The sequence below is a fragment of the Dioscorea cayenensis genome, chromosome 4 (assembly GCF_009730915.1).
Source record: "Dioscorea cayenensis subsp. rotundata cultivar TDr96_F1 chromosome 4, TDr96_F1_v2_PseudoChromosome.rev07_lg8_w22 25.fasta, whole genome shotgun sequence".
Taxonomy (NCBI): domain Eukaryota; kingdom Viridiplantae; phylum Streptophyta; class Magnoliopsida; order Dioscoreales; family Dioscoreaceae; genus Dioscorea; species Dioscorea cayenensis.
In genome coordinates, this window is record NC_052474.1 from 17,908,940 (window position 1) to 17,976,418 (window position 67,479).

Sequence of the window (67,479 nt, forward strand, 5' to 3'; positions counted from 1 at the left end):
CTTGTGATTACATGTGCATTTTTGTCCTATATTTCTTTTTTGTCATGATTCAAGACCTTTAGGCATGATCATGATGAATAAAAAATCTGGTTAAAGGACTTTTTTTTACTAGCATATGAATAATATATTTGTGGTCGCATGTCATTTACATGCATATTATATGTTTTTTGTTGTTTGGTGCTAGCTTCATGCACTTTTTGTTTGGGACTTATATTAAAAACATGTTTTCATATACCTTATCTATATTACAATTTTGGTTTTTATGTTGTAATTAAAAGTGCATTGTTGTCCTTTATTTTTTATTTGTCATAGTTCGAGACCCTTAGGCAGGATTATAAAATAAGAAATTTGGCTAAAGGACTTTCATTTGTTGGGCACATGAATTATTTAATTGTGGTTGCATGTTATTGGAATTGGTTTACATGCACATTAAATGATTCTTTTTTGTTTTTTAGTGCTAGCTTCTTTTGCCAATGTGATTAACTTTGGCTAAAACCTTCAATAGAACCAATTTCAAGTACTAGAAAGAACCTTTGAACTTGAATTTGACTATAACCAACATGGATTTGATTTTGAGAGAAGAAGATCATCTAGCTCTTATTAACCAATCCACAAATTAAAGGCTTACCTATTTCTGTGTTTTAAAAACATGTCTCCCACATGGGATTGTTGGAAGAAGAGCATCTAGCTCTTATTAACCAATCCACAAATTAAAGGCTTACCTATTTCTGTGTTTTAAAAACATTTCTCCCACATGGGATTGTTGGAAGCCTTATTTCTTAGTTTTAGTGGGAGTTTACTATTACTCATATGTCTTGTAAGAATTGCTTGGATTTTATGTTTACATGTATATTATGGATATTTGTCACTATTGATGATATCTATAAGTGACATGATAATGATATCCATTTTGTTGAATCCATATTGATGCTATTATCATGCTTTCAAATTAGTAGTGTCTGATTATGTATGACCTATGCATTCTATCAATGTGTTTGGTTATATATAATTAGTTTGGCTTTGCATATTATTGAGAAAACATTTTATAGTTTGATTATGATAGTCTAAAGGGGAGAAAATTATTTTGATTTATGGACTAGCATAATCTAAAGACAATTAACATTCGAATTATATGTATGTGGCGTACTTCTTGTTAATAGTTATGTTGAACTCTTGTATGAGACAATAAATAAATAAATAAATATTTTATGGCCACTTTGATATGAAGGACCTTGGTGATGAACCAATTATTTGGGTATCCAGATTTCTAATAATAGGTCATGTGGCATTCTTAGTTTGTTTTAAAAAGAAAGGTCTTCAAACAGTTTAACATGCATGTTTACTTCCTACATGTGGCACTAGTTTAGAAAAGCAATAAGCTTTCTAAATTACAGTGACCACAAAATTATGGAAAGAAAGAAAGCTGAGATGTAAAAGGACTATATGTTTCCGTGATTGGCAATCTAATGAATGCTCAAGTTTGTACTTGTCCAGATGTTTCATTTGCGGTTTAACTCTTTACAGAGATACTTGAGAAGTCTAGAAGTTGTTTAGTTGAACCACTTCTAGTATGTATTTATAATGGTAGGAGGAGAAATTTATTAGAAGAGTGCTTAATAGACTCTTGGTACTACCTCCATTATGAAAGCAGAGTATGTTGCTTGTTATGGGCTACTTGTCAAGCCATGTGACTAAAGAACCTGATTTCTGGGCCACTTGTGATACATTACAACAATATTGTTGTTGTGTTTTTCTCTCAAAATAATAAGATTGCTCCGTGCTAGAGGCATTTGGATTTTAAGTGTTTGTTTGTCTAAGAGAGAAAGTTCAAGAATTCCATACTCGAATTGATTGTCTTGCCACAAAACATATGTTGGCTGACCCATTGACCAAGAGCTTAACTATTTGTGTACTTTAAAATCATATGTTTCTTTTGGATTAAGCCTTTGGATGTTTTGGGTTAATGGGAGTTTGGATTTGAATGCTTGAACCCATTGTTGTAAATTGCATATTTTGTTTTATATATATATATATATGCAATTTAACCTCAATTATTTTTTTTATGCTATATAAAGTGAGAACATATTAACCTGTATGATATTTTTTCCCTATCGGATATAAATTTTGTAGTGTGAAATTTTTTTTTGCTTTATTGGTTTATACATATATGTTCTGACCATAATTAATATTCCTAGTTGTAATAGTTTGTTTTTGTTTTCACATAATTGGCTAATGCTATCCAAGTGGGAGACTGTTGGATATTTTGCGGATAAGCATTATCAATGATTTTGAATTATACTAGGATTATTAGTATGATATTAATTATGGATATTAATTTAAAATATAACACATATCCTTATTCAAGTAATGTCCTAATTCGATTATGGATATATTTTGGGTCCTAATATAGATAGAACATTATGGGTTGGACTATCTATATATTGCCATTGAGAGGTCCCTACTCTCTGCTATCTATTCGCACATCTCTTTAGTTCCCCATAGACGAAAGAGTTTTGTTTCCGGTGAGACAGAAAAAGAGTAGTTAGCTCTTTAAGCATGAATATAAATATGAATACTTCGCTAGTACTAGATATACTACTTCACATAAGTTTATGTTATTTGTATCTAAAAGCAAGCTATAATATGTGTCTATCTTTATGATCCTCAGAAATATACTCTATCAATCTCAACAAAGTTTTGCAAAAAAAAAAAAATAAAAATAAAAAAATAAAAAAATAAAAAATAAAAAATTAATAAACGTAATTTTAAAGTTGGGGCACCCAATTAAAATTGGTGTGTGATGTAACATGGCTAATATGGCACATGCCATGTGATGGGTCATGCCAAATCGGATTTCGGTTAAAGGCCAGAATGCGAGTGACTGAAATAAACGTGATTTTAAAGTTGGGGCACCCAATTAAAATTTTTAAAGTTCGGTGACTCAAATAGGACTAGGAGTACCCAAATAATTGGGTGACTATTTAACTAATTTACCCTTATTTTTAACTATAATAGTCATAATCATGTGTGTTAACCAAAAGAATACTTTTTTTAATCTGTTGTAGAACTAAAAGAGTATTTCTAATGTTAGTGTAATTGACATTACATGATACTCATACTATGAGAACCAAAAGAAGACTTCTTTAAATTTGCAACAGAACCAAAAAAGATATTTCTAATGTTAGTGTAACAAACATTAGATGATACTCATACTATGAGAACTAAAAGAATAAAAAAATTTTAAAATTTGTAAATCTACAACATTACTTTGGCTTGGAGAATTGCATACTTTTTAAAGTTCTTTTATATTCTTATTGACTGTGGATGTTGATGTGGAATATGATTCTATTTTAGATGAAAGATTTTTTGCAGATCAAATCCAATCACTTGATGGAATTTGGTTTAGTTTCCTCTATGACTTCTTCTTTCTTTTGCTTTCTTATTTGTTAAAATTTGAGATCCAATTAATTTCTGTGTGATTTGTATAGATTAAATTTTTGTACTTGTGTTGCAATTTATGTTCTATTAATTCTCATTCACATTGAATTTGTAGATGGCTGACAATGATGGTTCTTATCACTCATTATATCACCCAATAGGAAATTCAGCTCAATCAATTGAAGTTGAAAGGTCTAACCTTGAAGGCCCTATTTTAAATGAAATTATTAGTAAAGGAGATACAGGAGATCATACAAAGTCTACAACACAAATTAAGAGGCTTATAAGTGATGTATGGAGCCATTATAAGAAAATTTAAGTTAATGGAGAGGATAAGACTCAATGCAATTATTGTTAGAAATTACTTGGTGGGAAATCAAAGGATGGAACAAAGTACTTCCACCATCATATGGATTCATGTGTTCAATGTAAGATTAGTCTAAGAGGCAAAAACATATCACATCCAAGATGATTAAAGACAAACAAGAAATAACTTCAACAATTTATGATCCAAAATTTGCAAAGAAGGAGATAGCTAGTGCAATTATGCGTGAATATCCATTTTCAATAGTGGATTATATTGGTTTCAAAAGACATACAATTGCACTCCAACCACTATTTAAAGTCCCTTCTAGAAACACCATGAAGAAAGAAATTTTAAATTTATGATATTGAGAAATCAGTGGCATTAAAGTTGATGGACATTAATGAGGGAAGAGTGGCAATTATATCAAGTGTGTGGACATTAAGTAATCAGACAAACGGATACATGGCTATCACTTCCTACTATATTGATTGCTCTTGGACTTTCTAAAGTCGCATTTGGAGATAAATTGAAATGATTTTATAATTATTTATTACGTTTTTTTAAATATTTAAAGTAATAATTGTTATTTTATTTTTATGTACTACAATGATTGAATGTCTCTTTCTATATTAAGTTCATTGATGCCCCAGCTACTCACACAAGTGATAGACTCAGTACTATATTGATTGGGTGCTTATTGGATTGGAATATTGATGGTAAATTATCCATCATAACTTTAGATGATTTTAGCACAAATGATTCTATGATTGAAAAAAATCAAGAATAAGTTGCATCTGAACACTTTGTTAAAGGATGGTTCTTTATTTCATATGCATTTTTGTGTTCGCATATTAAATTTAATTATGAAGGAAGGATTGGAGGTAGCGAGAGATGGGGTGAGAAAATTTTGTTATATTGTAGTTTATTGGACTGCAACTCCTAAAGGATGGAAAAAGTTAAGGAGACAACTAAACAATGTGGCCTTTAATAAAAACTTGTGTCCGGATTATCCAACAATATGGAGTTTGTTTTATAAAATGCTTGATATTGCATATCTTACAAGGAAGTATTTCGTAGGCTAAAAAGTATGATGATAAATATATTTATTTGTCAACCGCAACACAGGGGAAATTTGCAGCTAATGTTTATTAGAAATTGAAGATTTTTAAAGTTACAGAATTATTTTATGGCACTAGTTATTCAACTGCTAAACTTTATTTTCACAAAGTTTGCGAAATTAATTTGGCAATATTAAGTTGGCTTACTTGTCCAAATGAGGTGATTTGGAAAATGGTAACAAAGATGATGGATAAGTTTAAATGTTATTGGACTGTGGTTTATGATATTATTAGAGTTACTACAGTGTTGAATTCTAGATACAAGATGAATTTACTTGAATGCTATTATACAAAATTATATCCAGTTGATTCTTTGGTCGAAGTTAATAGAATTCAAAAGTTTTGCTATGATTTGGTTTCTGATTATGAGTTGAGAGATAAAAAATGTAGTAACTCTCCATTTGAAAATATTAATAATACAATTGATGTTTCATTGAATGATTTTAATGCACTTATGGCCACCCAAAATAGGGCAAAAACATCATATGTTAAGTTAGAGCTTAATTTTTATTTGAAGGAAGATATTTACCAAGATCAACAAGTTTTGACATTTTGATGTGGTGGAAGTTGAATGGAGTTAAATATCCAACACTATAGGAAATTGCAAAGGGACGTGTTAGCTATTCCAATATCTACCATAGCTCTGAGTCTGCATTTAGTAATGGTGGTTGAATACTAAGACTGCATCATAGTAGACTTCATTGGTAAACTTTAGAGGCGTTGATATGTGTCAAAAATGGGTTTTGGAATGAAGGAAATAAAGATAAAGTTGTTTATCTACATGTTTTAATATTTTACTTCATTATGGTTTCATTATCATTAACTCATTAACTTTCGTATGTTTTATATAGAATGAGTTCTAAAGTAATAGAAGACTATACCAATTTACTTGATAAGATGGATCCTGAAGATGAAGGTAAAAGAAAAATTTTACAAATTTAATGATTTTTTTTGGTACAAAAATATATATTTTTCATAATTTTTATTCTACATTTCTTTTTATATAATGTAGATGAATTGTTAGTAAGTTGAGCTACTTATGTATTGGATAATGATTGATGATGATGTTAGTGTAAGCCCTAGCCCCAATACATTGTATGAACCCTTATTATTTGGATAGTTATTATGAGGCATCGTTTTAACTATTATTATTTCTATGCATAGTTAATAAGGTAAAATATCCTTGAATATTGGTTCTGCTCAAGTTATTAAATGTGTGATTTCGATAGTAATACCTTGAAGCATAAACTAGAACAATATTCTAAATGTCCCTTGTCGAATATTTTCATAGGGATGAAAATAAATTAAGACTAGTATGTCTTTCGTGAGATGGCCTTGTTTTACGGATCATAGGATATGGGATATCAATCAAAGGACATAGATACATGTTAGGGAACAGTGTACCTGAATCAATCCTCTCTTGAGAACACTACATGGTTGTAAAGTCATAAGTGTTTTTTCTCAAGAAATTCTTGTACTCGAATCCTTCGAACTGAAATCATTATGGATCTCGGATGAATTCTTACATGCTTTAACTTACACCTAACGTCATTCGTAATTGAGTGGCAATTATGGGTATGTTTGGGCATGTTGCGGTTCATGCTGAGAGACATGAGTGAAGTGAAGGGATTGTCCCTCTCTATAGAGAGAGTGAATATCACCGGCCACTTGATTAGTGAGACTGAGTAGTGCGTGGCCACGCCCAAGGGAAATGATAAGAGTTATCATTTACTTGACCTAGTCAGTTCACTAAGAGATCAAGAAATTAATTAACATTAAAATAAGGGTGACTCGCTTCATGCCTTATGCTAATTAAGATATTCAATATCAAAGAATTGTATGAGGTTGCGATAGGTTCCGTTAATTCTCAAAATTGACCTTTATTTAATATTGAGTAATTGTATTATCTTTCTAGAGAATAATTATGATTTATGAGCGTTAAAATTGTTTAAGCTCATTAAGAATGCCGGGATCAAGGTTCAGTATTTGTTACTTATTAGACCACCTATTTAGGGTTTTGGTGAAAAAACCTAAATTAGGTGGAGCGAATAGCTTATTCAGGTTGGGTCTTATTAAGTGTTGATCTAATCTAATCGATTTGATTAATTAAAATGGTTTAATTAATCAAGTAAAGAAGAGATTCTTAATTTGATTAGGAGTGAATGGTTTTTTCGTAAATTAGGGTTTTGGGTTTCTAATATAAATAGATGGTCTAACCCTAATATTAAAGACAGAGAGAAAAAAAAAGATAGAGTGATTGAGAGATTGTCTCTTAAGAAACCCTAGCCACCATCCACTCTTCTCCCTTGGTCGCCGCTGTCGGATCCCGCCGCTGGAGTCCACCGCCGCCGTGCCTACAACCCATTTTTCTCTTGAATCTCGGGTGTTTGCTATTTGAACCAAGAAACAAGTGTTGTTTCTTGAGATACTAGCATACCTGCTTGATTCCTAGAGGCGTTCGTGTGTACATGATAGTAGAGGGGAGTTGTGATTTGCAGTCTCTTTTGATTTCGGGAAAACAAGGGTGCGTTGAGAATCATCATCAAAAGTTATAACTTTTAATTATCTATTTATTTAGAATTTAATCCTAGTTCTGGCATGCACTAAGGGTTTAACATGTTTACTTGCTATTAAAAGTTTTGTTATCCGCTGTGTTTTGGCATGTATTTTTCGCGTGATAATTACCTTGTTAGAGTGATAAGATCCCAACAGATGAATGGTGGTCACTTAAACAAGAAAAATAATTATTTTGGATTGAAACTTTCTATTTTAGTATTATTTTGTGTGTATTGGAGCAAAAAGTGTTATTTTAATATTGTTTTGTGTGGCTTGTATCAAGAAATATATTTTAGTATTGTTTTGGATTGAAATCTTGTTAGCAGACTTCATTCTTGCTTTGCACCCCTTACTACTGATCTTATTTTATTATCCTGCTGCCTTGGTGGCAAGGCTTCTAATGTCGCAACTTATATATCGAAAGGAAATATTGCAGTTTTAGCTCTCATGACAATGCAAGTCTTTCTTGCAAACTAATTTATACTTTCAATTCTCTTGATTAAATTAGGAATGAGCATGGGGTGTGATGGGGCAGGGAGAGCCCCCACCACACTCATTTCTCTCATCCCCTGGTTAGGCATTCGGGGGAGGGTAAATTGAAGTCCCCACCCCCTTCCCCCCACCCCTATTAATTAAAAACCTTCAAATTGAGGTGTGACTGATAAGTTTAGATATTTATTAGTTCTAAATTAATTTTGTGTCAAAATGTCATCCAAGCATTGCATAAAGAACTACATAAACACAATAATTGAAAATCAAGTACTATATTAACCCTATGTCCTATGATAGAACTAGAGTAACCAAAGTTAAAATATTAAGCACTTGCTGCAACAACAAAGGCTAAAATAATAATAAAAAAAAGACTAAGAAAACTGCCACCATCCATGGGCTTATATAAAAGACAATAAAAACAATTAAATAAAAAGAGATTCTAATGAAACTGAAAGGATTCAAGGGAATCTCATTGGATGAGAAACGGAGGTAAAACACATGATGCAATTAGTGCGAAAAGTGTTGCTAATGTGATTTGTGAAAGGCCAGTGCCACAATGCCTAGATAAGGGACCATATATAGAGAAAAAGAGTTTTGATAGAAATGGGATGGCAAACTTAAGACAAGATCTTAAGAAAAGATATTATTAGGGTTTGTTACTTTTTTTTTCGATTTTTTTTTTCTTTTAACCCTATGTCATGTGTGTGTCTATATATAATATACCTAAATTTATTACACACCCGACTGCTTGGGGGAATCCACGGGACGGAGAGTGCTCTCTTCGCCCCCGCCCGGGCCCCGCTACAGAGACTAGGGAGTTACCCAATGCTTCTCCCTCCCTGCGATCCCGCGGGGGAGTAAATAATTAGGGATTCCCTGACCCATGCCCATCCCTGGATTGAATTATAAAGTCTTTGACTATTGGTCTTTTTTCAATAGACTTGTGAAAGAGATTATAACCTCAACTTCTTTTGTGATTATGTGTTAATAGCCTTGAGAAAGATATTAGTATAATGATAAGTGCTTGAGTAGACATATTTTTCAATATGTTTTACATGCATTAAGTATCATTTTTACCATGGTTTATATCTCATAAAGTGTATTTGGTGTTCCTTTGTATAAATAGGTTGTGAATGCCTTGAAGGAAGAAAAGAAAACAAAGATAGGTTATGAAGGCACACTTTGGGAAGTTTTTGTAAAACATAAGGATCAAGACACAAGAGGAGCTTATGTGCATGGGGGTGTGTGCCAACTTCCAAGAGAATTCAAGCCAAATTGTGAGTTTGAAGAGCACAAAGGCAGTCACATTCCTACGTCCTGACTTATGTGAAGAATGCAAGAGCTTCCCAATGATGATTCGATGACGAGAAGCTTCATAACCTACCACGTGGATGTGTACCTGGCTGTGTTTATGAAGAGTACTATAGCAAAAACACTGTTTATGTGACCTTGTGAAATTTCCACATGGGCGCATGAAGACTCACACGGTCGCATGGAGGCACGTGATAACGCGGTTTTTAACTATAAATAGCTCTTTTTCCATATTCTTTGGGGGACTTTTTGCTAGCGTTTGAAAGGCAAAGTGGCTAGGGTTTCAAGAGGAGGTCTTTGACAAATTTGGGGGGCGTTCTTCACCAACTTTGATAGATATTTTCTTTATCATAGCATCAAAAAAGCCTTCGGCAACCTAGATTCGGAGAGGGATCGTTCAAGACATTGAGCGACCCATCAAGGCCATCATCACGAATTCAAGGGGGTTTTATTTCATGATTTTTTTATTGCTTTTAATTTCATTATTCTTTTCTTTGTAATTCGCTCCATAGAGGGCTAAACCTTAGTAGGTATTTGGGCATGTGAACCCTAGGATCATATTTTTGTATTGATTTACTTTATGTTTTCTATTAAATCCGAGTTTAATTGAGTTTCAATCTTGTTTTCTTATTGCTTGCATGTCGTATTAATCCTTGTGATTGATTTGTATTGCATGATATGTTGCCTTGGTGATAGAGAGGTCTCTATTAGGGTTAAAACTCCAAGATTGAAGAGGGTTGAGAGGGTGAGTCATGAGATAGTGAAGTGCCCCCTTTCTCCTTCGATGAGTGCTTCCTATCTCCGTAGAGTTTATTGTGGTCATATGTAGTGTGAGGTGTTGAGATTGAGCGATTTTTTCACCAGGACCTCGTAGGGGACTAGTTTCGGTGGCTTGGAGATAGGGACCGATTGTTCTTGGATTACCTTGACTCATTTAACTTGGTTTAGAAACATTTAGTAAGTCTTCAGCTTTATATTAGATCATAGGGGGAGCATTGCCTGGGTACCTCATCTTTATTAATTGAGACTTCCCTTATCTTTACTTTTCCTTGCTTGTTTGCAATATTCATACTCTTGCAATTGAGTTTATTTCACTATAATCTTGATTCCGACTAGATAATTGAGAAGTGGTTATTACTAATACTTCCGTTCTCTATGGATTCGACTACGCGACTCATTGGGTATTTTTTCTTCGACACTCGTGCACTTGCGGTATACACATGCATTCGGAAAAGATCAACGAACAATTTTGTGACTAAATTATTGTATAAATACATATGACACACTCATAGAAAGTTGAGGATGGTATCAAGCCAAACGTGAACTCTTCAAGTTCGTATGAAAATGAGTTCTCATTTCTTGATGGTGTGTGAAACTCAAACCAACAATTACTCAAGAAACTATCACAACAACCTTCAATAATAGTTCTATATATCTAGTAAAACAATTACCTTGTCCAATCTGATCATTAGTGAAACAAAGGTGAGAAAAGGAGAATGGCTTGATTTGGGACACAAGATGAAGAGTAAAAAAAGAAAAGAGATTGACAAAACCTTAAGAGAGTAAAAAAAGTGAAGGGGTCGAGAAATGTGGTTGCAATAATTTCTAGGATCAACAAGCCCCGAAGAACAAACACAAAGCAAATGTGAAGAAGAGAAGGCTTTAAACTTGATCAATGGAGAGGATAATAGCTGGATTTTCCCTTTTCTCAACCTCTAGAGCTTATCTCATCCTCTAGCATAGAATCTTGAACAACATTGGATTTCTCTTTATCATCTTTTGAAGTGAGAGATTTCAAAATACCATATTTGGTTTAAAAACCAAATCCTAAATCTTTCCCCACAACTAGATTTGGAGTTACCACTAGAAAATAAAATCATTTAAAACAAACAAGAGATTTTAGCTTAAGCATTTGGAGTTCATTGAAACAAACACCACTTAAAACCAAAGGGCACATAGCCCAACGGTACCCTTGGCCCCCTTACTTGGGAGAGACATGAGTTTGATTCCCTTGATAGTGTTCCTCAGTTTTAATGAGGGTGAGGACGTGTGGCAATTTCTCATGCCCATATACTCTGTTGAGGGTTGGTGCTTGTCACCCTAGCTCTAAAAAAAAAGCCTAAATATATAGTTTCTAATCGTTGGTGAACAATTTTAGAGTTTATAAAAAAATTCATTGCAAATTTGTTTACAAACGGTATATATTTAATTCTAAATTTAAGTTTCTAATCAAGTAAAATTTTATAAGGATAAGATAATATGTAATAATATAATTTATTATAGATATATAAAAAATATATATAATATATCTATCCATTTTGTGCACGACTTTACTCAAAATTAATTTTGAGCTTGACAAGTAAGCTTAAGCTTAATTACAAATTTGAAATTTCTAACCAAACTTGAGATGCTCACGAATAGTTTGATGAGTTACTAATATTAATCTGTGCTTACGTTGGTTGTCATGCCTATGTTATGTGATGGAGTTAACAGAAGTGTTAGTGTTGAAGTATAGAGGTGGCATCATTTGGCAACTAGTCTAACTCTAGGATGGCGTGGCAACTATGATGATGTAACATTGATGATAAGGTTTGGTGAAATAGAATTGGAGATACATCAAGTTGAAGAACATACTTTAGGGCAAGGAGCTAACTTAAGAAGGAGCGAAGAAAGGCAAGAACAAGTAAAGTGTAATGACTCTGTAAAGACAAAGCTAAATGAAGACATTAGCTATGTTTGGTAAAGATCAAGTAAAGAAGATTTCATCTATGTTTGGTAAGGCAACATGAAGCTCATACTTGGAGGGAGTTATTTTGGATGAAGCTATTTAGAGTTATGATTGAATATGGAGAAGATTTAAGATATGATTGAGAAAAATCAAATTTGGATGAATGGAAGATTAAGTTTGATAACTGACCGACCTCTAGGGTGTGTAAAATATGCAAATATAAATATTCGAATATGCAAATAATATTACAATTGGTCTGTGAATACCATAAGTGTACGGATCGTTAAGTAATACCTCATGGGTGAGCACGAGGGTCGTATTTCCACAAGAATAGTGAGAGGCTCCTATTACTTCATTTTCACTTAATCAATAGTTCAAACATTTACATTCTTTCTTTAATCTACTTCTACAATATATTACACAATACAATTAGAGAATTATTAAGCACAATTGGAAGGAGTTTAGAGGTTGTATAATAGTTATCTTGATTATTACTTATGATAGGCATTTAGTGTGATAATCGTGTTTTAGAATTGGACCAGGAGAATTCAAAGGCCTACTAGTCCCAATCTCTTGGCAACTAGGTCTAAATCACTAGAAACTTAAAATGAAATCTCTTTCACCCCAGCCTTTTATGCTTACCTTAAGTGTGGGAATTCCACGAGAAGGGATAAATCAAACCCTAAGCCTAAGGGACAATCAATCCCTAATCCAGAGATCTAGCAATACCTAACCTCTTAAAGTATGTATAGATCTAAAAGAGCATGGATCTCCTAATGTGGGGGCATATCTTCCTCATCTACATTAATAAGAATATCATTCAAGCGAACATGAAATGATTCACAAACACTAGAAAGATTTATTGGATTAAACAATCAAGATTCATAAATAATAATTGAGGGACCTAGACATACAATTTTCCTCGAATTAGGTTCTTATAGATCATAAAATAAACAATTAAAGTAAGAGAAAACCTTAAGACCAAAGAATAGATAAGTGTTCAAAAGAATTCATAAACTAACTCCCTCTAATAGGTCCTCCAAAGTTAAGGGCGAGAAATTCCCAAGGTTAACAAGATGACGCCGAACGCCTTTGTGCGCCTTCCTATAATAATGATCATTGGATTGTCCTCGAGAAACTCGTTGAAATCTGCTGAAATATGCTTGAAAGTCATCTCCAACTACTTAGATTTTCAGAACTCTGGGCACCCTATCTTATTCAACAAAAAGAATCTCCCAAAATTTAGAGAAACGTAGGGTTTATATAGAATCGAGTCTGCCATGGCCTCACCACGGGCTTTGTGATGCTTGTGGTGAGTAAGTTATTGCTTGGGCTCTAAGTTGCGTCTTGGCACGGTCTCTAGGCGTGGTGTGGCTAGATCACAAGCGTTGTGAGTTTTCCCAACGACCGTGGTGAGGCCGTTGTGACTTTAGTGTTGCTTCCAGTGGTTCCACACCGCCACAACTTTATAATGGTAGTGGTAAGTGTAGACAACGGGTGTTATAACTTGCCACCACGCTCGTTGTGAGCCGTAGTGAAGTTCTGTTTCAGTAACTTGGCTTGTTTTGCTTCAAAACGCCTCTATATTCGCTTCTTTTTCCCTAAAACAGAAATAAAAGCCGTGGTGAACAAAAGAATGAAATTTTGTACTAATTAGGTATTAAACATGCCAAACTATATGCTAAATGCAGTGTAAATGATATGAAAGACACGAACTATTTAGCACTTATCAATAACCAAAAAGATTGTGAAGGCCAAATTTGGATAAGTTTGAGGTCAATTTTGGTAGAAGATTTTTGAAGATTGCTAAAGACTATCTTTAGTATGTAGTGACGCACCATGGTGGGGTGCAACCCTTAAGAGAGTATTGCTGATAGGATCGTGAGGAGTTATCTAATTGCTAGCAGGTAGAGATTGAAAGGATTTGATAACATTTGACTCATACACAACTAAAACATTGGAAGCGTTTTGAGATTGCTTTGCAACAGAAATAGTCAAAGTCAACAGGAGGGCCACGTTGCTACCTCGTGTGCAATAGGAGGTGCAAGTGTAACGACTAATTTTGGAAGGTGTCTAAGTTAGCAGTCGTGGAGATTCTAAAAGAGGGAGTTTCTATCTTTGGGGTGTGGAGGCGTCTATGTAAGATTGCTTTGAATACTTAGGATGAGCTACTAGAAAGAGACCCAAGAATGTGAATGAGAGAGTGGACATTAAGCATTTAGAAGAGAAGGTGGTTGGAATCTTTGGTGAGGATGTGTGAGAGACTTGTACTCATATTTATTCTTCTTTTTTAGTGGATTTATCTCCGGGCTTAACCTGTAGTCATAAGATGTTGCTAAGCTGAACTTGAACTGGATAACCAATTAGTGTGTCTCTTTCTCATGCTTTATGGTGATTGGTTGTGTGTGTGTGCTTGCATCAAATATTGAATAATCATGTATCCATGATACCAGGCTGAACTATAAAGAAGGATTAAAAAGAGACTTATTCATGAAATCAAGATACCAAGGGGTCGTCTAGCATTGTTGTCAATTCTTGTTTTTTGTTTTCAATTTCATAATTTAAAAACAAAACTAGCAAAATATATTTGGCACATTGTTTTTGTTTTCAAAAATATTGACAACAATTCTCATGTTTACAAAAAAAAAAAATTTTTTTTTTTATGTTTTTAACTTTTTTGGAAACGTTTTCAAATTTTTTCTTCCCACCATAAAACCCGCTCTTCTTCTACTCTTCTCTCTCTCCTTCAAATTTTTTTATTTTTTTGAATATCATTTTGTTTTTACAAATTAATATTTTTATTTTTTAAAAAATATCACCTTTTTACAAATTAATACAAATAATTAAAATAAATTTAAGAAAAATATTTATAAAAAGTTGATTACTCGGTCTTGATATTTTACATATTAGTATAAAAAATATGAAATTAAAAAAAGTTAAAAAAGTGTTATCATAATAATTTTGTGTTTACACAACAGTACTGTTTTGTAAACATGATTTTGTTTTAAAAAATAAAAAATAAAAAATAAAAAAAACAAAAAGGACGCCAAATAACCCCAAAGTACATCAATTTTTCAGTTTACAAACAAATTGACTTATGCATTGATGACCAAAATTGTACATTCATCTAATGATAAGTAAACTTGATTAATCCGGGTTAACAGAACTACTGATAACGATGAGAAAAAGATGATGGAAGACGAGCGCTTCTCATGATGCCTTTATTTTCAGTACCTGGATTTAAAGCAATTTTACCAGCCAAGCAAGCGGTGCGGCAGTCAAAATATTCCATACTTGTGAGCAACCAGGCTTGGGAGGTGAGAGCAGTGATGGGACATAGTGGGCGTCAAAACCAAAGCCATTTTGGTTTTTTCTGATTATCTGGTTATTGGACATAATTAACTCCAGACATTCACGCCCAACTCCCAAGCATTTAATACCACCAACCTGAAACCTAAACCTCTGCCAAGAGACATCAATTTGAAGTTGGATCGTTGATGTAATTGATTAATGAAAATCCAGTGTTAAAACAACATGCAAGTAATGGCAATGAATACAGTAATAAAAGATGCCCACCGAACCAGAACCACTGCTTACGCTTTCCTTCTTCTAAATATGACATTTTGACCAACATCAATATTCGACCAAACCAAACAGAGGGAAAACCGGAAAAAAAGAAAAACAAAAATGCTAGCTAGGACAACCCAAAAAAACTAGACATCCTCATCTTGCTCATTGTGCACAAGAGGTTTACTAATATAATTGTCGATAAAACAAAGCCTGCTCATTGAGGCCACTTGCTGGGCAACCCCGGAGCTTTGCAAGAAACAATGGCCAAGTGTCAACATGACTGGGCATACACGTATATGCATAATAATACACTCTTAAACACCGACAAGCGCCATCCTGATTTTACCGAGATATATTATATACACACACACACATAGTCTGACACGCCATCTACACCAAAAACGCTACAGCTTACGTGGTGCGTTTTTGGAAAAGGTGTGCTTCTCCCTTAAAAACTGGACACGGAGCCAGAGAGCGGTGGTGCCCTGTGTAACGTATGAGGCTAAAATCCCCCCTTCTCACCTTCATGATCCTCCTCCCCTGTCCCGGGACTCACCACCGTTCCTCTTTCTCATAGGGCTTCTATTCATGCCAAGGCAAGTACTGTTGTCACTGTTCCTAACCTCATTTCTTCCAGGTTTCCTAAACATTCTTTTGCTCATTTCTCTCTTGTTAAAGGTACCATGCTTATTAAGTACTTGAAAAATGGATATTATGATCAACAACTATCAGCTGCTTTATTATCTTCTCCTATCTCTTCAACTTCCAGCACTTGTGCCATAAATAAAGATTATAACAGCCAACAACAAGGACTGGAAAAAGTAAGGTTATTTCTCTGCTGCAGTTAAGGGGGTCTTGCAAGTATGACATCCGGTGAAACACCCGAACTTCATAAGCAATTACATGAGGAGAATATTGAGGATTTGCAGCCACCATCGATCCTTGCTATGCCAGCAACAACTTCTGCGGGCTTTAGCAATGGCCAGGGCACCAAGTTGGCCGTGGAGAGCACAGGACAAGGACCTTCAACCTCTGATGGTTCAAGCAGGGGTTGCATGCACTACATCCAACCTTTGACTAGAGGATTTTCACAGAAATCTTTGAGAAAAATCACTATTTTCTCAGTACCAGGCTCTGAGGCCAAGGTTGTGCCACTGGTGGTGAATGATCAGATTGGTGGCCGCAAAGTTATCACCTTCAATCCAATGATACCAAAGAGCAAGGGCAATAGTAGTGGGAGTATGATGCTCAGCAGCCCCAGTCAGGCTTTACCCCTGATATCTCACTTTCAGAGTGAGTTCCTCCGGTTTTAATTATGCACAGGTTTCTATTTCTTCTTTTCAATTCAACTGCCTGTAATGTAGTTTCTTGTTTGCTTGTCCGAATCATGCAGATGGGCATCTCATTCCTCTTCCTAAAAACGTTAATTCTACTGGAGAAAATCTTGCAAGTACTATGATCACCACCACCACCACACCACCACCACTGCCAAGCACTCTCCTTTAGCCCCCGAAACACCAGATAAGTGCTTGAGAGCAGAGGAAACTATGCATGGGGAGGGGATGTCAAGGTCTTCAGCTGATAAACCAGTGGCTGAGCAGGGAAAGCCTTCTTGTCAACAATCAGACATCCCTCCGCCTCAGAGTTGAACCATCACAGAAAACGAATGTAGATCAAGCAGACCAGGGAGTTGAATTGATTAAAACACCACAACAGAAACCCATAAGGAAGAGACATAGGCCTAAGGTCATTCGAGAAGATAAGCCCGGCAAAGCCCTCAAATTGGCGACCCCCGTGGCACTGACTCCGGAACCAGACAGAAATGTAAAGAATCGTGTCAAGAGAAAGTATACACGTAAGAAGCTAAACGTGCAAGGCTCAGATACCCCTTTCAATGGCAGTGCATGAAATCACTGGTCAAAATTGTTCTATAACACCTGAGAAGAGTCTTGATCAGAATTATAAAGATTCGACCACTTGTGTTAAAAGGAAATATGTGCGCAAAAAGATATTGCAGAATGATGAAGATTTTTCATCAGATATGGCAAGTGAAAAAATTGGTCAGCACAATATGAATTTGACTGCTAAAACTCCAGAAAAAAATGAAGGGCTGGGACAAGCTAAGAGGAAATATGTTCGCAAGAAGAAATGCTCAGATGGTTCAGAAATTCCAGCAGAGGCAAGTGGAACAGGGAATCTTTGTATTTCCAATGATTCAAAGGAACCTCACATAACTAGATCGGCCAGGAGGTGTCTGAATTTTAATTTGGAGGGTCAAACTCAAACAAGTTGCATTGTTTCGGTGATAAACCAGGGAAAATCTCAAGGACAGGAGCCAACATGCATTAAAACTAATTCCGAATCAACTGTGCAATTTGACCCTGGTTTCAAAGTGGTGGTAGAGAACACACCAGCAGGAGCGGCATATGATTTAAACTGCTCCTTAAATAAAATGCTGGAAGAGTACATTGAATTACCAGAAAAAACAACCTCAAATGTCGCAAATGGTATTGGAGAAAAATCTGTGGAAAGTTCAGAAGATGTTGTCAAAGAGAGTGAGGAATTAAGTTGCACACCAGACAAAGATAATGTCCTGCAATTAGAATTGCAAGATGCTGAAATTCAAGATGGTGAAAACATCATCCCAGAAGTTTGCTTGAAAGAAAATGTAATAGAGATGAAAGTGGCAAAGAGGGGGCCTGCTAATGATATTCAATATCATTGCCCACTTTTCCCTATAATACACAAGAAGAGGAGGACAGGTCAGAAAGATCAAAAGGCTATTTCTGCACGAACATATCCCCGTTTCCAATTGTACACAATAGCGAATTTAGCACAGTTGATGACTGTGGAGAAATCACAGGACAAAGGGTGCATCCTTAGATTTGATCAAATAGAAGTGACAACAAAAAAGAGGTCTAAGATGCCAACCCGAGCCCGAAACTCATACTCCTTGGCAGCACTTGCAGAAACCTTGTCTACAGCCACCTGCCTGAAGAAGAGATCAAAGAGGTCAGCTGTCAGAACTCTCCAAGAGAAGAATTTGCATCATATTGAAATCAGTTACATCTATGACTCTCATAGTTGCGGTAAATATCAGAAATCACTTTGTTCCAACTTAATGTCTCAGGCAATGGTACCATATGTGGATCCTGTGGAAGATATTGTTGAAAAGCTCAAATATTTGGATATAAATAGGGAATTTAAAGAACAGGATGCTCTTACTCTTTGTGCTGGAGGAGGTATTATAGTCCCAATAAGTGGACCATTTGAACTTGCTCCGACACTACGACCTCGTCCCAAGGTTGATCTGGATTCGGAGTCAGAAAGGGTTTGGAATCTTTTAATGGGAAAGGAAGGAAAAGATGAACCTGACATACTGAATAAGAATAAAGATAAGTGGTGGGCAGATGAGAGACGGGTTTTCCATGGACGTGTTGATTCATTCATTGCACGGATGCATCTAGTACAAGGTACATTAGCAATGCTTATTAGACTATAGAATCCTAATTTGCATTCCTGGTGATGGTGTCCGAAGCTTTTTTAAAGACCTACATGGGTTCTGATACCAACCACTTTTGTAATGTGAGAGAGGGTCTCTACATCTGATCTCCTCATATAAACCAACCATAATTGAAAATCTCTATTCCCCAACTCTAATCCAACCATGACTGGAATTATGAAAACTGAAGAATTAATTTCAACACAATAACAACTAGCAAGTGATAGTGAATAAGACAATTTACATGACCCTTCTGTGTGATGGCAGATCATTTCCAAACTATATGGAAATAACTATGTAGATGCCTCTTATGATGATATGGCCATTTTTAAGTGGCATCACCTAGTTAACAATATTTGACAACCTAGGAAAAATAGGTAACCTCCTTGTTTGATTGATCAAGCTTTATATAAAAGTATGCATATTTCCTAAGCAGATATGAATAATGCTTGGACTTAAATGTGCAATGACAAGTTGGTACAATATCATCTTTCAATAGTATGACTATTACATTTGCAATTGGACAACAGCAAGCTTCTAGCAGAGGCCCAAAGTTAACTGGTTGGTTGACTTGGCATGAATATGCAAGCATGTTAAGAGTGGCCATAAATTACTTTATGTTTTGCTATACAACAGACAATGGGCAAAGGTAGAGTTTAAGGTTCTCCTAAGTCAAGTCATGTCCACTGAATGCGTTGGTGAAAAATTATTCTTTTAGTAAATAAATGTAGATACAAAACAATTATGTCAGTGCATGAACCCTTGATAGTTAAGAATATTGCATGCATGCAAAATCCAGAAGTTTTAGATTTTTGCTCTCACTTTGTCAGCCAACGGATTTGTATGTATATCGGGTACTTATCTTTTCACTAGAAAGTAGCAATAGTTATTTTGTAGCAGACAAACACATCCACCCGGCTACCTTTCTACTGCGGTCATTTCCCATGTAGGGGATAGACGCTTTTCTCAATGGAAAGGATCAGTGGTTGACTCTGTGGTTGGTGTCTTCCTTACACAGAATGTTTCAGACCATCTTTCAAGGTAAAAGATGAGATCCTTTGTTATTTGGTATCTACATAACATTTAATTATGCTTCACTTATCTTAATGAAAGTGGACTTTCAACCTCATGTAAAATTTTCATGTTTCATGCCACAGTTCTGCATTCATGGCTCTTGCCGCAAGGTTTCCTTTTCAATCAGAAAACAAGGTGTCGGAACTTAATGCAGAAAGTTGGTGTAAATCAATTATTCAACAAGATAAATGCGTCCAACCCTTTGATTACATGACGCAGCATGGCAAGATGTCAATTCCAGAGGTGTCCAACCAAATTTCGATTCAAATCCAAGAAGCTAACCATATGGAAGAAAAAATGGCCAATGGTGAGAAATCAGTAAGAAACAATAGTGAAGGTGAAATGGTAGACTTGCATCCATATGAAAAGGATATAGAAGTAGGTAATAATATTCCAGATGAGAAAACAGGTACAACAGAGATTATAGCAGATGGTAATAGTTTGGCAAAAGATGAGGATAGGTATCCAATGCCCTCCCACAACCAAGTTCCTTCAAGCTCTGATCCAAATTCACAGCCAGAACTGATGATTGGAAGCAGGTGCTGTTGTTTGGAAAACTTCTCATTCATGGAGCTTTTACACATTCAAGATACGACAGAAATCTGCAGACATTGCATGCACAACAATAAGAGTGTTCCATCAACAGAGAATTGCCGTCAAATTTATGGACAAGCACAGAATGAGACTATACCAACATTGGACGAAGTTGATGGTCCCAAATGGGCATGGACGCCCAAGCATAAGCCTAATATCGATCCTGACCATAACTGTATGGGCATGCCGTGCACTTCTTCTATGTTATGTGACCTAGGAACATTATCAGAATGTGGGAAAGAAAACAAATCTCATTTCTCATCTGATGATGATGTGTTTGATGGTCCGAAATTCATGGGCACAAAAGAGAAACTCTGTGGTCACCCAACAGAGTATAGTATTGAAGCAACAGTGGACATGCAGAAAAAAAGGGTAGCTGATTTGAGACTGGAGAGTCAACATGCAGTTGAAGTGCCACATACTATTAAAGAACAGCAGAATGAAATGCATAAAACATGTGCTAATTCATGCAATAACCCTATGATGCAGAAGTCGGAGGTTGAGAAGAAAGCAGATGTATATTTAACAGATGAAAGCCACAGTTCTGAAAAGGTCCCTCTTGAAACATCAGATAATTCATCAAATGTTGAGAAGGGAGTACAATCAGATTCAAAAGATGGAAACGACAGTTCTCAGCAGGTCCCACTTGAAACAGAAAACAAGGCATCAAGAGGAAAGAAAGCAAAATTTGTAAAAAACACTAACAAGACTTTTGACTGGGATAGGTTACGAAAGCAGGTATCCAGCAATAAGAAGGAGAGAGAGAGAGCGAGCAATACCATGGATACACTGGATTGGGAATCAGTGAGGTGTGCAGATGTAAATGAAATTTCACAAACTATTCGAGGACGAGGAATGAACAATGTGCTTGCAGGAAGAATACAGGTAGTCACATGTTGGCTGGTGCTTGAGAAAGTTTGCGCTTGACCAATTTAATGTCTTTACCTGAATATAGCTTATTTTTTCTTGAAAGCCATGAAGAATGGAAAGTGAAAATATTGCTTAGTGATAAATGTCATGTTGGATATTCTTGAGGCTGTCTTCCTATAATGTGCTATTTTGGTATAGTTGATGCTAACAATTTAATATTTTTGACAGGAATTTCTCAACAGACTTGTTGGGGAGCATGGAAGCATTGACCTTGAATGGTTAAGGGATATTGAACCAGATGAAGCAAAGTAAGATTAATTATAATCTAGTAACATGTTCAGTAATGATTAATACATAAGTATAGCTTTGCTATATATATCTTCATAACAGGCCTTCATAAATAAAAAAAAAGTGTCTAAATTGTTATCAACTACTCTTCTTTGCTAGTGGATCACCATTGCACTATATGTGTATAGAGCAAATCCATACAGCTAGGAAGAGTTTTATCCTCTCCTTTGAGAAGGATGATTAATAACAATGAAAAGAGCAAGATGTTTATGCGCATGATAAGGCTTTACAGAAAAAAAGTAAATGTTGGCACTTGATTAAAAAAAAAAGAAAAACCTTTTAGAACCCTTTATGTGATTGGCTTGGCATACCTTTAATAGGGAAAAGTGATGAATGAGGAGAATACCATGGAAGAAGGTCTCACACTTGCTGTGGGTGTATGCAAGAAATTTAATAATTACAATTTAATAAGAAATGGAAATTTGGATGATTGCAGGAACTACCTCCTAAGCATTCGAGGATTGGGACTTAAAAGCGTTGAATGTGTTCGCCTTCTGACACTTCACCATTTAGCTTTCCCGGTAAGCATTTTGGCTGCTTTTCTCTAGTTTTGATAGTTTGTTTCGATGGTGATATCATCCTGACTTTTCTCACATTGCTAATTAGGTTGATACAAATGTTGGCCGCATATGTGTAAGACTTGGCTGGGTGCCATTACAACCATTGCCTGAGTCTCTCCAGTTGCACCTTTTAGAACTGTAAGAATAGTTCGATTAATTTAGACTAGCGTTAGCTCTCTGTTATAAAAAAAAAATTCCAAGTTTATGACCCAAGATAGGGATGAATAATTTTTTTTATCATTTTTCTGTGTTTCTAAAGGTATCCTGTCTTGGAGACTATCCAGAAATATCTTTGGCCTCGTTTATGTACACTTGATCAACGTACTCTGTAAGTTCTTGACACTTCGGCTGCATAATTCAATGACTGTAATAGATATACCGACTTGGATGCAGTCAGCAGTTCTCCAGTTGATTTCTACTCACTAAACATTAATTGGATTGGCAAAATAACTCTAGCTATATATTGAAACTACACAGGTATGAGCTACATTACCAAATGATTACCTTTGGGAAGGTAAGTTGTTACCCTTAACTGGGGGAAAAAGACAATCTGTTTAAATTTATGGGCTAACAGTTCATGGTGCTTTGTGGACTACTGAATTTCAAGCAGGTCTTCTGTACAAAAAGCAAGCCAAACTGCAATTCATGTCCAATGAGAGGAGAATGCAAGCACTTTGCAAGTGCCTTTGCTAGGTATGCTGCAGATAGTTATAGGCATGTCAAGGTGGCATGCTACATATGTTAAATACTTTCAGTAAGTATGTGGATTATCTTTATCCCTGAAAAAAATGAAGAGCCCTAGCACATGTGCGATAAGTTAGAAATGGAGAAAATGGCCAGCTTAAGCATTGCAAAATAAATTGTTGTTAGTTTAACAAGGTTCAAGACAGACCTAACTATGCAAATAGGAAACTCATTATCAAGTAAGTGAAAGCTCAGCCTTTCTGCTTTTGGGGAATTGGTGCTAAACTGACTTCAGAAGCATCCTCATTCCACAGGAATTTGTAAATTTGTAACAGGGATCAAGCTTAGCATCTAGTTTTATCCAGCAGATCATTAATGTGAAACCACCCTAATCCTTCTTGCTTGATATGGAAAATCCACTTGCTTTGCACCTAATATGAGTGATTGATAGCATAAGCATGCAAAGTTGGATTTCATATTTTTTATTTGAACTGATGCATGCATGCCAGATCAATGACTCTGGATGCATAAATGAACTACTAATGCAATCATCCTTCATTCATATAGTGCAAGGCTAGCACTTCCAGCGGGTGAGGAGAAAAGCTTGGTGAGCTCGGAGATACCTACTGCTTCTGAAATTGACCAGTGTCTTGTTTTAAATTCAAGGCTTCTTCCTCACCTTGAAGGTGGCCAATCCTTGCAACAAGAGACCACATTAAACAGTTGTGAGCCTATTGTTGAAGAGCCACTGACACCAGAACCTGAAAGCAGTGAAACATTAGAAAGTGAAATTGAAGATGCCTTTTATGAAGATCCTGATGAAATTCCAACTATCAAGCTCAACTTAAAAGAGTTCGCCCAAAATTTACGGGATGTCATGCGGGCAAACGATTTGGATCTTCGAGATAACGAGCTATCAAAGGCCTTAGTCACAATAAGTCCAGATGCAGCTTCTATTCCCATGCCCAAGCTAAAGAATGTTAGTCGCCTAAGAACAGAACATCAAGTGTATGTACAGCCAACCTCACACACAGAAGTTTAAGATAGACTATAGGTACCATGACAAAAGGCATGCAAAATCCTAGGCTTTTGTCATACTATATGTTAATTGTAGCTACCACAATTTAATTTGTTTCAAGGTCACGTAATCCATGACAGTCTGACTAGATCTTCCTCTTTTTCAGCTATGAACTTCCAGACTCGCACCCACTCTTAGAAGAGGTAAGTTCTTTCTTAACTTATGAATGAAAATATTTTAGTTTTATATTTCTCTCATTGAACTAAATTGCAGGTGGACCAAAGAGAGCATGATGATCCTAGTCCTTATCTACTTGCCATATGGGCTCCAGGCAAGTGCTTGATATTCATTATAATAATAATGATGGGTAAAATAGTGAAAGTTCTTAGATATTTAACAAACTATGAAATTGGAGTATCAGGTGAAACTGCAGAATCTACACAACCACCTGAAATATGCTGCAACTCTCAAGACACGGGTGAACTGTGCAATAAGGAGGTTTGCTTTGCTTGCAATAGCATACGAGAAGCAAGGACTCAGACTGTCAGAGCCACTCTTCTGGTAGTTTTTACAAACTTCCCCTGACACATAACAACTATTTGATCTACTAAATAACCAGCATCCCGAGAAGTTTTCAAGAGGAAAAACTGTGGACATATATGAAGGCGGCAGAATTCCTTACTGTGCCTTGTTAATGATTTAAACAGTTTCGGTTAAAAGTGCCACCACACATTGCTTGTTAAATATGTGGTATCGATCACTAAGTAATGAGGAGTAATTGGGTATCTACTTTAACTGGACAACTGATAAAAACATAATAATGAACAGATACCATGCCGGACGGCCATGAGAGGAAGCTTTCCACTAAATGGGACATATTTTCAGGTCAATGAGGTAAAATTTAGTCCTTCTAGCCATTCTGGCATGTCATTTTGATGAGCTTTAATTGACAGATGCTGGTGGTAATAACCACCTTGAGTTTGTGAATCAATGAATTACAAACTTATACCAGAAAACAATGTTATCATACAGGTTTTTGCTGACCATGCTTCCAGCTGCAACCCCATCAATGTTCCTAGAGGATGGATATGGAACTTGCCTAGGCGAACCGTCTATTTTGGAACATCTGTTACAACAATATTTAAGGGTAAGAAAACTGCATTTATTTAGCAGAAAACGAATTTCAACATTTTCTACAGACTGACAGTATGGTATGTTTCTGTTAGGCCTAAGGACAGAGGAGATACAGCAATGCTTTTGGAAAGGTACATATAATCTACCTACTGATTCATTTATTTATTTTCTTTTCTCCAAATCATGTCATATGATAATTCCTTGGGGATGAAATCCTCACAAGTAGAGGATGTGGGCACAATGGAAGGATAACAGAATCAAGCTAATAAAATTATGAAAGGAAAAATTGGAGTGGTAGCATTTTCTCACTATAGTTGCGGAGGTAGAAAGTTTAGTTGGAGGATCATGGGCTTGTGCTTGAGCACTCAGAGTGAATTTTATTGAACTTTAATTATCCTTAATAAAGGGTTTTAGAAGCTACAAATTAATTATTTCTTCTTAAAAAGAGTCCTCTCATCCTATATCTGTTTGCAGGCTTTGTTTGTGTTAGAGGGTTTGACAGAAAATCAAGAGCGCCAAGACCACTCTATGCAAGATTGCACTTTCCGCCGAGTAAGGTAGTTCGGAAGGGAAAGAAACCAGTTAATGAAGAATGAAGCTGGATTTGCACTGATAATAAGTGTTGTTGGAATTCATCTGCCTTGCAGAAATGAGCCCAGTGGCGGGATGTATGCACTATGTAATATGTGCGTGTAATGTGTATGTATGTAGACTTCATCATATAAGATGGAGAAGTTGCTTGCATGGCCTTATTTCGGCGTTCCTGCCTGCCATTGTCCATGGCTTATTTTTCAGTTTGGCATTTACAATCAATGACTTGTGGGAAGTTGAGGCTTAGGGATATGGGTGGATTATGATGATGTTTGAATGGAATATGGGGTTATTATTTCCATGTTAGCACCATAGCCATCATCAGCTGGTTTGCCCGAGTGGTTAAGGGGGAAGACTTAAGATCTTCTGCACAGAAGTGCGCATGGGTTCGAACCCCATAGCCAGCAACAAAAATCTTGTGCTATTATTTTGACCCTTATATTTTAATTTTTTCACAATCAGGCAACTTTTGACTATTGATATTAATATGAATACGCTGACCTAGACAAAGTCCACATTCGGACTTTCTATTTTTTATTTGTAATCCAAATTATTTATATCCTTACGGCATAATTTTTTTTTTGTTTGGGTACATAAATCCATCAAATATGCCGTTATATCCTCAAAGGCGCATTATTAAATACAAGTTGTGTGCATTAGTATATACGCAAGTTGAGTTTTCACAATGCACAAACCTTTCTTAATCAAACTCCTAAAACTAATTAAAAGTCAAAGAACAAGACCTGCTGTACATGAATGGCTACTCAGGAAACGAATTAAACTTGTAAAGCTTTCTAACTGCAACAGATAAGACGTCAATAATTAACATTGATATGCACCTGAAAATGACGAGAATAATACATATTGCCAAGAGAGACCGGCGCTAAGTTGATTTTATTTTTGGATTGGAACAATTAAAGTAGATAGATATACAAAATCAAGACTCCTAATTGTTGGCTTTCCGTAGTCCCGGTCATCCGGAGCTCAGTTAGACTGTTCTTACAATTAAGTCTGATGCTGAAAAACGGACCTGGTCACTAGTTTCATTTCCCATGCTGACTCCTCACCGTTAGTCATACGACAGCGATGTTTGCCCTACTGTATTTGGGTTTTTAGAATTAATATCCCATTCAGACAATATTGATTAGATTGACATAATTGAATAGACACACCATCAGGCAGCAGACCAGTCAAGCTATGTAGTTATATATGTATATATATACACCTCTAATCATCTGTCCTACTTATCTTGTTAATTTGTTTGACAATATTAGAGTGCTATACGGAGAGATGGCAAGCCAGGTTCGAGATGCCGTGGACAACAATATTGAACAAGTAAAGGTTGGCAGTGCTGCTGCCGTTGCTGCTCCGACGAGCTCTTTTGAAATGGATGGTTCCAAGAGGACGGATGCTGGAGCCCTCTTCGTTCTGAAATCCAAAGGTAATTAATACTAATTTGATTCTAACTAACTGAGAAATAACAACGGATAATACTATTGTATCTATATATGCATGAACATCTAACAACATATATATATATATATATATATATATATATCTATATATACTTTGTCACTGCACAGGTACATGGATGCACGCTGGATACCATTTAACAACCTCTATCGTGGCACCAAGCATCCTGAGCCTGCCCTACGCTTTTGTAAAACTGGGATGGGCCTGCTCAGTGATATTCCTTTTCATTGGCGCCTTGGTCTCCTTCTACAACTACAACCTTGTGTGCCTTGTCCTTGAGCATGAATCCAAGAATGGACGCCGACAACTTCGTTTCCGAGACATGGGCAGCGATATCTTAGGTAAATAATACTTATAATTAATTACTCCCCATATAATCGGCAGTAACTAACCTATGCTAATGCGTATACATAACAAGATCTCTGTTGATGATTCATATATAGCATGGGCTTAATTAGAAATTAATAACAAGATCTCTGTTGCTGATTCATATGTATAGCATGGGCTTAGAAATTAATTAATAACAAGATCTCTGTTGATGCATGCTTGCAGGACCTGCGTGGGGCCGCTATTATATTGGTCCGATTCAGCTCATCGTGTGCTTAGCAGCAGTGATTGGCGCAATCCTGCTGGGAGGAACAAGCATGAAGGTTCTTTGTATATTGTTCCATCATTATAACATATATTGTGCAATATGGTTCAGTCAATCAATAATTATCATCAAATTAATCCATCAATTTTTTGGTTGTATATGGACACATGCAGGCCATATATCTGGTTTCAAACCCTGAAGGGACCATGAAGTTGTACGAGTTTGTGATCATCTTCGGGTGCTTCGTGTTGCTACTGGCTCAGATACCATCATTTCATTCGTTGCGGTACATCACCTTTTTCTCCCTTGTTCTTTGCTTTGCCTACGCCGCTTGCGCCACCGGCGGCTCCATTCATGCAGGTTCCGTTCTACTCTCTCTCTCTCCCTATATATTTATATATATCCACTGCCACTGCCTAATGACTAATTCACTAGTATATCTCCGTCCTAGCTATTTGCGGACGCTTGACTAGTTGTTAATGAATCTTTTCTTCTATATTTCTACTGGAACATGAAAATTTGAGCTAATGGTCAACTCTTACAGGGAACTCATCACTTAACCCTCCCAAAGATTATTCAGTACCAGGAAACACGAGAAATATCGTTTTTGGAGTGTTTAATGGGATCGCCATCATCGGTTCCACTTACGGGATCGGTATCATTCCTGAAATTCAGGTATGTCCTTCTTATAAGCTCTTATTATTAACTAGTGTACAATTATAAGCACCTTTAATTAGTTTTTATTTGTCATATTTTTTTAGTTTTACTTGTCATATTAAAAATTTTATACAACATTAAATAATTTTTTTCTTTCTAAATTTACTCTTTCATTTAATGTGCTTGTACAATTTTTAATAAATTATAATCAACTAAACATTAAATCATATACTCCACTTAGTATAGTTTTAAATAGGGATAGTTTTGGAAAGGAATAAATTTTTTTATAAAATATAGATAACCAACTAACTTCAACCACTTTTTTTCTTAATTGGTGTGAATTAGATAAATGAGACAATTAAAAAAAAAAAAATGGAAAGAGTATATTTGTATATTAACGAACTTAATTGCTGTAGGCCACGGTGGCTCCTCCAGTCACCGGCAAGATGTTCAAGGGCTTGTGCGTCTGCTATGCCGTTGTCATGACTACCTTCTTCAGTGTGGCTATATCAGGATATTGGGCATTCGGCAACCTTTCTCAGCAAATCATCCTCAGCAACTTCATCACTGGTCTCGGTCAGTTTCTAGTCCCCAAATGGTTCATCCGCATGACCAACATCTTCACTCTCTTACAACTCACTGCTGTAGCTGCGGTATAACTAATTCATCATCTTCATCAGACTTTTGATTTATATATATACATATAATTTAAGTCTTTATTGCTCATCTAATTTTTTTAATAATTAATATGTAGGTTTACATGCAACCATTTAATGAATTACTTGAAAACTTGTTGGGTGACCCAAATAAAGGTGAATATTCAGTGAGGAATGTGATACCTAGGTTGTTTTCCCGTTCCTTTGTGGTGGCTGCCTCAACAACTTTAGCTGCAATGCTTCCCTTTCTTCGGAGACCTCAGTGCAGTGATTGGAGCTATTGGCTTCATGCCCCTAGACTTTGTCATCCCTGTTGTTTTCTACAATATCAGTTTCAAGCCATCAAAAAAGTCTTTCATCTTTTGGCTCAACATTGTCATCGCCGTTGTTTTCTCTGTCTTGTCTGTAATTGGCACCGTATCTGCAATCAGACAAGTTATTTTGGATGCCAAGAACTACAAGTTGTTCGCCGATATATAACACAATGATTCTTCTTCAAATGCTTGCTATATCTTGTATGGTTTCTCAGTGTTGTGTTCTTGTTGTTAAGTAGTTTGAGATTGATTAATTTATATTTGGAAAGAGCAATGTACTGTAATTCTAGTGTCTAGGTGCTTGATCATGCTTTTGTTAGTATTCTATGTTAGTAATAAGTATGTCTATACAATTATAGATGTATTCTATGTATAGTGTGGAGGAGTATCATGGATTAATTTCTTGAATAATCACTGAACTTTACTTTATTTTCAAAATGATCATTTAAGTTCAATTTGAATCAAAACGGTCATTGATTTTCAATTTATGTTCACCGGTGAGTCATTCGAGTGTCTCTCGCCCCTCTTTCCTTACGTGGCAGCCGGAGAAGTTGACTCAGCAGTCTAGCCACACACCAAGTGCTGATGTGGCCATCTAAGTCATTTAAAATATGCCAAATCAGTGGGAGGATTCCAGGTTGGGCAGTCTTCGTCTTCTTCCAAGTAAGTGGCAACAATGGCAAAGCCATCCAACGGATGCCATGGGAGAAGAAGATCTCGGTGCTTCCATTTGTACAAGAGGCCAAATCACACATGGAGGAAGGCGTTCGCATGTCTCACCGGTTGTTATGAAGTGTGGGAAATCATTGTTGGAAGACCTAATTCCATCGCTCTTACTTTTAACTGGGTCTCATGCATATGAATGTCAGGCCTTAAGGGAGATATTGTAGTTTGAGTGAGAAAGTGGGAGAGGGGATGTAACATGGAGGTATTAGGGGTAAAGTGTATGATTTCGGGCACTTTGTTTGTTTGTTTGTTTGTTTGTTTGTTTGTTTGTTTGTTTGTTTGTTTGTTTAGTTTTTCCATTTGCTATCGAATACGTTGATTGTAATCTAAGTTATCAGAATTGAATTCAATGTACATTGTAATCTAAGTTATGATACTCGAATGGAATGTACATTCTCCTTATTATAAAACCGTGATCTAGAAATATTTTTGATTATCATGAAACACTAAAAACTTTAGTTTACTTTTATTTTTCAAACCGATTGTTTTAGAGTTTGTAATTACGATAATGGAATGCATTATGATAGAGTGGAAGTAATTCTTGAATGTCATTTTTTTAATCCCGAGAAATCTGCATATAACTCGAGATTTTTAATTTGCACAAAAACCCGGAGATTTGGAAACCGGAGAATCAAAGACATAACCCGCAAGAAAGCTATGCACATAACTTGGAGAAATCGCACATAAGTGGAGATTTTAATCTGCAGAAAACCTGGACATTTGGAACCTAGAGAAATCAGCACATAACCTACAGCTTTAATATGGACATAGCCTAGAGAAATCTGCACATAGCTGGAGATTTTTAATCTACGTAAAAACCTGGAGATTTGGAACCTTGAGAAATCAACACATAACCTCGCAGCTTTTAATATGCACATTACCCTGAGAAATCAGCACATAAGTGGAGCTTTTAATCCATACAAAACCCGGAGATTTGGAACCCGAGAAAACTACACATAATAGGATCTTTTTCATTTATACAAAGCCTCGGATATTTGGAACCCGGAGTAATCAAAGACATAAACTCGGAGAAATCTCAACATAATCAGTAGTTTAATCAAACTAGCAACCTCGTACATTTTTAATCTACACAAATGAAGAAGTTCTTAATCCAGCTTGCATGAAGTCACATGTATGTAGTTCAACTGTATATACATCCCCGTAAACATATTAATTGAGAACAACTTATCTGAATTAAGGTAATAACTAATAAATGCATACAAGTTTTACTGCACACACAGTAGAGAATTTCAAGTTTGCATTTAAATACTCAGTTTAAAAGTTACACACTGATGTGTTATCATATAAAAAAGTGGCTACATACAAAATAACCCTACTTACAAAATAAATTAGGGTTGTTCAAAATTAATTCTCCACACACAGAAGAATTGCAAGTTTGTTGCTAAGAAAAAAACAAGGATTCAGATAATTCTTCATGGCATCCAAGCTTTCCTTTTCTTTGTAGCATCAGTTGTATCCATGGTCTGTGTCATATGTGAAGTATTAGGCTTGCCTCCTCTAGTATGCATTTTCTGTCTTGGTAGCCTACTGCCTGCAGTAAAGCCCCTGGTGGATTGTCCCTGGTTGGCTGCATTTATCACCTACAATGTCTCACTCAAAAAAAAATAAGACTCACTGAATTGCATTGCATTGAAATTGTAAATATAAAAATTAATATTCCCTCACCTATGACATGGGTTCTTGAGAGGATGTGGCCTCGTTTGTAGTTGACTGATGTTGATCACCTCCAATCAAACTAGCAACCTGTAAAACACAAGTCACCTCCATTAAACATTTTTAATTATGTTTATCATTTAAAAGAACTGAATAGAAAACTAAAATAAAATAAGTTAAGTAACATACCATAGTGAAATGCTCATCCAGGATTTGTGAATCAATATTGTCCATTGGATCAGTGTCCCCTTGTTCAGTTTGTCCTGCATTTTGTGACACACCAGCTTCACTACTCACCTGGAATTTACAAAGTGTCATAACTTTTCCAATAGCACACTACAAATGCATGAAAATAAAATTCAATCAAGTAGACAATAACATTTACATGTGGCTTTCCATGGAATCTTTTATTATGCCCTCTAGTTCCACAAACACTGCATTTGTTTGTGCCCCCTTGCTTGCTAACTCTCCCATTTGTGTACCCTCTTCTTTCTTCATCTAATTCTCTTCTCCTCAATACAGTCTTCCTGCCTTTTTTTCTGTTAACTAGTTGAGGAGGAATCATAGGTCCTTGAGTACATTTTGGCCAAGAATCCCTGTCAAGAGTTGGGTTTAAAGTGTGTTTGTAGGTGTCCATGTATGTGGTGACCTTATAACAACTATGAATATAGTTTTCAGGTCTTTCACTGTTGTAATATATAACCGAAATTCCATGGCTACAAGGGATGCCGCTTAGTTGCCATCTTCTACACGAGCATGTGCCAAAGCATCTTTATCAACAATATATTGCCCATCGTGTCCTAGAACCTCGATCATCGGGTACCCCCGACCATGTTGTTGTGTAAAGAAAACTCGAATTCTTTTTAACTTTTTCCAATTTCTTAATTATCCTAGGGCAGTGTGTGGATGTAATTTTTTTCATTGCATCTCTTCTTTTTCTCGTATTCTTATCATGAGTTGGGTTCTTATCATTTCATTCATCGTCACAATTCCCCTTTAATCCTAGCCTCCAAAAATATGCCCATTGAAGCATTCACACATATTATTGAGCAAAGATATCACACTTGAATCTTGTTTGAAAATGAGACCGCTCCAAAGTGTTTGGGGGGATGTTTTTTTCATGTATTGAAAGGCACCTTCGTGATAATTCTTTTCAAGTTGTCCATGGCTCTCTCAAATGAAGCTAGATTTGTTGATGTGGCACATCTCCAAACTTGGTCTTTAAGGGTTTTTACACCCTATAGGTTTTCCTAAAAATTAGAGTGGATGTGCCTAACATGTAACCCCGTGGTTCACTATGAGGAAAAAAAGTTCTTCTATTGCGTGGATTAGTCCCCGATTTTAGCCAACACCCACGTACACAACAAGAATCCCATCAAAATGAAAAACAGCTTAAAGTATTAGACAGATGTAATTAACAAGCTAAAGAGACAAAGTGTAAATAAACATAAGTATGTGACAAATTTAACAAATTTCGATCGAATTATTAAATCGAATGATCACTAAACTTTACTATATGAAATAGATGAAACAAAATAATCTAATCATGATGAATTAAGATCACAATCCCCTATAGATAATCTAATCATGATGAATTAAGATCACAGTCCTATAGATAATGTAATCATATTGGATTAAGAAAATATATAGTTAATATAATGACATGATAAATTAAGATCACAAATCCCTATAGGTAAACTAATCATATCGAAAATCAATAAAATAGAACTGACCTTCTGCCTATCACTCATAAAGGCCCAGATGATAGTCGCTTGTCATTTGCGTGTCCTCCGCCAAGAACTCCAAGAACCATTTCCGTGTTTCCTTGGTTTCTCTACTCACAGTGGCCCATGCAATTGGGTACATGGAGTCATTTGCATCCACTCCCTACTGCGCAAGACTGCCCTCCATAAAGTCCCTTTAAAAAGCATCCATCCACACCGATGACATTCCCTACAACCTCGCCGTAAAACCTTCTTTGAGGGGTGCCAAGCAAACATACATTGCTTGAAATACCCCTGCATCACATTTGAATTTGACTGTTGAACCTGGGTGGCTTCTCAATAGCTCCAACCTGTAGTTATATAATCCTGCCATCTGACCCTCATCATCTCCATCTATAAGCCTAGTGCATATCACAAAATAGAACAAGAAATGGATCAATTAATAATGTAGACCAAAAGAATATGTGTTTATAAACTTTACTTATAACCATAAATCTTACCTTAGGGCAATGCATTTGGCCCTATATGCTGTTAACCTACTAATTTGAACTTCCTGATTTGTTTTTACTGCTTGGATGATACCTGCTATCTTCCAAGATGGGTCTGCTCTGAATTGTTCCAAGTATGCCTTTGTAATCCAATCAGCACTGACATGTTTGTTGTTGTGGTCCCTTGTGCATTCGTGGTTTAAATAGCCTGATTTTATTTGCACCGTGGCCTTGTCTTTCAATATTGGCGATGCCCATAAATAGAACGGGCAACCTCTCTTGCAGAATGCCCTGCATCTGTCCTTATCATTTGGCCTGAAGTTCATTACAAATCTATGCTTAATCCCATAATTTTTGACTGCTTCCTTGAACTGCTTGAAGCTCCTGAACTTCATCCCAATTTTAAAGTGGGATCCTTCATGTCACATTTCTCATTGAATTCGTAATAGTTTGGTTTTTCTCGGATTATAATTCATCTTCATCAGAGATGAGCATGAATGTAATTCTTCGTAACCTCGCATAATCGGACTCCATTCCATCATCATTACTCTCAAAGTTTGTTGGTTTTCCACCACAGGAACAATTTCGCCTCGCGCTTCTCCATCTTGGCCATCTAACTCATCAAGAAACTCCACTCGTAGTCATGTATATCAACTGCCCTCTTCATCATGGCTATGCTTTTTTTGTCCTTTCCCTTGTTCAAGAACCCCGGCCTCTAAGTCACTGTCTCCATCTACATGCTTATCAAAAACACCAGCATTGGCAGCACCACTAATTTTAACACACACAAGCACCTCCCTAGTTGAGTTCACACTCGGGCCATCAAAAGAGCATCCATGTCATTTTTATCTCCCTCATTGCTTTGAACTCAGTGAAGGAATCCAGCCCACCATATACTCGCAGAGATCAACATTTAAATTGAACTCCTTAGGCATACTAAGCAACTCAATCTCGACATCCGATCGGCACACGTAAATCCACATAACCCCGCCACTCCTTCTATCCCATCAATGGTGTAATGCATTCTTATACTAAACAATTCAAAGATCCGCAATCGAAATGGAAGTACAAGACTTGGTGAATATAGATTAATGGCAACACAAGCTAAGTAGAGTACAAATTAGATGATTAAAAATATGGCAACAGTAACATGAATTTAAAGTATATATTCAATATCACAAAGAGAACAAAAAGATGGATAATAAAAAAAATATAGTAACTCAAGAATAAACCTCACCAAAGAATAAAAAAACAATAATCAATGACATCTACCATTACTCCAAAAAAACCACATTAAATGTAAAACATGGATAACCAAATTGCAATCGACAACTTGAAACCATCTATAAACATCATAAAGAATACAACATAACCCAAATTTCGCTTTAACACATGAATTGGGGAAAAACCAAAATGGCACTATACACAATCAAATTTTTAAATGAGGTACCATATAGGCAACATAACAGGACAAGTGAATCCGAGGGTTATACTAATTTCAAATAAAGGAGAATCATTTAACCGGATTGCAAACAAAAAGACCCAACATCACTTTACTCCATGACATTCATACAAATTGAGCAAAAATAATTTTTACAAGATTGAGCTTCATAATATAATAAGTTCATCATCATCCGGAATTTTTTTGGCACAAATTTCTTCTAAATCCTCAAACCCGACTAAAAGCTAAACCCATTATGTATAAGACTTTAGGTGCTTTATTACTTTATGTACACTTTTTAGTCATTGAAGTTCAACTTATCAAATGAATTCATCCACTATGTATTTTTTTCTAAGTTGGGGACCACATTAAAGGGGACAATTCCTCGAGATGCACATGTTGTACAAGTTATTCAGGGATTTAAACACAAAAAAATTATCACCAAGCAAAGACATAGTGGTATAAAAACAAGACCGTAACAAGCCAACACTCCTTAGATATAAAAACAAAACAATTGTATTATAGAGCCCCCAAGTCCGAAATCATCATTACAGTGTAAACTATAACAAAATCCACAACCCTAGTGTTAGGGTTTACAGAAAAATAATTCTTACTGTACTCTGGTGCGTCGTCCCCTGATGCGCGCTTCTCCCAGTTCACCGACATCACCACTAAAAGCAAACTCGTCCGCTTGAGCGCGTCAGAGGTTGCAAAACTCGGTCGTCTCTTTTCTCGACTGTGAGAGAGGAAGTCCAGGCAATCTTCAGATGAGTGGGAGGTGGGCGGACAAGACGATGGTCACCAACAACTAGGGCAATGCCTGTGCTCCTCGGGAGATGGTGATGTTCGGTGCTGATGTGGCGTCATGGCCAGCGTGGAGCGTCACCGTGGAACAATCGAAGGATGTTCACTGCTGAGTCAACTTCTCCGGCTGCCACGTAAGGAAAGAGGGGCGAGAGACACTCGAATGACTCACCGGTGAACATAAATTGAAAATCAATGACCGTTTTGATTCAAATTGAACTTAAATGATCATTTTGAAAATAAAGTAAAGTTCAGTGATTATTCAAGAAATTAATCCGGAGTATCATATTTAGTGAATTTATTTAATACATTTTATTATATTTACTCTGCTTGCCTCCTCCACCTACTATTTTATCATATACAATGACTTCTGAGGGGACGTTGTCTTAACTTTGTGATCCAGCTCAATTGTAGTGTTCAAACTGATTTGAATTTATTTCCAGTTTACAATTTTTCTTTCTAACTATATTCATGTTTAAATATGCTAGAGATTTCATATTGCCCTAAATTTAGTACTTTTTAATGTTTTTTTTAATCCTACATATATTATTGAATGTAAAAAAAAAAAATAAAGGAGTCCAAGTCTCCTTTGCATATAGATATTCCATGCACATCTCTTGTGTGATTCTTCTACTTGTATGTTTTAATCTTACTTGTTTGCGGGTTCATTTTCCAACAATTTGATGTGAGAGATTTAGAGGGGTTTTTAAGTGATTAACTCAATTAGAGTTGGGTACAATGAAAATCAAAAGTTAACATTGAGAATTTTGATGGTAGCATAGATTTTAATTTGTGACAAATTCAGATGCTTTTTGCAAAAGGAGCTACAAGTAGCTGCAAAAGAAGGAAAAAAACAAAAAAAGACCAAAAAACAAGTTAAAAGGAGAAATTAAGAGAAGAGCAAAGGTCTTAGATCCATCTCGGCCGATCACGGCCTTGCGCAAAAAGAGATAAGGTGGGATTCGATCTACCAAAATGGGCTAAGCGGTCAGCAAAGGTATTGAAATCATGATCAATGTGCTCCCAAGAGAAATCAGGCCAAAGAGAAGTAATGTCCTTAATGGCATGAATGAGGTCAGTGACTCTCCAGGCAGTGGTGTTGCAAGAATCGATGATCATCTGAATGGCACACCGGCAATCGGAGAAGAGTTTACAGGGAGTCCAACCATTTAAACGGCAATGTTCAGTAGCAAGAAGAATGGCGTGAAGTTCAGATTCAAGGGGAGAAGAGCAAACACTGGCAGCTGCACCTGCAAGAAGAATAAGATTTCGATTAGTGAGGATGGAAAACCCAAATTCAGATGCTTGCTACCTAGATAAAAAATGGAATGAGTAATGCTGAATTTTCACTTTCTTCATGATGCACAATAACCTACTCATCTACATCTTTTTCTTCCAATTCGAAATAGCACTTTCTACAAACAAAATATCATGACTTATAATAATAGTTAATTTTCAAACTAAACAATCTATAGCCTTTAGATTTTGAGCTATACCCAACAAAAATGTATTTTTCACTTCATCAAGCTTGTACCTTTTCTTTTTTGTGGAATCTGAGCATAGCAAATGCTGTTGGAGTGAATGCTTAAAACTAGTGGAGGTTGTTCTAATGCTAAAGCTCGTTGACTTGGTCGTAGGTTGGGCTACAGTAGTACGATGTCGGAGGAAATACAGCTGAGTGGATGAATAAAAAAGATTGGATGTTTACTTTTAAACTGTTTGAAAGCTGCCATGTCGGCATGCTTTATCTTTTTTTAAGTCTTTATATTCAGCACATTTTGTATGTTTGAAGGTAAGCTAATGAACATTAAGCTTCAAGTCAACTACTTGTCAATATATTGTGAAACCTGAAAACCATCTCTACTCCCTCATAGTTAACACTGGTATCAGAGAACAGGGAAGCCCCATTGCTGCTTAGTTGCAAGAGAAGCAAATGTGCCATTCTTCATGGAGACAACTACAATATCTGGAGCTTGAAGATGAAGATGATGTTCTGATCCAAAGATCTTTGGAACCTTATTGATAAAGGCTTCAATGAGGAGGAAGATGGAAACAAACTCAATGAGAGTCTGAAGAAGGACGCGAAGGCACTATACCTAATTCAATAGGGCCTAGATGAACGTGTTATCATCAGGATCTTTGAAGCTAAGACGGCAAAAGAAGTGTGGGAGATCTTGAAGGCAGAGTTCCAAGGGAATGAGAACACTATAATAGTCAAGTTGCATGCATTACATCGCAAGCTAGAAAATTCAAGATGAAGATGGGTGAGAAAATTCAAGATTTTGTGAGCAGAATCCTAGATATAGTATATCATTTGAAGATCCTTAATGAACAAGTGCCAGAGAAGACAGTAGTTGTGAAAATACCAAGGAGTCTTACTCCTAGATTTGTTAATGCAGTATTATCCATCATTGCAGCCAAAAACATGAGCTTACTCAAAGTTGAGGAGCTGAGTGGCTCACTAGAGAGCCATGAGTTAATCCTAGATATGGCTCTCAGACAGGAGGAAGGCCTGGTACTGGATGCCAAGAATTTGTAAATTGGTGAGCAGAGTACACGAGGAGGATACAAACGAGGATTCTTTAGAGGCAGAGGCTGCGATCACGGTAGCGGAAGAAGCAAAGACGTCCTCCACTCTAATGAACCCAACAAATAATAAAGAAGAGTTAAGTGTTTTGTATGCAAAAAGTTTGGGCACATCAAAGCACAATGCTCGTACAAAACAAAGGAGGTGAACGCAGCAAACGTAGGAACTAAATAACCAAAGGCAGAAGATGACAATGGGATGCTCTTCATGGCGAGCAGTGAAGGAGGAGGAACGTGGCTTGTTGATAGCAACTGCTCCAATCATATGTCGGGAGATAGAAGCTTATTTGATGGCATAGAAGAATCTCCACCACAGGTTATCAGACTTGGAGATGACAACATACTAATAGTTGCAGGAGTTGGAACTGTTACACTAAGAACAACCACATGGAAGTCCAACACTCTAACTCATGTTAAATTCATGCCTAACCTGACCCACAATTTGTTAAGTGTAGGGAAGTTTATGTTATCAGGTTACAAATTGGAATTCACAGATGGAGAATGTACAATCAAAATTGGACAAATGGATACTTTGTTAGTAAGGGTGCAGATGACTTCACATAGTCTCTTCTCACTGGGTGCAAGTAACTTAGGCTGTGCTCAAGTCGTTCAAGGAGAAGAAGTGACATCAAAGCTCTGACACAGGCGCTACGGACACTTGAACATGAGGAGTTTGCAGAGCTTGTCATAGAATCAACTGGTGTTGGGACTCCCATCCATCACAGCAATAACATAGCCATGTGAAGTTTGTTCACTTGGGAAGCAAACAAGGTAGGCATTTCTCAAGGGACAAGCAATTATTGGGAATCAGATTCTTACAGATGATCAAGAGTAAAAAATAAAGTAGAAAACAATTACAAGCAATACAAGACAAGATTTACATGGTTTGGCAAGATTGCCTATGTCCACGGCCGCACTAGAGTTTTATTTCAATGTCTAAAGCACACTTACATCTTACAAGTGACTGCCTATACATAGAAAAAAATATGAGGTATATCTGGATTAGAACTCTGAGGCATATCTGGATTAGAACTTTGAGGCATATCATAAGGAAGGTAAATCATATCTGGATTCTAACCCTATCCAAATCCTAAACTTATCCAGATCCTAAACCTATTTGGATACAAATCTTATCCGGAAACATTTTACAAGATTATCAAACTATAATCCTAACCAGATAAAAATTACCATTGTATCCTACTACAAGGGCGTTGTCCCCGTACCTCCAACCTAAACCAATGCTTTCCCTGCAACCCTCCCCCTCGGCAACTCAATGCTGAAGTAGATCTGCGCCTCAAAGAGCGTCACGCAATCAGGGCTCCACATACCCAACTATCTCCCACTTGGAGATTGATCTTTTAATATAAGTAGTTCTCTTATAATCCTCATATCTGTAGATTAGATGATGTTCCTAGTGCAGTACCTCCTCTTCATCAAGTAACTTGGAGGCCAACTGAGGCTATGCATAGCCTTAGTTTTTGGATGGTTACACTCTTTGTCAACATGTTTGTTGGATTCTCTGCACCAAGTATCTTCTTCAATGCTAGCATCTCATCCTCAATTAACCACTGAAAGCCCTTCACCACTAGTCTGGCCTTGTATCTTTTCTTGTCATCATGCTCTTCCATGACAAGGTACACATATTTGTTCTGTGAGGTTTTTTTTCCTGCAGCTTAGTCAACACCTAAGTCTGATTCTTCTCTAGGAAGTTTATCTCCTTTTTCATGGTTAACTCCCACTTAACGGAATCTTCCACTTGCATAGCTCTGCATAGTACTCTGGCTCACCGCCATTGTCTGTTCTTAGACTCTTTCTAGCAGAATCAATAATGAAAGTGACATAATAGCGTGAGCCTCCAAGAGATTGTACTAGGGTTGGCCCCCATACATCACTATGCACCAATTATAGCTTTTCTGTCTTTGATACTTGCTAACTTTGAGTAACTGACTCTTTTATGCTTCTCATAAATACAGTCTTCACAAAGACCTACATCAACCATCTTCAAATCTGGCAACTTTCCTTTTGATGCTAACAGTTTAGATTAGAGGTGTGGGGACAACACCCTCGTAGTAGGATACAAGGGTAATTTGTATATGGTTAGGATTATAGTTTGATAATCTTGTAAATTATACCCAGATAGGATTCGTATACAGATAGGTTTAGGATCTGGATAAGTTTAGGATCCAGATAAGGTTAGGATCTAGATATGATTTACCCTTTTCCAAATATGCCTCAGAGTTCTAATCAAGATATACCTCATAGTACTAATTCAGATATACCTCAGACTTCTTCTATATATAGGCAATCCCTTGTAGGATGTAATGGTGCTTCAGATATTGAAATAAAACCCTAGTGTGGCCGTGGATGTAGATAATCTTGCCGAACCACATAAATCTTGTCTTGCCTTGCTTGTGATTATTTTCTACTTTGTTTTTCTCTCCGATCATCAGTGGGAATCAGATTCCCAACAACAAACACAAAGAGTAACAACATCTTTATAGCTCATTCATGGCGACTTGGTGGGGCTGATGCAAACACCTTCGATCAGAGGTAACGTATACTTCTTCTTGCTAATCGGTTACTTCTCACGGTATAGTTGGGTGTACTTCCTTTAAAGGAAATTAGAAGCATTGTAGAATTTTAAGACTTTAAAGATTTTGATGGAAAAATAATGGTCACTGTTGGTGAAGATCCTCTAGACTGATCGAGGTGGCGAGTTCATGTTACAGGAGTTTAAGACTTTCTGTGAGCTCACTGGAGTTTGACAACAGTTCACGGTGCCTCACTCACCGTAGTAAAATGGCATCACTGAGTGAAAGGATTGAACGGTGATGTAGATGGCAAGGATAATGCTTAAAGAACTGAAGGCGTAGGCGAAGTTCTGGGTAGAGGCGGTTGCCATCACTGTGCATATCTTGATTAGGTCTCCAATGACAGCTCTTTACCAGATGACTCCATGCGAAGAGTTGACTAAAACAAAGCCAAAGATGGTCCACCTACTTGTCTTCTAATGCATGGCCTTCGCTATTGTCAACCCACCAATGAGAAAATAGCTGGATGTATAATCACAAAGATGCATGTTCATTGGGTATTGTGAAAACTCTAGAGCTTATAAGAGTTTTTTTTTTATCCAGATTCTAATAAAGTTTGAGTCAGCAGGGATCTACACTTTTTTGAAGATAAAGGTTGGGAGTGGATTAAATCAAGTGACGTGGTTGCAAAAGACTTAGCGCTAAGTGTTGAGGTGGAACAAAGTTCTCCAGAGGGAGACGTGGAAAACGGACATCCCTTAGATATGTCAGATGAACATTAGGAATTAAACCAACATTCAAATAACTTGATTCACACCTCTCAGACAATTTCAAATGAAGAAGAAGATCCATCGACAAGGTACAAAGATTTGCCCGACATCTATGATGCTTGCTCATTTGCTTTGATTGTTGCATACCTAGTATTGCTTGAAGGTGCTATAAAAGATAGTGCTTGGTTCTCAACAATGAAGGATAAATTGGCAGTGGTCCACCGGAACCACACTTGGGAGCTTACTCAGCTGTTGGAGGGAATGAATGCAATCAGGTAGAAATGGGTGTTTAAATCTAAATTCAACCCAGATGGATTACAGTTGAAGAAGAAGGCAACGTGAAGATGGAATTTTTGAACTGGGAGTTAAAAGAGGAGGTGTGTGTTACTCAACCTCTAGGATTTGTCATCAAAGGAAATGAAGAGCTTGTATATTGACTTCGAAAAGCCCTGTATGGTCTTTAGCAGGCTCCTAGGGCTTGGTATAGCCGAATAGACCTGTATTTTCATTAGAATGGGTTCAAATGTAGTTTAAATGAACTGACTATTTATACAAAGCATAAGGAAAGATTATGAGTTATTCTGTTATGTTTGTACATGAATTATATTATCTATATGGGTTCTTCAATGGAAAAGTTGTTGGAATTTAAGAACAACATGATGAAAACCTTTGAAATGATTGACTTGGGTCCACTAAAGTATTTCGTTAGCCTAGAGGTTAAACAATTAGCAGGGTCCTTATTTGTGTCACAGAAGAAATATGTAGAGGAGTTACTAAAGAAAGCTGGATGTTTTATTGTAAGTTCATTGCTAGTCTTATGCATACTAATGAGAAATTACACTCCTTTGACAGCTCAGGAAATGCAGATCAATCTAGGTATCATATGCTCATTGGAAGATTGTTGTACCTTACTCGGACATGACCAATCTCACATTTATTGTGGGAGTGATCTCTCGGTTTATGAAATAACTGTCTATGCATTATTTGTGTGCAGTAAAAAGGATAATGCATTATGTGGCTAGGACAGTTGGATATGGGCTGCATCATGTTCACAATGATCAATTTAAGTTTGTTGGTTACTCAGATAGCGATTTGGGAAGGGGGGGAGGGGGGGAGGGGGGTTCACAAGATGATAGGATAAGTACTATAGGTTGGTGTTTCTCTCTTGGTTCAGCATTCATAGCTTGGAGCTAAAAAAAAGTGATAGATTACTGTGTTGTGCTCGGATTCAACCCATTGTAAAAGGTCTGACAATCATCCACTCTGCGAATCCGTGTTGCGGGCACTTTCTCCGGAGCTCCTTGAATCTTTCCCACGTCTCAAATAGAGACTTGCAGATTTTCCGGGCGGAAAATAACGGGCAAGAAAAGCTTCTACCATCTCCTCCCATGTGGTAATTGATGCTCTAGGTAATGAGTGTAGCCACTACTTCGCTTTCCACTTTAAGGAAAATGGAAAGGCTCTCAACTTGATGGCATCATCCATCACCCCTTTATCTTGAGCATATCACACACCTCGAGAAAGTTCTCTATATGACTGTTTGGATCCTTATCGGCCAAACCATTGAACTATGCAGATTGATGCAACATGTGGATGAATGCCAGCTTCAGCTCGAAGTTCTGAGCTATAATCGGGGGAAGAACAATACTCGATTGTGTCCCCAATACTGAAGGTCTGGCATAATTGGATAATGTTCTCTATTGCTCATTTTGTTCTGCCATATTATCCGACCCTTCAACTTCCAAATCAGCTAGATTAGAATGTTCTTGCACAGGTTCTTTCCCTTTTCTTTTAAGTGTATGTTCGAGCTTGGGATCTCCTTCAATCAATATTGAGGGGTTCCTTCGGGTCATGAACCTGAAGCTGCACAAAAAGAAAGAAAACAAATCAGAACGATGATTGAAAAGAAGATGTGAAATAGAATGAATAAATGAATAGCTAAGAAAACAAAGTGCAAAGTATCTCTAAACGCCTATTCCCCGGCAACGGCGCCAAAAACTTGACAACGCCCCTTGCGTATGTCCCGCAAGTGCACGGGTTTGTCGAAGTAATAAAATCCCAGGTGAGTGGGTATCATATCCACAGGGAGTAGGGAGTAAAAATACTTAAATTGTTTCTTAACTAAGCGAAATATGAATAGTGATTTGTGTGACCAGATGTAATGCAAACAAAAGTAAAAGAGACAAGAGAGAGAGCACAAGTAAAGGAGAGGTAAGGCAATCGATATAAATGGGATACTCGGATATTGATCCGCCTAAGACAATCATTTCAAGTGCAAAAACCCTCTATTATGCTTCCTAACTAATGCATTAATGAGTTGTGGAGATCCTTTAATTCATGGTCCCAAATTTAAGGTCAACCATGCCTAACCATATACATGTCCCGGAGGAGAAATTGAAGAATCTCTCAACCTCGCACTGGTATAGAATTGTAATGAGTTCTAGGGATTCCAAGTGATAAATCCTCTTCCTATATGAAGACCTAACCCTTTGGTCTAGGCGGAATGTCTCTAGACACAATTAAGCCCTAGATGCTAAAATCACTTCAACGCTTCACTCCATTGCACTCGCAACTAAGCCCCAGCGGAAGGTCATCCCTTAGCCCATTCACTCTACTATGACCGCAAAGAACTCAAGGAATTGGAGGTAGAATAAATCACACCGGAGGGGAAAGGGGACGCTCTGCTACTTCTCGACTCACCCTCTCAACCCTCTCCAATCTAGCTTTACCTAACTCTCGTGGTGTGTCACTCACTCACAAGGGTTACCAACAAGAACTCTCAACCCTAGTGTCACTCTAAGGGAGTATTCATACAATCAATGCATTCAAGATTGGAACTCAATAAAAACATCAATTAATGAAAGCATAATAACAAGGTTCAATGAAACGAATACATCACAGGGTTCACAATCCAAATACCCACTAGGGGGTTTAGCTCTACATGGAGCTAATTGCAATTAATGAAATCAAATATAAAAGAAATAAATCCATAGAAAACCCTCTCGATAGTTGTGACGATGGTCTTGTGGAGAGTCCTCTACTCGTCCAAAGGTCCCTTTGTCCGGCCTAGGATACACCTCGTCGGATCAGTGCAAACGAAAGCTCTCCCACTAACCTTCTTCCAAATGGAGTACGATGTCGAAGCCGTAGAACCTCTCATAATCCCTAGGCAATACCTCTCAAAATCCTAACCGCACGCCTCTCTCAAGTTGGGGAAAAGATGGAGAAAAGAATGCTAAATTTGGGCCTGAAATCTGCTTTTAAAGGGCTGGGATCGGGAATCCACACGCCCCTATGGATATTGCAGATGGGCTTGTGGAATTAACACACGGGCGTGTGGAATTTCCACACACCCGTGTGGCTTCTCTCACCAGCTCCTTCTTCGGCCGGCTGTGAACAGTACTTGCTACAGTATTTTGCTACGTCGTAGATCACTTTGTTTCTTTAATGAAAGGCCGCGTTGGTGGAGATCTTATTACACATGCACAAGCCGGAATACTTAGAATGTGACTGCCTTTGTGCCCCTCCAAATCATTGTGCTAGCTTGAATACAAGGAGGTTGGCACACATTCTAGTATCTTGAACCCTACTTATGTCTTCGCGTTTGAACCTTCTCAAGATTTTCTCCAAATGGTGCACTCACGATCTACATTGTCTTCTTTCTCTATGATTCAGCTTCATAACCCTATATGCATGAAAGTAACATAAATACACATATATTAGTGTTAAAACCCGATAAAAGTAATGGTCATCATAAGGAAAAAACACTTCGCACTCTTATCACACAAGCACTTATCATGCATCTATAAACTCATGTACAGCTACAACAATGAGACATGCGACACAAACCAGATTGCTAACCTGTCATCAATTTTTAATTTCAAAATTTGTCCTCCATTAAAAAGATATATGTTGAACTCAACTTTCAAATAAAATAAGAATGAACCAAATTAGACAATGAATTAGAAAGTTATGGCTGATTTGATATAGCCGTGCCTATAAACTCAGGTCCAACTTCTATAATTAAACTTGTGACAAAAACAAAATTGCTAACCTATCATCCCTTTTGAATTTTAAAATTTATCCTGCTTCAAAAAGATAGATGTTGAATTTAAATTTCAAATAAAATAAGAATCATCTTAATTAGACTATAAATTCACAAGTTATAATTGATTCACCATAGCTGCATCTATAAACTCATGTATAGCTACAACAATCAGACATGCGACATAAACCAAATTGCTAACCTATCATTCATTTTGAATTTTAAAATTTATCCTCCATCGAAAAGATAGATGTTAAACTTAACTTTCAAATAAAGTAAGAATCAACTAAATTGGATAATAAATTACAAAGTTATGGCTGATTCGTTATTGTTGCACCTATAAACTCAGGTGTAGCTTCTACAAAAGATAGATATTAAACTTGACTTTCAAATAAAATAAAAATCAACTTAATTGGATAATAATTTAGAAAGTTATGACTTCTTTATAGTTGCATCTATTAACTCATATAGTTACAACAATTAGACTTGTGACACAAATTAAATTACTAACCTATCATTCACTTTGAATTTTACAGTTTTTCCTCCATGGAAAAGACAGATGTTGAACTTAAGATTCAAGTAAAATAAGAATCAACTAAATTGAACAATAAAATAGAAAATTATGGCTGATTTAGCATAGTTGTATCTATAAAATCATGAATACGTATAACAATCAGACCTACGACACAAACTAGATTAGTAACCTATCATCCATTTTTAATTTCAAAATTTGTCCTATATCTAAAAGATAGCTGTTGAACTTAAATTTAAAATCAAATAAGAATCAACTAAATTGGATAATAAATTACAAAGTTATGTTCAATTCAGTATAGTCACACCTATAAACTCAGGTGCAGCTTCTACAACCAAAACCGTGACAAAATCCAAATTGCTAACCTATCAACCATTTTGAATTTCAAAATATATCTTGCAGAGAAAAGTTATATGTTGAACTTGATTTTCAAATAAAAAAATAATCAGCTAAATTGGACAATAAATTAGAAAGTTATGACTGATTCAGCATAGCTGCATCTATAAACTCATGTATAGGTACTACAATTAGACCTACGACTCAAACCATATTGACAACGTTTTATCCATTTTTAATTTTTAAAAATTTTTTTCCTCCCTATAAAGGATAAATGTTGTAATTAAATTTTTAAATAAAATAATAATTAACTAAATTGGACAATAAATTAGAAAGTTAGGGCTGATTCGATATCGCTGCGGCAATATAGTCAGGTTCATCTTCTGCAATCAGACATGTGACAAAATCAAGATTACTAATTTGTCATCTATTTTGAATTTCAAAATTTATGCTTCACTAAAATGATAGATGTTGAACTTAGCTTTCAAATAAAACAAGAATCAACTCAATTGGACAGTAAATTAGAAAGTTATGACTGATTCAGCGTAGCTACATTTATAAACTCATGTATAGCTACAACAATCTGACTTGCGAAACAAACCAGATTGCTATCCTATCATCCATTCTGAATTTTAAACTTTATCATGCATTAAAAAGATAGATTTTGAACTTAAATTTCTAAGAAGGTAAGAATCAACTAAATTGGAAAATAGATTAGCAAGTTATGACTGATTCAACATAGCTGCATTTATAAACTCATGTATAGCTACAACAATAAGATCTGTGACACAAACAAGATTGATAACGTGTCACCCATTTTTAATTTCAAAATTTTTCATAATTATAAAAAATAGATATTGTATTTAAATTTTAAATGAAATAAGAATCAACAACATTGGACAACAAATTAAAAAGTTATGGCTGATTCAGTATAGCTGTGCCTATTAACTCAACTTCAGCTTCTACAATCAAACCTGTGACAAAAACTAGATTGCTAAATAGTCATCCATTTTAAATTTCAAAATATGACCTACATTGGAAAGATAGATATTGAACTTAGCTTTCAGAAAAGATAATAATCAACTAAATTGGATAATAAATTAGAAAGTTATGGCTGATTCGGTATAGCTATGATTATAAACTAAATTGCAGCTTCTACAATCAGACATGCGGCAAAACCAGATTTGTAAAATGTCACCTATTTTATATATCAAAATTGGTCTTTAATAAAAAAGGTTAATGTTGAACTTAACTTTCAATTAAAACAATAATCGACTAAATTGGAGGATAAATTAGAAAGTTATGACTAATTCATCATACCTGCATCTATAAACTCATGTATAGCTATAACAATTAGACCTATGACAAAAACCAGATTGCTAACCTTTCATTAATTTTGAATTTAAAAATTTGTCATCCACTACAAAAATAGATGTTGAACTTAACTTCTAAAAAAAAATAAGAATCAGCTCAATTGGGCAATAAATAAGAAAGTTATGGCCGATTCAGTATAGCTACACCTATAAATTCAGGTGCAACTTCTATAATCTGACCTATGCCAAAACCAAGATTGCTAACCTCTCATCCATTTCTAATTTCAAAATTTATCCTTCATCAAAAAGATAGATGTTGAACTTAAATTTCATATAAAATAAAAATTAACTCAATTGGATAATAAATCAGAAAGCTATGGCTGATTCAGTGTAGTTGTGCCTATAACCTCAGCTACAACTTCTACAATCAGACCTGTAACATAAACCAGATTGTTAACTTGTCATCTATTTTTAATTTAAAAATTTATATTGAATTAAAAGGATAGATCTTGAACTTAAATTTCAAATAAAATAAGAATAAACTAAATTGGACAATAAATTAGAAAGTTATGACTGATTCAGAATAATTGCATCTATAAACTAATATATAGCTATAATAATCAGACCTATGACTCAACCTAGATTCCTAACCTGTCATCCTCTTTGAATTTCAAAATTTGACCACCATCAAAATGATTTATATTAAATTTAACTTTCAAATAAAATAAGAATAAACTAAATTGAACAATAAATTAAAAAGTTATGGCTTATTTGGTATGGTTGCATCTATAAACTTAGGAGCAGCTTTTATAGTCAGACTTGCAACAAAAATTAGATTGTGAACTTGTCATCCATTTTGAATTTCAAAATTTATCTTACATAGAAATGAGAGATGTTGAAATTGACTTTAAAAATAAAATAATAATCAACTCAATTGGACAAAAAATTAGAATGTTATGATTGATTTAGCGTACTTGAATCTATAAAATGATGTATAGTTACAACAATGAGAGATGCGAGACAAACAAGATTACTACACTGTTATCCATTTTAGATTTTAAAATTGGTCCTTTATCTAAAAGATAGATGTTGAACTTAACTTTTAAATAAAATAAGAATCAAGCAAATTGGACAATAAATTAGAAAGTGTGACTGATTTAGTATAACTGCATCTATAAACTCATGTATAGCTATAACAATCAGATTTGTGAAGTAAACTAGAATACTAACCTACCATCCATTTTAAATTTAAAGATTTGTCATCTATTGAACATATAGATGTTGAACTTAACTTTCAAATAAACTAAGAATCAACTTAATTAGACCATAAATTAGAAGGTTATGACTGATTCAGCAGATCTGCATATATAAACTCATGTATAGCTACAACAATCAAACATGTGATCCTAACCAGATTGCTAACTTATCAACCATACTTAATTTGAAAAATTTTTCCTCCCTATTAAATATAGGTGTTGTATTTAACTTTCAACTAAAGCACGAATCAACTCCATTGGACAATAAATTAAAAATCTTTCGTGGTGATTTATATTTTGTACACAATTATTGAACTTTGTTTATATACGAGTTGGATGTGTCATGTGATGGGTATTATTCAACTAATTGTTTTACACACAATGATTATGTAAAATCACACATTAAAATTTTATGATCACATTAAAGATTAAATGACATACATTGTGATTAATCATGATTAATATAATTTGATTTTTCCGACAAGGATTTTGTGTATTTTTCATGAATAGTGGGGATAAAATAATGGGTAATTCTTATTTCTTAAAATTAAACCCACATGTATTAAGAAATTTTGTTATCCATTAATTTTATCAAATGGTAATTATTATAAGTAATGTAATAATTTTTGTCCCACGAGATTTTATTATATTTTCACAATTAATTGGGATAAATTAATGACTAATTTTCCCAAGTCACCCACATATTATTAGAAATTTTGATGATTGTCAAAATTAGGTTTATCAATAAAGATGAATCTGTTATTATTGTTAATATTATGATGATTATGAATGACACTTGATTAATGTTTTATGTATGCATTGGTAAACGCTTACAATTTATTTCTTTACCTCAAATTTGTTGGATAATACTAGTTATTTTATTTAATGATTTTGAGTTCCAAAGGTTTTCATATGATCATTGGTGTTGCTCTACCATTTAAGTAGGTGATAACTATATAGTTTAAAAGGTGAATTCTTCTTTATATTTAAATATATGGCAATGTTTACACACACTATTATGGCTGAACTACATATTGTTTTCAACACTAGTATTTGAGATTGATTGTCTTGTATAATTATTATGGTGTGATGTGATTGCCAGGGAATAATACTTATTAAAATCACATAACTACTATCGTAGTTCAATGGTAATGAACATATTAAGAATTTGTTGAAAGACTATTGATTTCTAATTTAAGAACTTTACGGATAAGTCATTTCTAGTTATACTAATGTTGAGTTTATCACCAGCCAAAGTTCACTATTAATAAATAATAATAAAATAGCATATCGACTAAAGAATGATAATGACTCATTTGAATCTCTCTTGAGTTAGAGATTAATCTCTGGCTTTTCTTATGTATCTTTCGTCAATAACTCTCTTATTATTACTTTAAAATCTCATATATAACACATATAAGGTAAATGGTTAATCATAGTTTTTAACCATGTGTGTTTTATAAGGAAAGGAGTTTGATAATAGAGTGACGAAAATGTGTAAAGCAAGGAGGCAAGGACGACTACCTATGCGAAGTTGGCAATAATAAAAGAATTCTAAAGTGTTTCTTACGGTAAAGGTGAGACATATAAAGAAGGATTATTCTAAATATGGTGTGTGTACTGTAATCTGCATATGTGAAATTCTTCTATATTGTGGCATTGGAGATTGGGATAATCTCTATGAAAATAAAAGATGATGGAGTAATTGATACTCTTGATGTGTTAACTTTGAATTTAGTATGGTGACAATGAGCCTCTGAAAAACTCTCGAGCTGAAAAACCGCTCCTATCTACTCATCCGGGCCCCCAGTCAGTCTCATCTCCCGGCTCTCACATCTGGTACACCGGCGTCTCTTGAACAAGCGTCGTCAACTCAAACTCGAAGCCCTGTTGTTGAAACTCTAATGCATTCTGTATGTGACATTTGACAAACTCAACTCTTTAAAATCCTTTGTTACTATTGATCCAAGATCTTTGGTCTAATCAGGAGGAGGCTATGCAAACTTCTTTGTATGCTAAGTTCTTGGGTAAATCTCTGCTGCTTGATCAAGACAAACTTGCTCTTTATGCTTAGAAGGTCTCGGCGCTTTCTCATCGTTAACCTTGCCCAGCGGATACTATTATATCAAAATGCAAAATATTTGGACATGGTTAATCGCCTCACTGGGATGGGCCTTGGAAAAGAAAACCTTCCAGTCGGCTTTTGAGAAGCTCTCGATGGCATTGTTTGGATTCAAATTTTTCCATCTTACGATGGAACTTTTGGAGCTGGAGATATTCTTGAATGGTGGCCTCTCGATTGGCGAGGTCCTTAAAGTTGATGCATCGCATCCTCCCGAGGAGGCGAAATTGCGGAGTGTGCGTGAGTGAATCTTTCCCGCCTGCGCAACTTGGCACCTAAATTAATTATGGGGTTCATTCGGTTTTTACGTGCTTGTTCTCTATGAAAAGTTCTGATGATTACGAGATGTGGCGAGAATCGGTCAGTGGTGAGGCCCATTGCTCCTTCTCGGCCTCCCTACTGTGGTCAGCAGTTTGCCCCACTGAGCAGGTTGGTTACGAGGGCCGGCCGGTGAGCAGCCTCTCTAACATCGCAGTTGATGGGGCTGGTAAGGGAGCAAGTTGATGGCCATGCCTCCGACCTTCTCCTTCTTACATTATTAAAGACTTTGAGCAGTGACTATGGACCTTGGTTAATCCTCGTAATAGGGTGTCATTCCGGGGCCATGGTGGTGCTAATTCCGGTGACCGATGCGATGGCCCAGCGGCGACCATGGTTCTCGAGCAAACCCTAAAGCCTTCCCAACTTTCCCCTTCTCGATGGGCGACCGTGTCTCTACAGCCTCTACCCTCGTTTCCGAAGGAGGCCTATCTCGCATGCATCGACCACGTGTGATACGCTCTGTTTGAGGCAAACTTCAATCCATTTGAAAACTACCTTTTTAGATTGGGTAGAAGCGATGCGGCACCTCTCTAGCTGCCCCAGCGTTCCTCTTCGCCTTGGGACCCTACCACTCCCTCTATTCTCGACACTCGGAATGGTGTGCCTCTATCCTTTCTACACATGGAGCAGGAGCCTTTTCTCGAGTGCTCAGCACGACCCGAGGGTATCCCTCTCTAAGTCTTTGAGCGATCGCTGGTTGGATGTGTGCGAATGTTGGCCACCAGAATTCCTCTTTATCGAAACACCCTCGTTCCTCCCATTCTCCTATTCTCATCTCCTCGGTAAACCATCCTTCTTTTTGGTGGTAATATGGTTCTGGAGTGGTCTTCAAATCTTTTAGGGCTGTGGAGAAGGTGGTGGCGGCTGCGGCTTACGGCCGTGCGGAGATCTTAACATGGAGACTTCTTCTTCCCATGTTGCCCTCGGACTCCGACCTCTCGGATGCTCCTATGGAACTTTGATGATAATATGACATTCAGACACTTTCAAAAGGATATCAAACTTGAATCCTTAGTAAGAAAAGACCCTTCTAGATGCTCTTCTCGCTTGAATAAAGGGAGAAGAAACCCTAACTCTTGACTATCTTTCTCTTCCTCCTAGTCTTATTGTTTTTTCATCGATTTTAAAATTTTTACTTGGAATTGCGGGGGGCCTTTCTAACTTGAAGCTTCTTTGTTTGGTCAAAACTAAAAATAGACATTGTTCGCACTCACTTATTTTTGTAACACTCTTACTAAACAACTGGGATTGGGACTGGTATCCCTTCGATGGATCTTCGGGAGGTATTATTGTCCTTTAGCGTAGCGACCTCGGTTACATTCTTGTGGTGGCTAATTCTCGTTTTGTTCTTCATCTGGTCATCTCCTCAAATAACATTCTTCTGGAAAAATTATCTGGTATATCTTCTTTGAACTTACCCTAGATCCTTGCTAGGAGATTTTGATGCTATTCTCTCGATGAAGATCATAAAGGTGGTACTTTACAGTAATTATTCTACTAAGGCTTCTCTTTTTCTCGGGTTTTTATTCTCAATAATATTTCGGTTGATCTTGGCTTTGTTGGTTCTAGATTCACATGGTCAATGGTCGGTCAGGTCTCTCGAGGACTAGGCTAGACTTGGCGGATACTTGGCGATACCAAGCTGATTACTATCTTTAATAATTTTACAAATAAACATCTTCCTCGTACTATCTTGGATCACTCTCTCATTTTCTCTTGATTTTCTCTAATCCTCCTTTTCTCTCTAAAAAACCTTTCTGTTTTGAAAATTTTTGGTTTGACTATACATGATTTGCCATGATTGTGTTCTTAAAGCTTGGTCTTCTCCTTCTGCTCCTAACCCGATGCTTTCTTTTTCTCATTCCATCTCTCTAACTAAGAAAAATCTTCTCAGATGGAAATCTTCGGGTGTCCATCCGCTGGATCAAGAACTCGAAACATTGAGCGCGAAATCCGAATGTTGGTGACTGTGCTGGATACCCAGCCAACCCTTGGCTTCAATGCGGTTCCGTGCGCTCTTTAGCTGACACCCAACACTCCTACGGCAAAACTTTATCTATTGAGTCAAAGGGCTAAGATGCTTTGGTTGTCGGAAGGTGATCGGAACTCCAGATTTTCCATTCCTCTATGAAAATCCGTCGTCATAAAAACAAAGTTCAAGCTATTCACAACTCCTTAGGTACTATAGTTTCTAAACACTCTAAGATTGAAAACTGTTTTCTGGATTTTTATAAAAACCTCTGGCACTCCTCTTCCAATTTTGATGTGAAGGTCTTCTTTAATGCCATTCCGGATGATTTTGCTGTTTTAGAGGATATAGAGAGAGCTGATTTGATTAGATCGATCTCCAAAAGGGAAGTCTATCAAACTCTTTTCTCTATGCCTCATAGTAAAAGTCCGGGGCCAGATGGCCTTACATTGATTTCTACATTTTTTATTGGAATATTCTTGGAGATTACCTTTTTAATGCGATTTCTCATTTTTTCAACACCTGCATCCTCCCTTCTTCTTGGGTAGGAACTTTGTTGCTCTTATCCCCAAGAAAGATATCCTCTTTTGTTTTTAGACTTCCGTCCTATTTTCAGCTTTGCAACGTTAGCTATAAAATTATTTCTAAAATACTTGCCAATCGCCTTAGAAAAGTCATTCATAAACTTATCGATACGGAGCAAACAGGTTTTTTGATCGGTTGTGGCTCTTCCGATAATGTTATAGTAGCCCAGGAGATTGTCCATTTTATTGATTTTGAGTACCCTACCCCTTCTAGGATGATCATAAAAATAGACATTGAAAAAGTATTTGATACTGTCGAGTGGAATGCGCTCTTTGCTACCCTCCAAAAAATGCGTTTTCCGGACTTATGGATATCTTGGATTCATGCTTGCATTTCTTCTGCTTCTTTCTCCTTCCTGATTAATGGCCATAGTTCCCCTAAAATAACTAGTAGTAGAGGATTAAGGCAAGGAGATCCCATTTCTCTCTCCCTAGATTACCCAAAATCTCTCGGCCATTCTTAACAGAGCTCTTTCTCTTTCCCTAGTCCCAGGTTTTAGTCCATCTCTTTCTCATTATTTCAACCATCTGATGTTTGCTGATGACCTTCTTCTGGTCACCAAAGCCACTCTCAACACTACTCACCAATTGTCTATGCCTCTGTATCTGTATCATCCTATTATCGGTCAAAAGCCCAATCCCCTTAAATCTGCTGTCTATTTTCCTTCTTGGTGTAATAAAAAGTTTTCAAAATCCATTTCTTCTATTCTAGGCATCAAACAAGGCTTCTTTCCTCTCTTAACATCTGGGTATCTATTTCCCCTACTAGAATTCAAATTCCTCGAATTAAACTCCCTCATTTCCAAAAGTTCATAACAGTTTCTTTGTTTTGGAATCGTGCTTCTCTCTCCACCATGAGCAGGTAACCCAACTCAATGATTCCTCTTTCTCTTCCAAATTATTTCCTTTCGGTTATACACCTTCTAGATTCTATTCTTGATCAAATTTCCGAAACTTGCTAGACCTGTTCTCTGGAGTCATGGGCAATGACAAACCACACTAATGGTTGGATAGTTACTACTCTCAAAAAAGTCTGAGGGGTACACACACTCTTGTGGTTGGACAGTTACTACTCTCAAAAAGTCTAAAGGGGAGGAAGGGGAGATGGGGTGGGGAAAGCTTGGTCTCAGAAACCCCTAGAAATGTTGAGCACTCTTTTAATGGCCAAGAACATCTCTCTATTTTAAACTCTGTAGCAGAACAAGATCTGGGTGGACATCTTTAAACAGCAATACATGTGGTTCGGTTACGTATTGCTAATCTGGTGTAATGATGTGGATCATATATGATAACCTTTATGCTTAAGGCTATATCCCGAGAAAGAGGCAAGAGATGAGCGCGGTAGCTGTGGTCTTCTCCCGAGGTGAGAGCAAAACAAAACAACGACAACCAAAACACAAAAGATCATCATAGCGAGGAGGTGCCCCTATGAAGGCACTCTCTCGCGCGATCGTGGAGATGAGAGAAGATTGAAGGTTACTGATAACACTGGTACTCGGCAAAGATCAGACCCCAAAAATGAGAGAAAGCACCAAGAAGACCGAGTACTGACTAAGATATGGCGATGTTTATGCTCGCCTACCCCATTCGAGCATGAGCCCCTGGACAAGATAATTGAGGCAAGGTGCCCCGTCAAGACAAAAAGGCACGCAGTTCGAGAAATGCATTCACTACCCGAGTCGATCGAAGGTCTCTGACCGAGGCAGCAAATTAGGTGTGAACCATGGTTATGAAAGATCGATAGATAGACAATAACTGACTACGATTATACATAAAATAGATCCAAGTAAAGCGAGTGTAGTCATCAATAAAAATAATATAATAACTGCAGTTACCTCCTTTAGTAAACAAAAGGAGTTAGACCCCAAAATATCGGAATGAATAAGTTGTAGCGAGCGAGTCCGAGATACACTCATGGGATAAAGGGCGATGTAGGCATGCAAGCTTATAGCCAATACAGACAATATAGGAGGGAGAAGAGACAGCTGCTAAGACTCCAAGATGAACAAGAGATGACAGACGAGAGTGACACAAATGACCAATATGGTGGTGCCACATATGATGAGATAGAACTGTAGCATGATAGTTGGTGAGTGGGCCTAGATAAAGATGACAGGAAGGGTATCCCAAACATTGCACTCCATTATGCAGACGGCCGCCCAATTACCGTCCCCACCGCGATCCCGCACACGACATGAGATACGGTATAACCTCGATAGTCATAATCAATGAGCTAACTAACTGCATAATGAGGTTCATGGATAAACAAAAACATTAGGAGACAAAAGAAATGGTAGGCATTGGAAGAAAAGTGACCAGTAGATAAAATAGGAAGAGAGGGTGCCATCGCGTGAGTGAACACGTGTGATGTGTAAGGATGGACGAGAATGATGAAGATGAGTGGCATCAAGAGTCATGTGAATAGAAGCACCAGAATCAAGAAGCCAGAGAGGACAGGAACTACCAGGTAGAAGGAGGAACTCGAGCCGACCGCCTATGGCTAGTGGAATCATGTAGATGGGATTAACGAATTGCCGGAACATCAGCCAACTCTCGATCGCCAGGAGACAAAGGTAAGTAGAAGATGGTAGAGCAGAGGGGTGTGGAGTAAGAGAGACACGAACAAAAATGTACTGCTGGTGGGAGTGAGGCGAGGGAGAAAAGGTGGTGAAAGGCGAGCGAGCATGGAATTCTACACTGCTTCATTTGATAATCACGCTTAAGATGACCAAATAGACCACAGTAGTGACAAGTTACAGTTCATTTCGGCCGTGTAGAAGAAGACCGAGATGAGACAGAAGGAGCTAGGGGTCTAGTAGGACGAGGAGGCGAGGAGATGTAGAAAGTTGAGAGACGTACAGAAGAGCACTACCCCCTGTGAAAGAAGCCTGGAGACAGGTTTTCTCAGCACTAACAAAGGTGAAGGCCTCATCCAAAGAATAGACTGAGGGGGCATGAAGTAACTAAGCCCGAGTTTGCTCGAACTCGGGCGAAGACACATAATGAACTCATACATATGCCGTGTCTCATCATGGCTATGGCGATGAGCCAGCAAGACTCGTAAACAAGTAAGGATGAGGGCAACATGAACGATACAATAGGGAGGAGTCAGAGCATCAATCTGACGCCATAAGGCGCAATACCGACTATAGAACAGGTCGACTTTGTCCTCACCCTGCTGAAGACTAGAGAGAGCCTGGTATAAGGTGTAAAGTTGTGCCTGACTGGAACCACAATAGTGACGCTCAAGATAGTCCCACATCTCCTGAGCGGTGGGAAGATCAGTAATCTGAGTATGAATATCAAGAGTGATCGCCCCGAGCTGATCATCATCTTGGTCGAGAATCATCGGCAGACCCATTTCTAAACTGCCGCTCAAAGGCCGGTGGAGAAGAGCCGAGGCCTCGGTGGAGGCAACGTGTCAAGAAAGAGGGCGGTGCGAGAGCGGGACATGTACCATCAACGTGGGCGAAGAACGTGGATGCCATCGAGAACCCGGCTTGATAGTGAGTCGCCAGCAACATAGTTGGTGCCATCAAGCACCACATCTCGAATGATGGAGAGTTAGCGGTAACGCATCTCGTAACAAACCCAGCTGAATCCATAAGTGTCCTTAACAATCACAATCAATAATACAAATCACATGTGCATACACTCGCATCAGATAGTCTTTTTGCTTTTGAAGACAAAGATTTAATTCATATTGTCTTCTATATGGGTGGAAAAAGGCACAAAGCCTTGATTTCGTGGAACGGCTAGTCGGAAAGAACGAGTGGCGCCGTCTCGCTGAAAGTGGCACGGGCGAGCGGACTCAGTAGCGAGCGCGACTAGTGCGGGCGCAGGGCGAGGGCGGGCGGTGCGCGCAGTGCTGATGCGGTCACGGGGCTAGCGGGGTCAAGCACCGGGCGAGCGCAGCTATGGCACGGGCTGTGAGGGCGAGCACATCCACGGTCACGTGGGTCGGTCGCGTAAGACACATACATCTAACAACATTACATGATGGTTGGTGTTTTTAACATTCAGGGAAAAATAATGACTTGATGGGGGAGCAAATTTCATCATCTAAAGCTATTCGTATAGCAAAGATGAAGGCTCGTTTCGCGGATACTATTATCAATGCTCAAAAAGCACTTTAACTTGATGTATTTTTCTGATCATATCTTTTGTAATGTTTGTTTTTTCTATAACTGAAATCAACACTAATTTCATATATCTTTATGCATTATTTCTGCATCCAGGACATACAAGTTGATCTAAAGGTGGAGATGCAAACAAAAGTAGAAAATTTAGAGAAGCCACTCCAAAAAGGTAGTTAATTACAATCATTTTCAGATATATATATATATATATATATCTGAATTAGAGTTTAACTATACAATGCTTATTGATCAATTTATAATATGAATTTACTTGTTTCTGAAAAATTACCTATTGAGCATTATACACATTAGGCTTATAATTCAATTTAATCTACACATCATACAGAGCATGATCTTTTTGAAAAGTCAATATTCGTTCCACATATTATGGTGTTACCACTCTTAGTTCACTTATGTCGTAGGTTCAAATCAAATCAAAGAACTTACTCACCCAAATTTTTCATTTTGGTTTGCAAGCAATGTAATGTTCAGTGAAATTCAAAACAATTTATCATGGAATGAAGATGTTATATATATGAATTTTTATTTAACTTTTTCTCCCATTGAGCAGAGAAGGCCAGGTTAGAATATTAAAGAAAAAGGCAAATACAAAAGGAAAGAGAGGTGGCTCGAATCACACTCGAGAAGGTAATGCATACAACTCTTTTAACTGAAAATAAGAAAAAAAAATCCCTCCTTTGCTAATCAAAGAGAATTTATTATTCATTGTTAATTAACTTACAGTTCTTGCTTCATATCTTTTGCAGATGGAACAAACTGCGAAGCTCAATCAAAGTTTGGAGAAGGAAGTTGAAGACATGATGAAGATCAAGAGTTATGGTTCTTTTTTAAGAAGAGGGTACCTTAGATAACTGTGATTAGACTTAGATCAGTCTACAATAGAACTACTTGTTTGTTTTCATGGGAGGATAATATATAAATATATGTACAGAAATTTCTCCTAATTTGCAGTGAATGATTGCCTTACACAAATGTTTGTATAGTAACGTACTACATGATTTCTGATGTATATATAGTGCATATATATGTATTGTTAATTCAATAAGATAATTTTTTACCATCAATTCAAAAAAATTTCATGCTGGTGGAATACATGGGGTGGCCTGGGAATTGGTATTAAGACAAACGAATTAATGTTTCTTTAACCAAACATCACTCGCTGCATGACCACACAAACACATGCATACACACATTAATTTGAGACTTCACTGAACTCCTAAATTTATCCAATTAATTTTCATTCACCAGCACCAGCACCAGCAGCACTAGTTCCCCATGTTAGAGAGTGAGAGGAAGAGAGAAATGCTTGAACCATTGATCTCAATGGACAAGCTCATGTATAAATAGGTGATGAAGTGTACAGGTACGTATAGTGTACATGGTCTATACTCAGGATATACATACACATATATACATATATCTAACACCCCATAGGTCTGCAATGGATTTAGAATGTGGAGAAGTTTGTCAATGGTCTTGACTCTTGAGAGTCTGAGTTCATCTGCGTGCAAGACCAATGTTCATGCCACAGTCTCTGACAGGTTTGGCATGCCCAGATTTCACCACTAAGCAACCTGATCATGAATATTGTCTGAGATAACAATGAACAGCAACAAGATGAACCAAATATGCTTTTCGAGTAATATACAGAGAAGTTCTTGGGAAACCAATCCATTGTTTGAGAGGACATTCTTCAATCACTCAAATGAGTAAAAGTTTAAAACTAGGAGCATATTAATTAATGAACAACATTGGAGAAATCAGAAACAATTTTCCAGATGAAAATACCAAAGATGATAAGCACTATAATTAGAGCCACTTTTAAAGGCCTTGTGACTTATCCAGGTATACTACTAACAAAATAACAAAAATTCACCATTAAGGCACATCAATGGAACCATGTCTGATGTTAGCCTATAACTTACTGCATAAAATAAACTGATACTGTCCACTTATGTGGCAGGGTGTTTATTTTTCAAAAGTTTCCTTATAGTACTCTTTCAAAAAGCAAAGGATAATATAGATAGACCATCCAAACGTTGGGAAATTTTGCCTAAAATGAATTTAGAGTTTCCAATAAATATTAAGTTGAAATAATACCCAACAGACATGCCTAGATGAACAACATAAATAAATATCTCGACATACATGTTTTGCAATCTATATCATAGACTTTGCCATTTCAGATGCTTGTGTCTAAATCTAATAAATCATAGATCTTACATCTGATGTCACTGAAGTTCTAAAATTTTTTTGTTAATCTCAATACTTACTGCACACAAGCTCAAAGCAAGATATCTTGTGTTTCTTACCATTGTGGTTGTTTTGCATGAATCCTCACCTTAAAATAAAACTTATCAATGGTGCACTGTCTGCTATCTGCCACTCAATATTTGCTCCACAAGCTCGTCATCTCTAGATCAAACATATCCTCACCTCATATTCATTTTATCTGCCTCACCCAATATTTCACTTCATTTTAATCAATCAACTACCTTAAACATTTCTTCTAATCTTTAATTTGTAGCCTTTGGTAAACAATTTCTTGCAACTCAATGCTAAGTCAATGCTAATCAGTCAAATGCAAAGAGCTCAATATTCACCAAAAGATCTCATTATCTGATTAGTACAATAATACGAAGCAAAAACTAAAATTTTAATGATAAACAAGTGGATTCATAACAAAATTGATTAAAATCTGTGTTTCTCACACAGCCCATTTCATTTTTTTACAGGAGAATATTCATAACAAATAGCCTGTAAACCAATTAAACTTTGTTAAGGTTTGATAGCATACCCAAAAACAACACCAGTCTAATAACATATATTCTCAACAATTAAAGGGAAACACATAAATTAATTGTGAAGTCCTTAAAATAGCATAATGGGGAGTTTTGTCTGCATGCACTTGAACAAGCAAAAACACAAGCAATGTTGCACATATACTTGTTCAGAAGATTTCCAATCACTTTCTTTGATATTGATAATTAATTGATTAGTGGATTATAAGTATACCAATGCTACCAACATTCCAAGCCAGGAAGCCAACATGCATTAACGATACCAACAGGTGTGCAGGGTGGGGAAGGATGTTGCATTTGTGGCTCTCAAAAATAAAATGTTGGACACCAAGAGTTGCATTCAAAAAGGAATCAATAACAAGCTTCCAACTAACATAATTATGTTTGTTGATTTGTGATCTGATATGTTGAAATTAATAGCTATGTCATCACTCTGCTCTGAATGCAAGAAAAAAACCTGTTATTGTGCTATAAGAAATTTAAAGGCTCGTGTATTTTGACCTTAAAACCAGATTGCTGAATTACAATAGCAACGGCCTGAAATTTTGGAAAATCCTTCAACTTGGAAACAACAGAAGGCTTTTCAATCTGCACACATTAATAAAACAAATAATCAACCATTAATAATGCATTTTTTTCATCTCACTTAAAAACCCAAATAAAAAGAGATAAGGCACAAACAATTCTAGTATTTGTAGCTAATAAAATTAAAATTGAAGATGCATGGGAAAACTTGTATATGACACCCCAGAGTTTACCTATACTTACAGAAGGCGATTTCTCAATAGCAAAGTTGTAATTTAGTGACATTCATAGCAAAGTAATTTAGACGTATATACAAAATTTAAATCTGAACATCACACTTGCAAAACGTGTGTTAACTTGACAGACAACTAATTTGAGTATAGAGGTTGCTAACTCGTATTGACTCTGACTAGAGTAACACTTATATAGACCCAGAAATATAGAATTGCAAAACATCAAGTGATAACTCTATTATTTTTAAAAATGCAAGAGTTAAAGTGTTCTGCATATTCTGGAATCACAAACAGGCAGCTGTAATGGTGATGCCACATCACATACCCAAAGTGTGATCCACATATATCTATTATATTTATTACTCCACAAGTGGGAACACATTCCTCATGCGTAAAATTAAATTCTTTTATTTTAATTTATGGTTAACAAATGATTTTTAATAATTATTTGAGTATGTGATGCTGTCTACACCTGTTGCTTCTTCTTAGTTAAAAGGATGGAGCCAAACCTCACATGAGAGCATTACCTATCTTATCACCTTAAAACCGCTATACTCATGTCTCACCATGAGCAACTGCCCAGGCTTGATCACATCAAGACTGACTCTCGGCAACATAACCTCTCATCCAAAGCTAAAAGCTAAATCCTCAAGACAACAAATTTGATGTCCTAACAGCTTTTCAACTCATAGGCTATAAATATTGAAGTGTCCGAGATATAAGTGGTCTATCCCTTATTTCTGGTCAAAACCATGTTTAGAAAAAGTTCAAGGAAATTATCACTTTACTTAAACACCGATGACTTTGCAAAACAGAACAATTTCACTATAAAACAGATTACTTTTTATGGGCAATCATAATAGATTGATCTCCTGTTTGAGCAAACAATCATGAAAAATTTGGGAATTTAACCTGTAAGTATTCTACTGTCAGTCACATAGCAGTAGTGCACTTTGTCACAATACTTCTGATGATATTGCCCCAAAGAAACACAATGCAAAGTCTGCCATGTCTTAAGCCTTGCCATTCCTCGAACCTTCCCTTCTTCATAAACCACAATCTTCAAACATTGATCTAGAATTGGCAAAACTAGAACATAGTAAGGAATGGCCAAGCATCTGATGCTCAATTAAAATCTGGGTTCAAACTGGGTAGCAATATCAATGTTCTCTGTCCTTGTCCCTTATCATGTTTTAAGCACTCCATTCAACATCATTTTGAAACTACTAAACCTATTTTTACTTATTTTATAACGATCAGCAATTTGGCTTAAATTCCCCGAAGTAGACAGAAGCACCCAAAATTAAAAAAAATCTGGTAGAACATGTTTCAAATGCAAATTGTGATGGGAGAGAGAATTTTAATAAACTAGTTGCAGTAAAACCTACCAATGAAAAAAAAAATCGTCTACACAACTAAAATCATCAACAAGAAATTATAAGATGAAAAAGAAATGATATCAATACTAAAATGAAGAAGGAAAGCCAACAGTAGGTAAATGGTGTTACAATTATGCAAACTTAGAGACAAGAAGTTTTAGTCAGTTTTGGGACTTAATTTTGTATTATAAAATATTTCTAGCTAGCGAGGGTGGTGACAAAGAACAAAAGGGAAAAACTGATCCTAATCATTCTAGACTATCATGAGAACTGATCAAAACATGAGTCTACTTTCAGCACATTACTAAACATCCGTCGCATAATTCTAAAGAGGAAAAGAAATTCTAAGCCATGTAACTTGAAAACTTAACTGTGCTTCACTCATTCCACCAATCTACAATTCCAATCAAATGGCCTTGAAGCTACTCAAAGGACCATGCTAACATGCAGAAGATTTAAAGGTAGTAAACGGGACAGGCACCCAATCTTTAGAAATAATAGAATTTGGCACTCATGCAAATGCCAGTTATTTTAAAAATAATTTGAGCTTTCCAATAGAAGGTCTTTGCAAAATTTCATGGTGGTAAATCACGTTAATATATATATATATGTGGAGTGGCTGCTGTCATAAAATTACATGTATCTCGGACAGAACACATGAATACACAACACATTGATTTTTAGAAGATGCGTGTATTAAACCAAGTAAACAGCAAAGTGCTGGTCAATTTCAGTCAAAATTAACGTTGTCCCCAATCTCAAAAATACCAAACTAATCTCAGTCTGTCCAAATTTGACATCATAGTGAAAACCACAGGATATGATATGAGTTTTCCTTCCCTATAGTCAAATGTGCAAGTCACATGCCAGTATCCAGCCCATACGTACACAAACTACATACAGCACATATACAGTGTAGTAAACATATTATAAGTCATCTTTGAAAATTTTAAAACGCTACAAACAAATCTTGCAAAATGATGATGACAAGACATACTCAGGTGACTGATGTTGGAACTGCAAAACTGTCAATGGAATATAAGCAACGGCCCTGGTTCCAGCAGAGAATGTCAATGTGTGAAGAAAACTCAATACAATGAAGAGCTGAAAATCAGTAATTGTTTCAAGAAACTCTCAGAATTCAAATGGAACCCAACAATCCCAAATTATAACACAATTTCTACATTTTAACCATCAAAAAGAATAACCTCTCAAACATCCTGAAAATCATGTACCCAGTACAAAACCCTAACTGGCCTCAATTTGAACACAAGAAATTCATTGTTAAGATGATTGAGCCATATGGAAAAAGTCAAACAATTACAGCAATAGCAAGTTTCAAAAGAACAAAAAGAGAATTACTCAAGTGCTCAAAGTAATCTAGAGAGAGATCAAAATGCTGATAGGAATAGAAATTGAAGAAATAAATGTTTCTTTGGGCACGACTCTTGAGAGACACACATGGATTGGATTATACATCTGAAAATAAAACTATAGCTCCTCACTACCAAACCAAATTGAACTTAGTCGAATAAAATAATTTTAATAAATTAAAAAGTTTTAGAAAACAAATCATAGGGGTTTTGAATTAATTATTTATTAAATATGAATTTATGTTATTTTTAAATTAACAAATAAATATTCTTTATATTTTCAAATTTTAGTTCGTTTTTATTTAATTGTTTTTCTGGCGCCAAAATTTATATGAAAATAAACGAACTCTAATAAATCAAGTTGATTTAACAGCACCAGTACCAAACAATTCCAATTTTCAAAAGATTTTAAAGGATGAATTTCCAATAATATAAAGAGTTGCTAACGTAGTATTAGCCCATTAAATATCAGACGGCTCAGATAAAAGGTTGGCTGTAGGGAAAATGTCGCTGGCCCCAGGTTCGATCCCCATCTCAGGGCAAAGTGCTGCACGTTCAGCTGGGTGATGTTCGTCGCTAGTGCATCGCGCTTTCTCATAAAATAATAATAATAATATAAAGAGTTCACAAATATTAAAATATCTTGGGGCCCCTTTAGTTGTTTACTTCAGCTGGAAGTGTAAATAAAGCCTCTTTTAAGGAAGATAGAAATTGCTTATCAGTTTCTACAAGAATTAAAATATGTTGGGTTTTATTATAATTCCGATTGTAGTCTATAAACATCGACTTGTTTTGGATAATTGATTTTGCTCTACGTTGTCTCTCTCTGTCTCAAGTGGTATTACCATCTCCCTTTAGTTTCTTGATAATTTTATTCTCAACATATACTAGATCAATAGCATGTTATTTATTTTACTAGATAATAATGTCAAGCGAGGTGAATTAAAAATTTAATTAGCTCTATTATTTTGGGCAACATTAATTTCCTTATTGTTGTTGTTGTGAAGTGTATTTAGGAATAATTATGGTGTGTGGGTTATGATCTTCGAATCTATAAATTTTTACAGAATTTTCAGATTTTATTTTATAATTTATGCTTTGTTAATACAAAGAAAACTTCTATCTTCATGTTAAACATAAAGGCGTTCCCCGCTTCTCATCGTTGTGGTTGTTGATCTTTTTCATTTTATAATGAGGACTACCCACTTCAAACACACACCCTTTTATTATCCTCGACCACTAATATAAGAATCAAGTGTTTTAACCACTAGTTTATTGCCACGGTGACCTCGCTCATTGTTCTACTTTTGTTGCAGTTGTTGTCTGTTATAAATTATCATGTTCAAATAATTTCTTGTCGTGCCTAAAAATCAACCTTCAAGCTTGTAAAATTTTTCACAGAAATTTTTTGTTGAATTTATGCTTTGGTCTTTCACAAGAAAGCTTATTTATTCATGATATATATATAGCATGCTTTTCTTTCAATGGTTTAATTGTGTGGAATACTTTCCGGTTTGATTTATTTAGCATTGAATTTCTCATATACATTTCAGTGAAGATCATGAGCTATGATCTAAGTTTTGGACTAGATCATGAGCTATGTTTGTTTGTTTTCTTGGAAGGATAATAAATATGTACATAAATTCCTCCCTAATTGGCGTGAATGATTGCACGACACAAATCTTTGTATAGTAACATCTTGCATGATTTCTGATGTATATATATAGTGCATATATATGTATTGTTAATTCAATAAGATAATTTTTGACCATCAATTAAAAAAAATTTTGACTGGTGGAATACATAGGGGAGGGCCCGAGAATCGAGTATGAAGACAAACAAATTAATGTTTCCTTTTAACCAAACATATATCACTCATCTGCTACTAGTCCATATATATGAAGACTTGTTATATAACCACACAAACACATGCATACACACATTAATTTGAGACTTCACTGAACTCTAAATTTATCCAATTAATTTTCACTCACTAGCACTAGCACCAGACACTAGTTCCCCATTGGTGGATCTCCCGAGATGCGGTGGGTGGTGTGCTGTAAGCATGTCCAGGGTCCATAATGAATTTAGCATGTGGAAAAGCTTGTTAATAGTCTTGACTCTTGAGAGTCTGAGTCCATGCCACAGTCTGACATGTTTGGCATGCCTAGATTTCAACACTAAGCAACTGTTAGAGTC

The 67,479-nt window shown here is 36.4% G+C and overlaps 2 protein-coding genes and 1 non-coding gene across 7 annotated transcripts; all 3 read left to right on the top strand.

Annotated features, from left to right (window-relative positions):
* The first annotated feature begins 15,976 nt into the window (after positions 1–15,976).
* LOC120258873 (protein ROS1C-like) lies at positions 15,977–27,448 on the top strand. 5 transcript variants are annotated; one of them, XM_039266329.1, is made up of 19 exons: positions 15,977–16,198; positions 16,290–16,813; positions 16,914–18,993; positions 19,973–20,063; positions 20,180–21,575; positions 21,789–21,868; positions 22,345–22,429; positions 22,515–22,606; positions 22,728–22,796; positions 22,946–22,982; positions 23,079–23,161; positions 23,720–24,160; positions 24,337–24,373; positions 24,444–24,501; positions 24,592–24,731; positions 24,999–25,064; positions 25,203–25,317; positions 25,397–25,435; positions 25,779–26,194. In XM_039266329.1, exons 3-19 carry the CDS (start codon positions 17,415–17,417, stop codon positions 25,898–25,900), a joined length of 4,530 nt encoding a protein of 1,509 aa, XP_039122263.1. In that variant the 5' UTR covers positions 15,977–16,198; positions 16,290–16,813; positions 16,914–17,414; the 3' UTR covers positions 25,901–26,194. The 5 variants fall into 5 exon arrangements, 3 of the variants coding, with proteins under 3 accessions (XP_039122263.1, XP_039122264.1, XP_039122262.1); XR_005536025.1 differs by adding an exon at positions 27,424–27,448 and having other exon boundaries at positions 16,135–16,813; positions 25,779–26,005; XM_039266328.1 differs by having other exon boundaries at positions 16,135–16,813.
* Positions 26,220–26,302, top strand: TRNAL-UAA. Its single transcript has one exon. It is a non-coding gene; the product is annotated as a tRNA-Leu (tRNA).
* Positions 27,161–30,142, top strand: LOC120258874 (GABA transporter 1-like). Its single transcript, XM_039266331.1, is given in 8 exon segments — positions 27,161–27,336; positions 27,479–27,709; positions 27,921–28,018; positions 28,134–28,320; positions 28,505–28,635; positions 29,034–29,270; positions 29,372–29,515; positions 29,517–30,142. Coding segments are annotated over 8 exon segments (1,416 nt in total). The 5' UTR covers positions 27,161–27,185; the 3' UTR covers positions 29,754–30,142.
* Positions 30,143–67,479: the final 37,337 nt, after the last annotated feature.

Bases quoted from the DNA above. Each gene is read 5' to 3' on its own strand.
- LOC120258873 (XM_039266329.1), top strand. From the start codon at position 17,415: ATGGCAGTGCATGAAATCACTGGTCAAAATTGTTCTATAACACCTGAG. The intron at 20,064-20,179 runs GTAAAAGATGAG...TTCATGCCACAG, and splicing joins GTTTCAGACCATCTTTCAAG to TTCTGCATTCATGGCTCTTG. The intron at 24,161-24,336 runs GTATGTACAGCC...CCTCTTTTTCAG, and splicing joins CTAAGAACAGAACATCAAGT to CTATGAACTTCCAGACTCGC.